Below are 72,089 nucleotides of genomic sequence, written 5' to 3'. Positions count from 1 at the left end.
TTATAAGTAACTTTATACTAAGCACGGCCGGCCCCTTTACTTTAGCGGGCGTCTTAGACGCTATACTATGTATAGTTAACCCGGTATTAATCCCACCTTTCTTAATAGTCTTTTTAATAGTGCCGCTCTTAGCGACGGGAGACTTATTAGTAACGGTGTTAAGGCCACCGCCGGCCTTCTTACCGTCCTTTAAAGGAGCGACGGTCTTTTTAGCGGGAGACTTATCGGCGGCCTTAAGCAGATAAGCTAACTTATTAGCCGTATATAACTAGCGTTTCTAAGGAGCTATACTAGAACACGGGGGTTAATTAAACTTAAGAAACACGCATAATAGCCACTTATATTATTATTCCGTAAGGGATTAAGGTATATTATTATTAAGAATTATTATTAGTTAAGTAATAGACGATTATAATAAGCTACTTTAGATATCAGAACCACTAGAACCAGGGAACCGCTAGGAACCTCGCGTAACGCCATAGAAAGACTCTCGGAGGACTTAAGACGAACCACTAAGATAATACCACGTAAATAGCCGAGATACGGTGGTAAGGATTAACTTATAGATATAGCTTTAGGATAAAGGCTATTATAATAGTTACTCGAATAGGTAAAAAAGGGAAAAGGAAAATAATAATAAGCTAGGAGCACTAGCTAGGATATATTCTACGATAGTTACCGGACCTTAAGTAAAGCCTATGTGGTTACTCCTACCTACTCTACGATCTAGGTATACCTACTATATTAGGAGCGTACCTATAGTTTATTATTTAGATAATAATAAAGCGTCGCATATACTCCTTTAAGTCTATAGGCTTTATATTTAGCTAGGCGATCCGATTATTTATAGATTACTTATAAGGTCTTTAACGATAGTTTAAAGGCGGAGTGTTAAAGGATCTACAAAGCTTTATTTAGGGCTTTATCACGATATTTAGAGGTTTAGGGAATTAATCCTTATATTTATATTTAGCTCTAGCTTTAATAAGTTATTTATAAAAGGCCCTATAGTAGGATAGTTATGACCTAAATACGAATAGTGGCTTACGAGCTAGAAGCCTGGTATAGGCTGCCTTAGGCTATTCGTAGTCGGGTACCGTCCCGGGCCGAGTCGTTTCTTTCGGAGCTATACCCAGAGGATATAGGTTAGACGGGAGAGGGTCCTTACAAGGGCACCCGGTTAACTATATTACTCCTAGGGGCATAAGCACTAGAGGAGGGGGCGTGATATCACGGATATAATTTATCGAAGTCAGGGATAGCCTAAACAAAAGGGAATAATATATCTTAACGGTTATAAAGGGGATTAGATAGGGTATAATGTTCGGGGGTAGGCGGTTAAGTCAGTTCCGGGGCTAGTACTATACGGGCCGGTCTAGTATAGTATAATAGGGAGGACTACTAGCGGATAAATCGTGGTTCTAGGAGTGGCTTCGAGGGGACTCAATAGGGTTCTCGGGGAAGAGGCTAGGGCTATCTATAAAAGGGATAGGTAAAGCTAAACTCCTGACTTAGAGGTTCAGCGAACAATTTAACTCTTAATTCGACCCATTAGTTTATATTGCCCTTTCGTTTATCTTGCAACGTCTCTTCACTCTTTACACGAGACCCCTGATACGCGGCTTCCTATTTTCTAACCTAGTAGGCGTTATCGAAAGCTTTATAATTCCCGTTATAGGCGGTATACTTTTAGGTAGCCTTCGGGGCTAATATTAGATAGTTTTTGAAACTATTCTAGTAGGTAGACTCGGGTTTAGCGTAATAGCGGCACCGCTTCTCTGCCTCTAGGTATTAAGCGGCCGTATACCCGAACTATAAGTAGGTATAATATCGTAAAAGGCTTATATCCAGGTTATAAAGCTTATATAGGAAGCTGCCTCGTTTAATAAGGAGGCTATTCTATATAAGGCTTTCTATACCTTTTAGTATAATAGCCTTAATAAGTAGTATTATTACCTTACCGGTACTATACCTAAGGAGTTAGGTCCTTACTTAGTATATTTTTATATTAGGATTAATAGCGCGTAGGGCCTAGAGTAGCTTATTTTTGGATAGCGGGCTTAGAATTAAGTAGGGAATAGCTTTTACTAGGACTAGGTAGGTTCGGGTAGTTATTTTAGCTCCGGCGCTAAAGGCCTATTTAACCTAGTAGTTAGTGAAGGAAGACTATTACTACGCCTTATCGGTAAAGGTTAGGTAAATATCTTTATTAGATAGCCGCTATACCGTTATAGCGTTAAAGCGGCTAGTGGCCGTATTTACTACTTAGATAATCTCTTTTACCGACCAGGCTAGGAGTATTTAGTTAGGCTAGTCTTTACATTTAATAATTAGTTCTTTATAGTATTTAGCTAGGATTATTTTAGGGGGGGCTAGATCCTAGGGGGTTGCCGTGGCGCGTAGCGCTATGGCTATTATAGCCTAGGTCGGCTTTAACCCTTTCCGGAGTTCCTCCCTAATCACGCTCTATATAGTAGCGTGGAGGTATATAATCGGTATCGCTATGGCATTCTAGCTATTAAGGTAGCGTAGCTTAATAAGCTCCTTTATTAGCTCTATAACCTAGTTGATTATATTTCTATTAGCTAGTAGACTTTGGATTAATGCCCTGACTTATTGATATTTTATTTTAGGGGCCCGCGTCGCCCCTGTATCGGTCTTGGTTTAGTTATATACGGGATTATCCTGATTTAGACGGTAGGAGTTAAGTAGTGGTCGCTATCGGCGGGGGCGGTTTAAAGAATTTTAAGGTAGTGGATCGGTCGCTACCACCCCTTTTATTATATCTGCCCCCGCGTCCACGCTACGGCTTCTACTCGGTATTATAATAGTGTAAAGGAGGGAGTTAGATTTCTTCTTTAATTAGTTTTATCGTTTTTACTTATATTACGCGGCGGAGGTCGATCATCGCACTTTTTAGGTATTATCTTATACTGCTTATATGGCTATAACTAAAGCCTAAGTCGGACCGGAAATATAGGAGAACTCGCTAATCACCCACCCCGTCTACTAGATACCAACGAATATCGCAACTCTCCTTCCTACTTATTTTCCCACTTTTGGGTCTATTAGTGCCCACTACTATAACACAGTAAAAACACTAATAACGACTAATTTCCCACCCCCCCCTCCCCTAGGATAGCCCCGGCCACCACGCAGAACGCCGCCACGCCGGCGCCTGCGACCCTAGAGTCTTCGGATAAGCCTTTAGCCGCTCGCCCCCTAGCGACCGTAATAGCTATCGTCTCGAGCCCCCTCGCGAGAGAGGGCTCCCTAAGGAAGAGAGTTACTGCTTCTTTACTACCCGCCTTAGGGCTCCCGACTATTATCAGGACTTAGAGACCTGCTTCTGTTTTTTGTCCCCCTGCTAAAAAGAAGAAAACGCCTAGGCCCCTAGCCGGCCCGAGCGGACCTATAGTAATCTTATCCAGTAATAAGAACCTATAAAACGAGATTATAGCTAAGCTCTTAGTAATCAGAACCGTATAGGAGTCCTTTTACTATATTAGAAAAACCCTAGTCGACTCGATTAAACGTATACTAAAAGATCTCTTAGGCGACTACCCGGAGGCCTTAATATACTACTCGGAGCTCCTAGCCGACACGCTTAAGAAATTTATTCCCGTAGGCTACTAAGATAACTACGCGAAACCACGACTCTAGTAAGAATCGAAACCCTATACTAATACTATAGCGAACCCCCCCGCTACCGTAACCCAAACCTACGCTAACACCGCTACGACCAGAGTAACGGCGCCTCCTACTCCGGCGGCTCCGAGTAGCACGCAGGCTATATAAGTAAAGCCTAAGAAACCTTAATAGGCGCCCTAGGATAACCGGATCTTTATCCGGCTCCTTAGCGATAGCGACTATAGTATAGTCGACCTAGTAATTATCCGTTAAATAATTATTAAATACTGCTAGGTCGAGGATAGCTATATTATAGGGGTAGCTCGGGTTCCGACCGGTTTCGCGATTACCACGAACTCCGTAAAAATATAATCGGCCCTACTTACTCGTAGTACTAAGCTTTCTAAACTATTTAATATAATAACTATTAAGGGAGCCACGGTTTAGAGCACCTATGCTATCCCCTATATCCCCTTAAGAGTCTATAACTATATAGGCCCCGTCGCTATTACGGGACTAATCGAAGGCAAGGTTACCTTAATCACGGGACTAAAGCCTAAGCGCCTTGCCCCCGCCGGAGGGCGATACCGACCCGACCTTAAGTCCTAAACCTAGTACGCCTCCTTCGAATAATAGATTCCCTCCTTCCGTATCTACTATAGCGGGCCCGCCCGCCTCCTAGACCGGAAGGGGACCCCCTCCTAGTATAAGAAATGCTTTAACTAGCACGGCGCCCGCGCCTGCTACCGTAAGCAGCGCTGCTATATATACGGTAGACCCGAACACGACTCGGACTATAAGAATATAGTCGCCTAGTATACGAACTATAAAGGCCTATACTATAGCGACTTTAAGGGCTGCCTAGCTCGCCCTAAGACCCTTAACGGGGTTATAACCAGGCCGTCCCTAGCCTAGCTTAAAAAGATCCGTAAGGAGGGCTCCCGCCACTATACCTTAGCGAGAAACTAATAAAACCAGTAAAATAACACCTAAGCGTTTAAAAAGGCGGTATCGGACCCGGAACCTACTGCTATAAAGGCTATACCCTCCGCGATAGACCCCGGCCTATCCCTTACCGCTATAGAGACCCTAGATCCGGAAACCCCTACGCCTAGCCCGTAGGACTCCCCCGCCCCTAGCTTAACGGCGGCCCCCCCCTTATCCCCCCCGGCCTAGGAACACTGCTTCTAACTTTTATTTACCGCTGCCTAGATAGTAAAGGAAAAGGAGATTATTAACGAGATCATCGCCCGCTTCTTAGTTAGCGAAGGAGGCATTACCCCCGCTCCGCTATTATCCTAGACTAATATAGATATAGAAATGGATATCGACTTACCCTAGTAAGCTTCGCCTACCCCGAAGCCCCGACGCTAATCCCTATACCACCGTTAATAATATAGAAAGACCTTAAAGTCTTTTAGGTTAACGTGGGGAAAGGCGGCCCTATATATAATATCGCCCTAAACTACGCGTTCTATAATAGCGCCGACGTTATCCTAATCTAGGAACCATAATGCTCCCTTAATAGGGACACTAACGTTACTAAGATACACCCCGGATACGACTACCTCTCCCCCGTATAAACATGGGATTTAAAGTCTACTCGCCCCCGGGTCCTTACCTATATTAAGAAAAGTATTAGCACCCCCGCCCTCTTTAACCTTATAACGCCCTACCGGGATATTCTAGGAGTAAAAGTCCGCGGATACTATATCGTTAACGTCTATAAAGACGGAGATAAACTCTATATCCTTAATATCCTTAATAACTAGGACCCCCTACGCGGTATCCTAGTCGCCGGGGACTTTAACGTATATTACCCGATATAGTAACCGGGTATAACCCTAAACCGCGGGGCGGTATATTTCGCTAATTAAACGGAACAGCACGCCCTCGCCCTACTAAATACCCCGGGTATCCTAACGCACAACGCAGGTAATACCCTTAATCTTACCTTCTTAGATATCCCTCTCGCCTCGGTATAGGTAACGGACTATCTATATACTAGATCCGACTACTCTACCCTTACTATTATTATCCCCTGTCCCCTCCCCTACGACCCCTAGAACCCTAATCGCTTTTACCTCTGCCCGGAGGATATACCACTCTTTATAATAGAAGTAAGTATAAACGCCTAGCTGCTACTAATAGCCCTTAACACGACTAAGGACCTCGATATCGCTGCTATCGCCCTTATCGACCTTCTCTATGGCTCCTTAGTTACCTTAGGATAACGCTGCCTTATAATAGCCCGAGTAGCGAGCTAGTAGAATAACGATTACCGCGAAGCCCGGAGATATCACCTCCGGGCCCGCTAAGCGGACCCCGACTTAATCGAAGCCCTTAATACCTAGAACCGCCTTAGGAAAACGGTTAGGAAAGCCAAAGCTATATACTAGCAGAAGCAGATCGAAGAGATCTATCACGATAAAGATCTTTACCGTATTATAGGCTAGTATAACCCCCGCCCCTAACTATAAGCGCCCCCTCTTTAGGACGGTGATAGGATAATCACCGAGCCTAGTAAGAAGGCAGACTCCTTTAGAAGGAGACTATTAGAGAGAACGTCGTCCACCGATAACTTCCCCCTACTTACCCTAATATACCCGAGGCAGATAATCCCCTGGTAGGAGTCTGTCCACCCTAAAAAGGTACGACGGGCCGTCCTATTAGTCGGAAATACCACCCCTGGCGTAGACGAGGTTACTATCACGATACTATAGGCGGCCTGGCCGGTAATCCGGTCTTATATAATAAGACTATATTAGGCCTGCCTTATACTAGGGCACCACCCCCGCCCTTTCCGGGAAGCGGAGGTAGTTATAATCCCTAAGCCGAACCGGGACGCTAGCTCCTATAAGGGCTAAAGACCTATAGCACTACTCTCGTGCTTAGGTAAGGGGCTTAAGCGACTAGTCGGACGCAGACTCGCCTAGGCGTGCCTTACCTATAAGGTGCTAAACCCCTAGATAGTAGGCGCCCTCCTAAAACGATCGGCTATAGATATCGTGGGCACCCTAACCCACGATATCGAGGCAGCCTTTAGCAGGAAGCAGGTCGCTACCCTTATAATATTAGATATCGAGGGGGCCTTCGATATAGTCCTAAAGAATAGACTATACTATAGACTTAGGGAATAAGGCTGGCCCTATAACCTAGTCTCCTAGGTCTTAAGCTTTAAAAACGATAGGTAAGCACGGGTCCGGTATAAGGGGTATACGATGGAGATATCTCCCTTATAGTATAGCCTCCCGTAGGGCTCCCTAGTATCCCCTATCCTCTTCCTACTATACACGGAACTAATCTACCGGATCGGCCCCGTATAAACCCGCTTCGGATACGCCCATGACTATGTAATCCTCTGTATCGGCCCTAATCTAGAAGACACCGCTAAGTAGGTATAAACCTTACTCGACGATACTATCCGCTAGGGCTATTAAAATATAGTAACCTTCGACCCTATAAAGACCGAGGTTATACAGTTCTTATGCCGGCGGGAGTCTAACTCTCCCGCTATACTCCACGAATCCCTTTATATCCTCCCGGGTAGAGCCCTTAGATAGCTAGGAATCTGGCCCGATAAGACACTATCTTTTAAGATATATATCGAGACCAGGGCGGCTAAGGCCCGGTCCAGCGCCGGCTATATCCGGGGACTTAACAGGGTCTACTAAGGGGCCCCCCTAGCCGCGATACGTAAGGTAGTCTATATAATCGTGCTCCCGAAGGCCCTCTTTGGCTCTGAGGTCTAGTACCTAGGGGAAACCCGGCCCTTTATAAAGAGATAAAACAGGACCTTTAAAAGAGTATAAACCGGCCTTATCGACTAGATCAGGAAAATACAGGTCGTTATTAACCTTACCCTACGAGGCTGCCTGCCTATCTAGAAGACGATACCGGTCCCTGCTATACTTAGGGAGTCTAGCACCCTACCGGTTAAATAACTACTTAACGCGGTAAGGATAAGATATATACTTTGCCTCGGAACCCTTAACGGTATATACCCCCTCCGGGAAAGGATTCGTACCTATAGGCCGCTCCGGAATAGAGGTAACCCCGCCCGGCCTATAATACTTACCGACGCTACCTAGATATTATCTAACCTACCCTCCCTAGTACTTACCCTATTAGATTATAGTAGGTTCCCTCCCTCCCCTAGGACCCTTATAGATAAGGAATTAGCCACTAAGGCCCTTAAAGCCTTCCTAGTAATACGTATAGGGGAGGATATAACCGTCTTTAGCGACGGCTCTTAGCTCGATATCCCCTTAGGAGCCGGAATAGGATACGGATACGTGATATATACCGGCTAAACCCGGATATACCACGGATACCGCCCCTTACCCCGCGGCGAAGTCTTCGACGCCGAGATAGAGGGAGCGAGGGCCGGACTAAAGGTTACCCTTAAAACGGCCTATACTCGGATAGGCACTAATACCCGATCGATTATTATCTGCCTAAATAACACGTTAGTTATCTAAGGTCTTAACGGACCGTATACGCCTATCTTATTATAGGAGGCGTTCCTTGATTTCCGAGAGATCGCTAAGGGCCTAATTCCGGTGGATATCCGATAAGCACCGGGATACACGGGTATCGAAGGTAATAAGATAGCCGACCAGCTTACGAAGAGAGGGGCCTATATTACCCCCTACTTCCCCCCTAAGCTAACCTATAGCTATACTAAACGATAGGTAAAGAAGACCGCTAGAGCAGCCTTTTAGGCCTGGTGGTAATAAAATAAACCGACCGGCTACTAAGACCTTGACCTCGCGGCTACTATGAAACCCACTAGCGAAATCCTTACACTTAAGAGATAATAGCTATATTAGCTGCTAGCCGCCCGCTTAGGCCACGGAGACTTCGCCTACTACCACGCCTATATAAACTATAAGGACGTATACACGATGTGCTCCTATAGGAAGCGGAAAACACCGGCCCACCTACTCTTTTATAAGAAAGCTCGTGGGAGGTCGGCGCCCTGGATAGGACGCAGAGAATACGTCTTATAATAACTAGGACCCGAATAGCCCGGCTTTATCGACTACCTAGTAAAGACTAAGTTCTTTATTAGGATCTATCTGCGTTACGGCGCCCCGGACTAGCCTAAATATCTATACCCTTCTTGGCCACCGAAGGGTTATAACGTTACTAGATGCTCGCCCCGGACCTAACTATCAGGACCACTTACTCTCGCCTACCTCCCCGGAGGGATTAACGCTATAATAGGACTCGGGCCCCGATAAACGCTATATAGGCTTTTACTATACTAATTACCGTATCCATACCTCCTACTATAGGCAGGGATGCTTTATAAGCATACCTAACCACTAAAGCCGGTAGGCGTTCGACGCCCCGCGGCTCCGCGCACTATACTATACCACCTACCTAAACCTCCTAAATAAGTCCACTAATACTTATAGTTAAACACGTTATCTATACTTTCTTTTATCTTACTATAGATATGCGTAGCACTATATAAACACTGTATTTAACTTATATATAAAGGCGGACGACCACTTTAGGCGTCCTTTGCTCTTCTTAGAGATCCCCTAGACGTTAAATAATATCATTATTATCATTATCACCAACGAATATCGGGTAGAAAAGCAATACGACGAAATTATACTCCTTATAGAATAAACGGGTAAATAACTAAGGGCTTATCTAGAATAAGCGTAAGTCCTACTATTCCGACTATAATCAGTGGGTCTTAGTGGGTCTATACGATAGGGCAAAGTACTGTATATACTTCGTCTAACTACTTTATATAACTACCTACTTTGTATAACTACTTTATACCTCCACTATAATATACACCTACCTAGGCATAATATACTACCTTCCCTAGTAGGTACTTAAGGTATTTAATTCGCGTCTTCCACTATACCTCTCTATCTTATTAATATATCTATTTCTCCCCTAGACTCAGCTAAAATCAGCCCTAAATCATAATATAGCAAGGAATTTATCTGCCCGTATCCAGTACGTTATATTAATACACCTATGTACCTAGGAAAATTATAATGGTTTATAAGATAAGGGAAGTGATACTATAGGCGGTACTTATATACCTATAGTGATTATGTATACTATAACGAAAGGAAAGTGCGTAGACTTTAGTTAAGGAAAAGATATCACAGAAAAGGCTCGATAGCTTAGTATCGCAGAGTAATCGTAGTATATTCGTTAACCGAGCGCTGACTTTAAACTAAGACTTTAACTTAAGGGATTAAACTAATCCCTTAACGTACGTATAGAGATAGGTTCGGATCGGTGGTCCGTGCGCGGTTATCGGTCCGACTATATACCGATAGGTCTGCGATTATCTTATTACACTACCCCGCCTCCTAATAAGTCTAGTCCTATAGACTTATATTATCGTGATACCTTTAATTACGCGTTTATCGCGATTAATTATCTCTCTTTATTTAGTTCTATACGAGCCCTCGTTAAAAACCCGTAGGAAAAAAAAGTGGCCGCTCCTTTATTTACCTGCTCGCCGGCGTTCTATCGCCGACTATATGCCTCGTGATTTATCCGAATATTACTATAGAAACTCCGTGATACTTATTATTATTACTTATAGTTATCTAACCTTTCGCGGGTATTATGCCTAACCTTAGGTAACCGTTTAGTAACGAGTATATAGTTCCTCGCGTAATCTCCCTTATAGCTCCTAATTTTCTTCCTATAACTATCTTCTATTATTATAATCGCTAATCGTTTATCGATTATACTACTAGCTACCGATTTCTATTATTATTATCGTTATTATTATTATTATTACTATTATTTTTATCGCCGACCGCACGCCGTTATATTATCGGTTAATCTATAGCTTATTATCGCCTTACGCGATATAAAATCCGATATAGCTAAGGGTTAGGCCTTAGTGCTTAAAGATAAGGCTCCCTATACCTTTTACGTTTCCCGCCTAGATTCGTATATTATTATCGAATATTTCGATAAAGCCAGCGACGGCTTAGGAGCCAGTCGCTATATCGTATATACCCGCGGTTATTAATAATATACCGCCGTATATTCGCGGTCCCTTAGGCGTTTTCCTATACTAATTAGTTTATTAGATACCCGACTTTCTTCTAGGTATCGCGTAGTTACTATAGAATAGCAGTAAGCGTATCTATAAAGTGGATAATAACCTAACGCCGATAGCTTGGCGCCGCGCTTATAAGCGTATTTCGAAAGCCTATAAGTGGTTCCTGGTCGTTGTGGCCTATAATAAGAAAAAGCTTACTATTAAGAATATAAGTTCCTTTAGGTCGCCGATCCTTTAGCTATACACTAATAGTTAGTAGGTTTAAATATTACTTTTAGACGAGATCTTAACCCCAAAGGTCGTTAATAACGATTAACCTTATATATCGTTTTAGCCGCCTTAATAACGCCGAGGCTTTATCCTTACTTAACTAGACTCGCCCCCCTCGCGAGGATAATATCCGCGACGTTAAGTCGCTTATTTTGTTTACTAAGGATTTAGCTATAAATAGTTACCGACCCTTCGACGATAAGGGTCGCTTAAGGGCCCTGGATACGTTCCCTGCCCTTAATAGCCTCGATGACCTCTTAGCGGTTATCGATAATCCTTAACGTCCTGTTTTAGTATATCGTTTTACTGGTCGCTTAGCGGCCCCTCGCTACGGTTATACCGTGTCGGCTAATAGTAATAACGATCCTTTTACCGATAGCTCTAATAAGGCTATTAAGCCTATTCCTTATTCCGCCGCGGCTTATCCCCGTCGCCCTGCTTATCGCTAAGCCTTTACCGCCTCGCCGGCTACTAATACTCCGGCTCCCTTTAGCGATACCGAATACACGCCGCTAGCGTTTACCTTATCGGATAAGGATAATATCCCCTATCGGCGTATTCGTATACCTCGCCGTTATACCCCCGCCGCCTCGCCGGCCCCCGCTAATAATAACGATATCGTAGCCGCTGTTATCGGTAATAAGACTAACTTCTATAGTTTTAGTGACTAAATTCTTTTTTATTCGCCGAGTAATCGCCGGTAATAATCGCCTAAAATAGTATTAAACTTTATTCTAATAGTTTAGGATTTTATTTTAGGACTAGTCGGGGTTTAACCCTATTTATTTAGGTACTATAAGGAAAGGGTTATTATAACCTATAATTAAGTTCTTATTTATATCCGACGACCCTTCGGCGCCTTATACTATTTCGTAGTCGTCCTACTTTATATATATATATATTTTATACTTCTAGTACCTCTTCCGGATCCTTAAAGCGTTTTTTAGGTAGTCCTTTAGTTCCTAGGTATTATACTCTACTAGCTAGCCTGCCTACTTTATAAGATAGAACGTTTTCCCTTATTCTTCTTTATAACTAATAATATCTTCTACCTCCTATTTATCTTACTCCTCCTCTAAAAGCGGGAGATCCTTCGCCGATAGCTTTATAGTTACTCGGTCTTTCCACGGTTCTAATAAGGATACCAGGAATATATCGTGTATCCTTATATACTACGCAGGAAGGCGAACCCTATACGTTTACTCGCCGATCCTCTTAGTTACTTATACCCGAATATATCGCGGTGCTAGCTTTAACCCGTGCCGGAATCGGAAGTTCTTTATAGATAGTCTAATAACGTCGCCTACTTTATATTACTACGGTTAGTAGGGCTTATTATAGTGCCGAGCCTAGTGCTCCGTGGCACGCGCCTAGTATTCACGGACCTTCCGCCGAACCTCCGCTAGTTTCTTAATATATTCTTAAACGCCCTATACCCGAGTATCGTCCCTAGGTCGAATATATTCTATTATATATAGATAGTACCCGTATAACGCTTTATACGGCGAGATACTAAGTAAGGAGTGCTCGTTATTATTATAGGCGAACCCTGCTTTTAATAACTAAATAGGCTATTATAGTATCGTATTACTAGCGATTATCTATAGGTACTTAATTAGGAACTAATACGTTTATTCCGTCTAACTATCCGTTTATAGGTGGTATATAGTAGATAATCGCTAAGCGTTCGCCCGCTTATAGCAGAACTTTATCTAAAACTAATTAGTATATAGCTTATCCCGGTCTATTATTATACCCTCCGGGCTACCGAATCGGTACTCGATTTCCTTATATAATAACGCTATTAGCTAGGGTATTATTAGGTCCTTCCGCGTAGGAATAAATAAAGCGTACTTTATATACTAGTCGATGATTATTAGGATAGTATTATATATTTACCCGTTTACCCTTTTTATAGGCGGTAGACCTATAATAAAATCTATACTAATCTCTTAGAACGGGTATATAGGTAACGGTAGCGTTTATAGCTAACCGTACGGCTTATATTATAGCACCTATACCCCTTAACACGCTAAATATACGGCGACGTAATCGCGAACGTCCGCCGCTAAGTCCACCTAGTAGAGCTTTCTTAAAATCAGCTTAAGTGTCTTATTCGCTTTTACGTGCCCGGCTCGGGGGTTATCGTGGTGCTATCGCAGGACTTCCGCCCTTAGGGCGCCCTGTATAGGCAGTACTAACCGTCCCTTAAATAATAGCACGTCCTTATCTCTAAAAAAGTACCCCGCTCTTTTTCCGGTCCTTTAGCGAATATTCTTAATTAAGGATATATAATCCGGGTTAATAGTCTATAGCCCTCTAACTAGATCTTTTAGTTCCTCGCTAATAGTATACCGACCTGCCGTTTTATTCCTAGCTAGCTCTCTAGCTATAGAATATAGGATATACTAATCCGGTATTATAGTAACCCTAGCCTTAGCCTTAAGCGTCGGCGATATCTTATCGGCGACCCTTTACTAGGCAGTCGCCTTATACCCTATATCTTATATTTAGGAGCGGGTAATAATAGCGATAATAACACGCCAGGTACTATCGGTAGGACGTAGGGGTTATAGCCCTTTTCCGTCCTTATCTTTTAAGCTAGGTAGGGCCCCCTCCTATAGAGTCTATGCCCGCTTATATTTACTAGGCCTATATTCGGGTAGCATTACCCGAGTAGCTTAAACGTATATAATCTTTACTATATTACTCGTTAAAGTAAGATAGATACTCGCGATTCGTTAGCGAACGCTTATCAGGAGGTCGCTAACTAATCGTAATCTTTACGATAAGGTAGGAAGCATATTATTATATAGCGTCTTATCTATTATATAATCCGGCTATCTTAATAGGCCGTTTACCGGGTTCGTCTTACCCGGGCGGTATTAAACCTCGAAGTCGAATAACGATAATCGGTATACCTATTAAGTAAGCCTTCCGCGAAGGTCCCGCGCCGGCTTGTTTAGCACGCCCTTAAGCGCCTAATAGTCCGTTAGCACCGTGAATACCTGTCCCGTGCCTTCGAGATAATAGCGCTAATGCTTAAGGCTCTTTATTATAGCTAATAGCTCCTACTATCCTATACCCTATTATTACTTTATTTCGGAAAGCTTCTATAAAAAGTAGGCGACCGGTCGCTATTTAGTCTTATACTTCTAACTTAGGATCCCGGAAATAGCCTTATTCGAGGCGTCCGTCTTAACCCTTATATCTAGTACTAGGTTCTAGTGCTATAGAATAGTCGCCGACCTAAAGGCGACTTTTAGTAATTCGAATACCCGCTTAGCGCTATCTAGGAACTTAAAAGGTCCCTTCTTTTTACCCGCCTAACTACCTTTTAGTAGCGTAGTTAACGGCGTAGTGACTCTAGAGTATCCCTTAATAAACCTCCTATAGAAATTAATAAAACCGAGGAAAACTTAGATATCCCGGAATAACTCGGGCGCTAGCTACTTAGCGACCGTATATATATATTCCGGGTCTATCGCGATACCTTCGCGGGTTACTATAAACCCTAAGAACTCTACTTAGTCGTAGTAGAATTCGTACTTTAATAGCTTCGCGTATAGCTAGGCCCTATAAAGCCGATCCAGGACCTTCTTTAGGTCCTTTATATACTATTCCCTTAATATAGAATATATAAGGATATTATCTAGGTAAGCGATATAATATATATCTAATAAACCGGCGAGTACTTAGTAAACGTATACCTAGAAAGTAGCCGGAGGATTTATTAGCCCGAATAGTATAACTATATACCTATAGTGGCCGTATCGCGTTCTAAACGCCGTCTTTTAGCGGTCCTCCTTCTTAATCCGGATCCTATAATAGGTATCTTAGATATCCACCTTAGAAAAGTATTTAGCCCCGGTAAGCCTATCTAATAGCTCGCTACCTAAGGGTAAAGGGTACCTATTCTTAATTATTATAGCGTTTAACCCTTAATAATCGATATAAAGTCGTAAGCTGCTATCCTTCTTAAGCATAAACAGCACCGGTAAGCCTATAGGGCTTATCGACTATTAGATACGACCGCTCGCTAACCTTTCGGCGATATACTTCTTTAGCTCCTTTAGCTAGGCTCGAGATAAGGGATATAACGGCCCGAATAGCGGTTCCTTCCCGTCTTATAAATCGATTATATATTCGGCGTCTCTTAGTAAGGGCGGCTCCTTTATAGCCTGCTCCGAAAATATATCCTAGTAGTTAGCGATTTCCGGCGGTAGCTTAACGACTAGTCCGTATATCACCTTATTATTATCTATAGACGGGATAGTTATATCCGGCGTCCCCGGTACGATAATAGTAATAGTAGCGATATATATAATATACGCCTTCGCTCGCTTTTCGATAACCTCGCGAGCTTATAGCTCGGGGTCTATAATTAAGATCGGCCCGTAAATAAACGTCCGGTAAGCCGTATTAATTATAATACCCTCCTAACCTATACTATCGTTTAAGAGTAGTAATTAGCCGGTACCCTTAAGTCGATCCGTATATAGGAAGACCCTTTTTAATAGGCGTGGCCGTCCTTTTACGTCTAGTAAATAAAACGCTAAGCTATACGCTCCGTGGACCCTCGCCGGGCTACCGTTAAAGCCTTCGATTTCTAGAGTCTTAACCTTTAAAAGCGGTTTTAACCCTAAGCGTTCTACTAACGCCGGGCTAATAATATCCACCTACTTATAGGTATCTAAGTCCACGCTAAACTTAATCTCCTTTCCGTGACGGATTATTATCGCTATAGATCTCGCTACTTTACTAACTATAATCACCGGCTAGTTATTAGGCGTAGGTTCGGCCCCCCCGTCTACGCCGACTTATTTCCCGACGAATAGAGTTCCTTAACCCGAATATCGTTATCGAGGTCGTTATATATAGCGTGTATATTACTAATACGGGCGCGACTCTTCGCCGCCCTGTTATCGGCTATTATCCACTATTCCTTATTACTATAATAGTCCTTAGAACGGTAACCCTTTTTACCGTAGTTATAGTACTCGCCTATAAAGGCACGCGTGCTAGGCTACGCTTATAAAGGCTCTAGACCCGAGCCCGATGCCTTTTAACTTATCGGGGGCGCCCCCTTTAAGTCTTTACCTAACTCGGCGGGCGTATACGGACTAGTTACCGGGGTGCTTACCCGGCTTAAGCGATTATCCGAACGCTAGAAGTTCGATAAGGTCCTCTTATAGCCGGTATCCGACCGCTTATTACTCGCCTTCTTAATAAGGCTTATATCGTAGAATAGCTACGCCTTTTAAGCTAGCGTTACGGCCTTATCTAGTTTAGTCCTCCGCTTTTATATCTTATCCTTAATATACAGGGGTAACTAACTAAAATAGTTATAGGCACGCTCTTTACTTCTGCTTATCTCCTGGCCTAATAGCCTATATAGATTATCCTACTATTCGAATAGCTTTATATAACGAAAGGAAAGTCCGTAGACTTTAGTTAAGGAAAAGATATCACAGAAAAGGCTCGATAACTTAGTATCGCAGAGTAATCGCAGTATATTCGTTAATCAAGCGCTGACTTTAAACCAAGACTTTAACTTAAGGGATTAAACTAATCCCTCAACGTACGCATAGAGATAGGTTCGGATCGGTGGTCTATGCGCGGCTATCGGTCCGACTATATACCGATAGGTCTGCGATTATCTCGTTACACTGCCCCCCCTCCTAATAAGTCTGGTCCCGCAGACTTATATTATCGTGATAACTTTAATTACGCGTTTATCGCGATTAATTATCTTTATCTAGTTCTATACGAGCCCTTATTAAAACCCGTAGGAAAAAGAGTGGCCGCTCCTTTTATTTATCTCTTCGGCGTTCTATCGCCGACTATATACCTTATGATTTATCCGAATATTATTATAGAAACTCCGCGATGCTTATTATTATTGCCTATAGTTATCTAACCTTTCGCGGATATTATACCTAGCCTTAGGCAGCTATTCGGCAACGAGTATATAGCTTCGTCACGTAATTTTCCTCGTAGTATTTAATTTTCCTCCTATAACTATCTTTCCCTTATTATAATCGCCGACCTCTCGCCGATTATTCCTTTTCTTCTTCGTCGCCGTTATTCCATTATTATTATTAGTACTATACCCAGAAAATAAATATATCTATATACGGTATAGTACGATATACGAAACCTCCTATAAGTCAGAGACTTCCTAAGTCCCCCAGGGACCTTCCGAGTCCCCCAGGGACCTTCCGAGTCCCCCAGGGACTTCCTGAGTCCCCTAGAGTCTTCCTGAGTCCCCCAGGGACTTCCTGAGTCCTCTAGGGTCCTCCCGAGTCCCCCGGGACCCTAGGTGGACCCACGGACCTCCAGGACCTTCAGAATAACCCACGGACCTTCAGGACCCTCGGAATAACCCACGGACCTTTAGGACCTTCGGAATAACCGACGGACCCTTGCCTATACTCCGAGAGTCCGGATACTAAATCAGTAGCTTAAATAAACCGTAGGAAAGGACTATATATACCAGGCGGCCCGCCTCCCTCTTCCTTTCCTTTTTTCTCTCTCTCTCTGTATCTTACTTCTACAGTCTTTATAGTCTTCTATAATTCAAACTGCCTCTTTTCCTCTAGATCTTCCTCTTCCGTTCTATCTCTTCGTGACCGTTATAAAGGTTATAAGCCCGGGAAAGCAAAGGAATTTCTAGATCCCCTCTTTCTTCTACCTTTAAAGTCCTTTTTAGGCAATTTCTACCCTAAATCCACCTCTAAAGTCTTTTTTAGGCCACCTCTAAAGTCCTCTCCAGGCCGCCGTTAACCAGTTCCACCTCTAAAGCCCTCTTTAGGCTAACCCCTTTTTCCCTTTTTCCCCTTTTCCCTTTTTTCTTTCCGAAAAAACGGAAAAATACTATAGCGGGACCCCGTTCCGAATAGTTAAGTCTTAGTATCTATACCCCCTATACACTAGCTATACCGCCCCACTATACCCCTATAAAGGCTATGATATTACGTGGCTTATAAACCCTGGTCCCTAAAAAAGAAAAAACCCAATCTCTCCTTTATAATATATAAGAAACGGCCCCACTTTTTTAATATCCGTGAACTATACTACTACGTGGCCCCACTTTTCCCCGCTTTAGACCCACTTTTCACCCCTATACCTAACCCCTCGGGTAATCAGAACCAGAAATCGGGTATTTCTATTTCCCCCCTTCTAATACTAGCAAAAAGACCACCGTTTTAAAGCTAGGAAGATAGCTAGTAAGGATTTTATCCCCACGGTCAAGAAACTATAAGGCAGCACCGATTTTCCTTTCTAGAGGATGTCTATGTATGCTTATTTTGCCTATAAATGGAAATTCCTAAACGAAATAACCAAACCTCTGCAGAATCCCTCTTAAAAGCAGAAGGAAGACTCTCTTAAGGCTGCTAGTAAAATACTCTCTACCCTTTCTAAAGGACCTCTCGCCTAGGTTTAAGGTCTAGATACGGCCCACGAAGTCTAGGAAAAGCTAAAAGGCCTATACGAAAGGAAAGGCTTCTAAGCTGATTTTAATGCCCTAGGAACCTTCTTTAATAATTCCCCCTTAGACTATGAAACCCTCGAATCCTTCCTATATAAGGTTTAAGAAAATCTAATAGCTCTAGAAGGAAGGGAGATTTCCTTTCCTAATAAGGTGATTTACGCGTGGATTCTTAACGCCCTTAATAAGAGATACGACTCTATTACTAACCAGATCACCTAGTCCCTCCGTCACGATATCCAGAGCTATATACTAGATAAAATCGTTACTGAATTAATAGACGCCTCCCGGAAAATAGAGCGTTCCCTAGTAAATAACACTCTCCTCGTTAAAGAGTCTAAAAAACCCTAGAAAAAGACTAAGCGACTGTTTTATAAGAACTATAAGAAACCCGGCCACGTCTCCTCTAACTGCTATTTCCTTTACCCAGATAAGGCTCCTAAGGGCTGGGTTATAAAGGAAAATACTAGAAAAAAGCAGAATCGGGTCTCTAAGAGCATTAAGTCCTCCTCTTCCAGGGGCAGATCCAGGTCCCTAAATCCCTAGTATAAGAAAAGGGAGGACGCTATTATGGCTCTCTTAAAGAACTAACTGCTTTAGACGCTCGTAAATAATAAGGATTCTGTGAATATAATCCTTAAAAAGTAACTAGAAGAACCCGAAGAAGAAGAAGAAGAAGATAAATCGATTATATTCGAAGACGTCCTCCCGAACCCGGAAGCCGAGAATATGATGGACGTTAAAGAAGTAAATATAATAACCTAAAATCCCTAGATTACTCTAAATACTAACCTGAATATAGGTAGGATAGTTAAAAGGATTTTCAGGATTTAGGTAGAGAATAGGTTTAGTTTGGACTTGAATTTTTATATAGATAGCGGAGCTACCTCCTATATAATAACAAATAAATCTCTTTTCTTTATATATAAAACCACTACTAGGCTCGCTAGTTAGGGTAAAGTAAATATAATAAAGATAATAGGCGTAGGAAACTATATTATAAAGTTTAAAGATACTAGAAAAACACTATTTCTAAAAGAGTGCCTTTATATTCCTAAACTAGGAACTAATATAATAAGTCTCCTAAACCTTAATAGCAAAGTCAGAGGTTTATCTAGTAATAAATAGCTTATCCTTTTTAAGAACGAAATAGTAAAAGAGTCTCTCTATATATATATAAGAGCTAGACTCTTTAGAGGTCTTTACTAGGCTGCAGCTAGGCCAGTTATCCTAAAAGGTGGGAATAAAGAAATCAATATAATAAAGGAAATCTCATAAAGCTTAGAACAAAGAATAAGGAAATAAAGAAATCAGAAAAATCTAGACCTCTAGAAATAAAGAGACCAAAATAATAAGAAAAGAACCGTAAAAATAAAAGAGACTATATAACTATGGCATAACAGAATGGGCTATATAAACCCGGTTGCCTTAAAAAACCTATATAATAATACCTCTCTTTTTAAGGACTTTAAAGTATCAGAATAAGAAATCACAGATATAAATAGCTGTGATGCCTGCCGCCGCAGCAAGGCTATTATACTAGCTAATAAAGATTCAGTTAATAAATACAAAGACTTCTCTTACCTAGAAAAGGTATATATGGATCTCTGCGGCCTAATAGAACTAATAACTTATAATAAGAAGCGTTGGATTCTACTAATTATAGACCGTTCTACCCGGTTCTTTTAGGCAAAATTACTACCTAATAAATCAGAAGTAACCGTCGTTCTAGCTATAAAAGAGTAGAAAATACCAGTAGAAAATAATAACTACGATATAAGAATAAAAGAAGTAGATACTAATAGTGGAAAGGAGTTTATAAACGCCTCTTTTAAACGTCTTTTCTAAGGCGTAAAATATAATATAAAACCACTATATACCTATAAGACTTAAGGCTTAATCGAACGAGCTATTAGAACTATAATAAAAAAGGTTCGTAGCCTGCTTTTCCACTTAGGACTACCTAGATACCTTTAGGGAGACGCTGTATATTCAGCAGTATATATATATAATAGGACCCTAAATTCAGCTATAGGCTTTAAGACCCCCTTTAAGATAGTTAAAAAGAAGAAACCGAATATAAACCATATTCGGGTCTAGGGCTCTATAGCCTACTATAAAAACAACGACCCGAACCAGAAGAAACTAGATAGCAGAGCTATTCGTGGTGCCCTTATCGGCTTTAACGATTATAACTATAAGATATATAACCTAGTCTTAAGAAGGATCGGTTGGTTTAGAGACGTATATATACTTGAAAATCAGCTTATACACTCCTCCTCTTTAGACCTAAATATTAGTAATATCTCTCTCTAAGAAGAATAGGTTTCTAACCTAGAGCCTTATTAGCTTCTAGAAAAAACTATATAATAACAGGTCTTAAAACGACCTTTTAAGTCTATCTGAACTAAAGAAGAAAATAATAATAACCTTTAAAATAAATCAAGGAGTCTACGAGCAGTAATAAGCTATAATAACCTAGATAGACCTATACACACCGGCTATTCTAGTATATAAGTTAAAATACCTTCGAAACCGAAGTCAGCTTTTAAAGACTATATATTAGTTAATAATAATAATAAGCGCTTATTATACTTAATAGAAGATACCACTCTCGGAAACCTATAGTTTTAAATAGAGCCTTACTACCTCTTAACTATAAACTCTCTATCAGAACCAGCTACCTATAAAAAGGCCATGCAAAGCTTAGATAAATTATAATGGATAGACGCTATGGTAGCAGAAATAACAGAACTAGAAAAAAGAAAAACCTGGGATTTAATAACTATAAAAGATACGCCCCTTGATAAAATAAAGGAAAAATACAACGTCCTAGGCGGACGATAGGTCTATAAAATAAAACTAAATAATAAAGGAGAACTAATAAAATATAAAGCAAGATGGGTTATACAAGGCTTTAATTAAGTACTCGGAATCGACTACTTAGAAACCTTTTCTATAACCTGTAGACCCGAAATATATAGACTTACCTTCCTATTAGGCGTTTCCTTAGGCTGGAAATTCAGGCAGTTCGACGTAATAAACGCTTTCGTTTATGCCGATATAGATACTCTGATATATACTGTTTAACTAACGGGTTTTGAAAAGCAAGAAGGGAATAGTATAACTATCTATAAGCTAAATAAAGCTTTATACGGCCTAAAACAGAGCCCTAGACTCTGGTATAACTTCCTGGTTAAAATCTTTACTAAACTAGGTTATAAAGTCTCCGAGTTTAATAAAGGACTCTTTATATATTATAATAAAGGAGACCGAGCTATATTCCTTTGCCACGTAGATAATATCGTGGTTATAAGTCCCTTAGATACTATAATAGATCACTTCTATAAAGAGATATCTAAAGATATTTCACTAAAAAACTTAGGTAAAGTATATACCTTTCTAGGTAACGAAATAAATATAAATACAACTAAAAAGACACTCTCTATAAGCCAACTACTATATACGAATAAAATACTAGAAAGGTATAATAAATAAGCTCTTAAAAAGGTAGATACCCCGTGTATTTATAAACAGGTCCTAATACCAAACCCTAAACAGGCGTTAAAAGAAGATATAAAGAAATATCAATAAGAAGTAGGAGCTTTACTATATCTAGCTCTTTACTCCAGGCCAGATATAACCTATACTGTTAATAAGTGCGCCCGATATATAAGTAACCCCTTAAAGGAACACTTTATGGCACTAAATAGAGTCTGGGCCTATATAAACGCATATCCTAATATAGGTCTTCTATATAACTATAAAAGAGATAACCTATATATATACGGTTACTCTGATACCAGCTTTTCAGATATTCTCGAAGATAGAACGTCTACCTTAGGATATATATACTGCGTAGGAATAAATAATGCTATTAGCTAGACCTCGTCGAAACAGAAAGTCGTTGCTTTATCAATAACAGAAGCCAAATATATAGCTCTAACCGAGGCTATAAAAAAAGGAATATATATACATAATCTATATACTAAACTCACGGATAACCTTAATATAAGATTCAGTAATAATAAACCGAGGATTCCTACTATTCTTATAAACAGCCAGAATACTAAAAAGGTCGCTAAAAACCCGGAATTTCATAAAAGAGTAAAGCATATCGATAGACAGTTTCACTTCTATAGATAATAACTACAGGAAAATAATATAAAGATAGTGTATATAAACACTAAATATAATATATCCGATATAATGACTAAAGGGCTACTAAAAGAGACTTATAATACACTCTGCGGCTATATAAACCTAGGTTATAAAGACGATACACTACCCGAATATAACCTACCACCTTATAAAGAAATAAAAGAACTTAAATACTAGGTTTTTTACTTATAGACAGGTTTTCCTAGAATAAAACTAAAAGGGTTTTTTAATTTTTCCCTACACTATAATAAAGATAAAGGTTTTCTTTTTTTTCCTCGCCTTAAAAATATATAGACTATGAAAATAACTAGCTAAGCTGCACCTATTATATAGGAGTCAGCTTACGGGGGGGTGTTAGTACTATACCCAGAAAATAAATATATCTATATACGGTATAATACGATATACGAAACCTCCTATAAGTCAGAGACTTCCTAAGTCCCCCAGGGACCTCCCGAGTCCCCCAGGGACTTCCTGAGTCCCCCAGAGGCTTCCTGAGTCCCCCAGGGACTTCCTAAGTCCTCTAGGGTCCTCCCGAGTCCCCCGGGACCCTAGGTGGACCCACGGACCTCCAGGACCTTCAGAATAACCCACGGACCTTCAGGACCCTCGGAATAACCCACGGACCTTCAGGACCTTCGGAATAACCCACGGACCCTCGCCTATACTCCGAGAGTCCGGATACCAAATCAGTAGCTTAAATAAACCGTAGGAAAGGACTATATATACCAGGCGGCCCGCCTCCCTCTTCCTTTCCTTTTTTCTCTCTCTCTCTATATCTTACTTCTACAGTCTTCACAGTCTTCCACAATTCAAACTGCCTCTTTTCCTCTAGATCTTCCTCTTCCGTTCTATCTCTTCGTGACCGTTATAAAATTATTAACAACGCCGACCGATTATTAATATATTGTCGGTTAACTTGTAGGTTACTATGGCTCTTCGGGAGCTTAAATATAACGCCGACGAGGGCTAGGAGTCGGTTATCAGGGATAAGGCTCCCTGCTTATTTTGCGTGTCCCGTTTAGACTCGTACCTTAGTATCGATTACCTTAATAAAGCTAGCGACGGTATGGGCGCTAATCGCTGCGTTACCTATACCCGCGGCTATTAATAGTATACGGCTATAAGTCCGCCGACTATTCGGCGTTTTGCCTACGCTGATTAGCTATTAGATTCCGGATTTCCTGCTAGGCGCTGCTTAGTTACTATAGAATAGCAGTAAGCGCGTTTATATAGTGGATAATAACTTAACGCCGATGGCTTGGCGCCGCGCCTTTGAGCGTATTTCTAAGGCCTATAAGTGGTTTCGTATAGTTATAGACCGCGGTAAAAAAAAGCTTACCGCTAAGGATATAAGTCTTATAGTCGCCGACTATTCGGCTACCTATTTCTAATAATTAGCAGTCTTAAATATTAGTTCTGGATAAGATTTTATCCTTATATTCTATAATAACGGTTAACTTTATATACTATCTCGGTCGTATTAATAACGCCGAAGCATCGGCGTTACTAGACTAAACCCGCCCGCCTCGCGAGGGTAATCTCCGCGACGTTAAGTCGCTTATTTCTTTTATTAAGGATTTAGCTATAAACGGTTACCGCCTATTCGATCGTGAGGATCGCCTCTAAGGTCTTAAGGCGTTTCTATCTTTAGATAGACTCGCCGACCTCTTAGCGGCGGTTAATAACCCTTAACGCCCTGCCTTAGCCCGTCGTTTTACCGGTCGCTTAGCGGCTACTCGCTATGGTTATGCCTCCGTCGATAATAATAATAATCTTTTTAGCGATAGCTTTAATAAGGCTATCGAACCTATTCCTCGTCCCGCTATAGCTTGCCCCCGCCGCCCTGCTCGCCGTTAAGCTTCCGCCGCCTTATCGGCCACTAATACTCCGGCTCCCCCTAGCGATACCGCGTATACGCCGCTAGCGTTTACCTTATCGGATAAGGATAATATCCCCCGCCGGCGTATTCGTACGCGTCGCCGTTATGCCCCCGCCGCCTAGCCAGCCCCCGTTAATAATAATAATATCGTAGCCGCCGCTATTAGTAATAAGACCGACTTCTATGGTTTTAGTAACTAAATTTTTTTTATTCGCTAAGTAGTCGCCGGTAATAATCGCCTAAAATAGCGTTAAACTTTATACGGATAGTTTTAGGATTTTATTTTAGGATTAGTCGGGGCTTAACCCTATTTAATTAGTTACTATAAAGAAAAGGTTATTATAACCTATAATTAAGTTTTTATTTATATCCGATAACCGTTCGGCGCCTTATACTATCTTATAATCGTCCTACTTTTTATATATATATTTTTTATGCTTTTAGTACCTTTTCCGGATCCCTAAAGCGTTTTCTAGGTAATCCTCTAGTTCCTAGGTATTATACTCTACCGGCTAGCCTGCCTACTTTATAAGATAGAACGTTTTCCCTTATTCTGCTTTATAACTAACGATATCTTCTACCTCCTATTCGTCTTACTCCTCCTCTAGAAGCGGGAGATCCTTCGCCGATAGCTCTACGGCTACTTAGTCTTTCCACGGTTCTAATAAGGATACCGGGAATATATTATATATCCTTATATACTACGCAGGAAGGCGAACCCTATACGCCTATTCGCCGATCCTCTTAGTTACTTATACCCGAATATATTACGGTGCTAGCTTCGACCCTTACCGGAATCGGAAGTTCTTTATAGATAGTCTAATAACGTCGCCTACCTTATACTGCTATAGTTAGTAGCGCTTATTATAGTGCCGAGCCTAGTACTCCGTGGCACACGCTTAGTATTCGCGGACCTTTCGCCGAACTTCCGCTAGCTTCTTAATACATTCTTAGACGCCTTATACCCGGGTATCGTCCCTAGGGCGGATATATTCTACTATACGTGGATAGTATCCGTATAACGCTTTATACGGCGAGATACTAAGCGAGGAGTGCTTACTATTATTATAGGCGAACCCTGCTTCTAATAACTAAATAGGCCACTATATTATCGCGTTACCGGTAATTATTTATAGGTACTTAACTAGGAACTAATACGTTTATTCCGTTTAACTATCCGTTTATAGGTGGTATATAGTAGATAATCGCTAAGCGTTCGCCTACTCGCGGCAGAACTCTATCTAAAACTAACTAGTAAATAGCTTATCCCGGTCTATTACTATACCCTCCTAGCTACCGAATCGGTACTTAATTTCCTTATATAATAGCGCCGCTAGCTAGGGTGCTATTAGGTCCTTCCGTATAAGGATAAACAGGGCGTACTTTATATACCGGTTAACGATTATTAGGATAGCGTTATATATTTACCTATCGGCCCCTTTTATAGGCGGTAAACCTATAATAAAATCTATACTAATCTCTTAGAACGGATATATAGGTAATAGTAGCGTCTATAGCTAACCGTATAGCTTATATCGTGGCACCTATACCCCTTAACACGCCGAATAGGCGGCGATATAATCGCGAACGTCCGCCGTTAAGTCCACTTAGTAGAACTTTCTTAAAATTAGCTTAAGCGTCTTATTCGCTCCTATATACCCGGCTCTAGGGTTATTATAGTGCTATCGCAGGACCTCCGCCCTTAGGGCGCCCTATATAGGTAATACTAACCGTCCCTTAAATAATAGTATATCCTTATCTCTAAGAGAGTACCCCGCTCTTTTTCTAGTCCCTTAGCGAATATTCTGAATTAAGGATATATAATCCGGGTTAATAGTCTATAGCCCTCTAACCAGATCTTCTAGTTCCTTACTAATAATACGCCGACCTACCGTTTTATTCCTAGCTAGCTCTTTAGCTATAGAACGTGGGATATACTAATCCGGTATTATAGTAACCCTAGCCTTAGCCTTAGGCGTCGGCGATATCTTATCGGCGACCTTTCGCTAGGTAGTCGCCCTATAACCCACGTCTTATATTCGGGAGCAGGTAATAATAGCGACGATAACACGCCGGGTACCGTTAATAGGACGTAGGGGTCGTAGCCCTCTTCCGTCCTTATCTTTTAAGCTAGGTAGGGCCCCCTCCTATAGAGTCTATACCCGCTTACGCTTACCGGGCCTATATTCGGGTAGCGTTACCCGAGCGGCTTAAACGTATACGATCTTTACCGCGTTATTTATTAGGGTAAGATAGATACTCGCGATCCGTTAGCGAATACTTATCGGGAGGTCGCTAACTAGTCGTAATCTTTATAATAAGGTAGGAAGCATATTATTATATAGCGTCTCGTCTATTATATAATCCGGCTATCTTAATAGGCCGTTTACCGGGTTCGTCTTACCCGGGCGGTATTAAACCTTAAAGTCGAATAACGATAATCGGTATACCTACTTAGCGAGCCTTCCGCGAAGGTCCCGTGCCGGCGTATTTAACACGCCTTTAAGTGCCTAATAGTCTATTAGCATAGTAAACGCCTACCCTATACCTTTAAGATAATAACGCTAATACTTAAGGCTTTCTATTATAGCTAATAGCTCCTACTACCCTATACCCTATCGTTACTTTATCTCGGAAAGCTTCCGCGAGAAGTAGGCGACTAGTCGCTATCTAGTCTTATACTTCTAACTCAGGATCCCGGAAATAGCCTTATTTAAGGCGTCCGTCTCGACCCTTATATCTAGTACTGGATTTTAGTATCGTAGAATAGTCGCCGACCCGAAGGCGACCTTTAGTAGTTTAAACGCCCGCTTAGCGTTATCCGGGAACTTAAAAGGTCCTTTTTTCTTACCCGCTTAACTACCCTTTAGTAGCGTAGTTAACGGCGTTATAACCCGGGAGTACCCCTTAATAAACCTTCTATAAAAGTTAGTAAAACTAAGGAAGACTTAGATATCTCGGAATAACTTAGGTACCGTCTACTCGGCGACTATATATACACGTTCCGGATCTATCGCGATACCTTTACGGGTTATTATAAACCCTAAAAAGTCTACTTAGTCACGGTAAAATTCGTATTTCGATAGCTTTACGTATAGCTAGGCCCTATAAAGCCGATCCAGGACCTTTTTTAGGTCCTTTATATACTATTCCCTTAATATAGAATATATAAGGATATTATCCAGGTAAGCGATATAATATATATCTAGTAAACTAGTAAGTGCTTAGTAAATATACGCTTAAAAGGTAGCCGGAGTATTTATTAGCCCGAATAGTATAACCGTATACTTATAGTGGCCGTATCGCGTTCTAAACGCTGTCTTTTAGCGGTCCTCCTTCTTAATCCGGATCCTATAATAAGTATCTCGGATATCCACCTTAGAAAAGTACTTCGCCCCGGCGAGCCTATTTAATAGCTCGCCTACTAGGGGTAGAGGGTACCTGTTTTTAATCGTTATAGCGTTTAACCCTCGATAATTAACGTAGAGTTATAAGCTACCGTCCTTCTTAGGCACGAATAGCACTAGTAAGCCTATAGGGCTTATTAACCGTTAAATACGACCGCTCGCTATCCCTTTAGCGATATACTTTTTTAGCTCCTCTAGCTAGGCTCGAGATAAGGGATATAACGGCCCGAACGGCGGTTCCTTCCTATCTTATAGGTTAATCGTGTATTTAGCGTCTTATAGTAAAGGCGGCTCCTTCGCGGCTTATTCCGAAAACACGTCCTGGTAGTTAGCGATTTCCGGCGGTAGTTCGACGAACTAGTCCGTATATCACCTTATTGTCTATAGACGGAATAGTTATATCCGGCGTCCCTGGTACGATAATAGTAGCGGTAGCGATATATATAATATATACCTTCGCCCGCTTTTCGACAACCTCGCGAGCCTATAGCTCGGGGTCCGCGATTAAAATCGGCCTATAAACGAATATTCGGCGAGCCGTATTAATTATAATACCTTCCTAACCTATATTATCGTTTAAAAGCAGTAATTATCCGGTACCCTTAGGTCGATCCGTATATAAAAAGACCCTTTTTAATAGGCGTGGCCGTCCCTCTACGTCTAGCAGATAAAAAGCTAAGCCGTACGCTCCGTGAACCCTTACCGGGCTACCGTTAAAGCCTTTAATCTCCGGAGTCTTAACCTCTAAGAGAGGTTTTAACCCTAGGCGTTCTACTAACGCCAGGCTAATAATATCTACCTACGTATAGGTATCTAAGTCTATACTAAACTTAACCTTTTTTCCGTAGCGGATTATTATCGCTATAGATCTCGCTACCTTACTAACTACGATCGCCGGCCGGTTATCGGGCATAGGTCCGGCCCCCTTATTACCTACGCCGACTTATTTCCTAATAAATAGAGTTCTTTAACCCGAATATTATTATTAAGGTTATTATATATAGCATACACGTTACTAACGCGGGTATAAGCCTTCGCCGCCTTATTATCGGTTATTCGTCGTTCCTTATTACTATAATAGTCCTTAGAACGGTAACCCTTTTTACTATAGTTATAGCACTCGCCTATAAAGGCGCGCGTGCTAGGCTACGCTTACGAAGGCTCTAGGCCCGAGCCCGATGCCTTTTAACCCGTTAAAGGCGCCCTTTTTAAGTCCGTCTTACCTGGCTCGGCGGGTATACGCCGACTACTCGCCGGGGTGCTTACCCGACTTAAGCGACTATCCGAACACTAAAAGTTCGATAGGGTCCTTTTACGACTAGTATCTAATCGCTTACTACTCGTCTTCTTAATAGGGCTCGTATCCTAGAATAGCTACGCCTCTTAAGCTAGCGTTATAGCCTTATCTACTTTAGTTCTCCGCTCTCGTATCTTATCCTTAATATATAGAGGCAGCCGACTAAAGTAATCGTAGGTATACTCTTCGCTCCCGCTCGTCTCCTGGCCTAATAGCCTATATAGGTTATCCTACCGTTTAAATAGTTTTATTAGCGTTATATCGCCGGTTATTCGTAGCTTATAAAGTTCTTTACGGTAATAGTACCGTTATATATCCCGGGATAGATACTCTCGCCGAATAAACGCCGTAAAGTCGTTCTAATTCGGGTTAGCGATTTTCCGGGTATAGTGCCTCCAGGACGTCTAGAAGGCATATTCGAGCTTCGTTAAAGCCTATTCGATCTGCTATAGCACTAGGGCACTAGGCCTAAACTGGTTCCTAGCCTTAATCGCTACTAACTAATCGTCGATCTTTATAACCGTGGATAACTCTTTAATTAGCTTATAATTATATACCGGCGGTTTTTTATAATCGCGCCGGGGCGCCGGTTATTCGGCGAGCTTCTTTATAATTACTCGATTAATCTCGCTCTATTACTAGAGATACTACGAAAATATCGTAATTAACGCCTTTTACGTTAACGTTAAGGGGCCAGCGATAGATCGCCGATTAACCTATAAACCACTATCCTTAGGACTAAGCGTAACCGGCGTATCCGTTAACCCCTTGTTTTTATCTAGTCCCTGCTCGGGCACCGTTATTATTAGTTTTGGTACGATAGGCGCCTGCTCGGCGTCCGCCTTATTAGGTCCCCCCGGGGGGACGCTTATTCCTTAAGTCCTTCTTAGTGGTATCTTCGGCCTAACTACCTTAAAGGTGTGGAAGTTAAAGAATTATAATAAAAGGAAAGTCCGTAGACTTTAGTTAAGGAAAAGATATTATAGAAAAGGCTTAATAACTTAGTATCGTAGAGTAATCGTAGTATATTCGTTAATTAAGCGCTGACTTTAAACTAAGACTTTAACTTAAGGAATTAAACTAATCCCTTAACGTACGCATAGAGATAGGTTCGGATCGGTGGTCCGTATGCGGCCATCGGTCCGACTATATGCCGATAGGTCTGCGATTATCTTATTACACTTTATCGGTATTATATCGCCGGTTATTTATAGCTTATAAAGTTCCTTATAGTAATAGTACCGTTATATATCGCGGGATAGATACTCTCGCCGAATAAACGCCGTAAAGTCGTCCTAATTCGGGTTAGCGATCTTCCTAGTATAGTGCCTTTAGAACGTTTAGAAGGTATATTCGAGCTTTATTAAAGCCTATTCGATTTACTATAGCACTAGGGCACTAGGTCTAAACTAATTTCTAGCCTTAATCGCTGCTAACTAATCGTCGATTTCTATAACCATAGATAACTCTTTAATTAGCTTATAATTATATACCGGCGGTTTTTCGTAATCACGCCGGGGCGCCGGTTATTTAGTAAGCTTCTCTATAATTACTCGGTTAATCTCGCTTTATTACTAAAGATACTACGAAAATATTATAATTAACGCCTTTTATATCGATATCGAGGGGCCGGCGATAGATCGCCGATTAACCTATAAACCACTATCTTTAGGACCGAGTATAACCGGCGTATCTATTAACCCTTTATTTTTATCCGACGGTCCCTATTCGGCTATTATCGTTATTAACTTTAGTATAGCAGGCGGCTACCCGGCGTTTATTTTACTAGCTCCCCCCGGGGGGACGCTTATTCCTTAAGTCCTTCTTAGTGGTATCTTTAGCCTAACTACCTTAAAGGTATGGAAGTTAAAGAATTATAATAAAAGGAAAGTCCGTAGACTTTAGTTAAGGAAAAGATATTATAGAAAAGGCTTAATAGCTTAGTATTATAGAGTAATTATAGTATATTCGTTAACTAAGCGCTAACTTTAAACTAAGACTTTAACTTAAGGGATTAAACTGATCCCTTAACGTACACATAGAGATAGGTTCGGATCGGTGGTCTATACGCGGTTATCGGTCCGACTATATACTAATAGGTCTGCGATTATCTTATTATATATACCTACTTAACTTCTACGTATAAATTAGGTATAATACTTAGGGAGATCGGATATTACGTTATTAGCTTATAGTTACCGTAGCGGTAGTAGGACTTATAGTCGTTTTAATTAAGCCTAAAAATAATCTAAGAAATATAACGCCGCTATAAGTAAACTATTATATATATATATATATATATATATATAGAAGTAAGGATAAGGAAATTATATACTGAATAGAATAAGGTATAGAGGATATTCTAGGGAGAATTTAAGACTAATTTATATAAATTAGATAATAAATCATAGATAGATAAACCAAAGTAATAAGCCGGATTAAAGACTTTATTATAACGAGATAATCGTAGATCTATCGGTATATAGTCGGACCGATAGCCACGCACGGACCACCGATCCGAACCTATCTCTATGCGTACGTTAAGGGATTAGTTTAATCCCTTAAGTTAAAGTCTTAGTTTAAAGTTAGCGCTTAGTTAATAAATATACTACGATTACTCTACGATACTAAGCTATTAAGCCTTTTCTATAATATCTTCTCCTTAACTAAAGTCTACGGACTTTCCTTTTATTATAATTCTTTAACTTCTATACCTTTAAGGTAGTTAGGCCGAAGATGCTACTAAGAAGGACTCGAGGAACGAGCGTCCCCCCGGGGGGAGCTAGCAAAGCGGACACTAAGTAGCCGCCCGCCGTACCAAAGTTAATAACGATAGTAGCCGAATAGGGACTATCGGATAAAAATAAGGGGTTAACGGATACACCGGTTACGCTTAGTCCTAAGGATAATAGTTCGTAGGTTAATTAGCGATCTATCGCCGGCCCCTTAACGTCGATATAAAAGGCGTTAATTACGATATTTTCGTAGTATCTTTAGTAATAGAGCGAGATTAATTAAGTAATTATAAAGAAACTCGCTAAACGACTAGCGCCCCGGCGTAATTATAAAAAACCGCCGGTATATAATTATAAGCTAATTAGAGAGTTATTTATAGTTATAGAAATCGATAATTAGTTAGTAGCGATTAAAGCTAGGAACTAGTTTAGACTAAGTGCCCTAGTGCTATAGCAGATCGAATAGGCTTTAATAAAGCTCGAATATACCTTCTAAACGTCCTAGAGGTATTATACTAAGAAGATTACTAACCCGAATTAGAACGACTTTATAGTATTTATTTAGCGGGAGTATCTATCCTAGGATATATAACGGTACTATTACTATAAGGAACTTTATAAGCTACGACTAACCGGCGATATAACACTAATAAAGCTATTTAAACGGTAGGATAACCTATATAGGCTATTAGGCTAGGAGATAAGCGGAAGCGAAAAGCGTGCCTATAACTATTTTAGTCGGCTACCTCTATATATTAAGGATAAGATATAAGAGCGGAAAACCGAATTAGATAAGGCAGTAACGCTAGCTTAAGAGGCGTAGCTATTCTAGGATATAAGCCCTATTAAGAAGGCGAGTAGTAAGCGATCGGATACTAGTTATAAGAGGACCCTATTAAACTTCTAATATTCGGACGGTCGCTTAAGCCGGGTAAGCACTCTGGCGACTAGTCGGTATACGCCCGCCGAACTAGGCAAAGACTCGAAGGGGGCGCCCTTAACGGGTTAAAAGGCATCGGGCTCGGGCCTAGAGCCTTTATAAGCGTAGCCTAGCACGCGTGCCTTTATAGGTGAGTGCTATAACTACGGTAAAAAGGGTTACCGTTCTAAGGACTGTTATAGTAATAAGGAATAGCGGATAATAGCCGATAATAGGGCGGCGAAGGCTCGCGCCTGTGTTAGTAACGTGCACGCTATATATAACGACCTTGATAATAATATTCGGGTTAAAGAACTTTATTTATCGGGAAATAAGTCGGCGTAGGTAATAAGGGGGCCGGACCTACGCTTAACGACCGGCCGGCGATTATAGTTAGTAAGGTAATAAGATCTATAGCGATAATAATCCGTTATAGGAAGGAGATCGAGTTTAGCGTGGATTTAGATACCTATACGTAGGTAGATATTATTAGTCCGGCGTTAGTAGAACGCCTAGGGTTAAAACCGCTCTTAGAGGTTAAGACTCCGGAGATTAAAGGCTTTAATAATAGCCCGGCGAGGGTTTACGGGGCGTATAGCTTAGCTTTTTATCTGCTGGACGCAGAAGGACGGCCACGCCTACTAAAAAGGGTTTTCCTATATACGGATCGACCTAAGGGTACCGGATAATTACTGCTTTTAAATAATAGTATAGGTTAGGAAGGTATTATAATTAATACGGCTTACCGAATATTCGTCTACGGGCCGATCTTAATTATAGATCCCGAGCTATAGGCTCGCGAGGTTATTAAGAAGCGGGCGAAGGCGTATATTATATATATCGCTACCGCTATTACTATTATACCGGGGATACCGGATATAACTATTCCGTCTATAGATAACGAGGTGATATACGGACTAATCGTCGAACTGCCGCCGGAAATCGCTAATTACTAGGACGTGTTTTCGGAGTAGGCCGCGAAGGAGCCGCCTTTACTAAAAGACGCCGAATATATAATCGATTTATAAGACGGGAAGGAACCGCTATTCGGGCCGTTATATCCTTTATCTCGAGCCTAGCTAGAGGAGCTAAAGAAGTATATCACTAAAAGGATAATAAGCGGTTATATTTAATAGTTAATAAGCCTTATAGGCTTACTGGTGCTATTCGTGCCTAAGAAGGATAGTAGCTTACGGCTCTATATCGATTATCGAGGGCTAAACGCTATAATAATTAAGAATAGGTACCCTTTACCCTTAGTCGGCGAGCTATTAGATAGGCTTACTAGGGTAAAGTACTTTTCTAAGGTGGATATCCGGGATACCTATTATAGGATCCGGATTAAAAAGGAATACCGCTAGAAGATAGCGTTTAGAACACGATACGGCTATTACGAGTATACGGTTATGCTCTTCGGGCTAATAAATACTCCGGCTACTTTCTAGGTATATATTTACTAAGTACTCGCCGGTTTATTAGATATATATTATATCGCTTACCTTAATAATATCCTTATGTATTCTATGTTAAAGGAATAGTATACAAAGGACCTAAAGAAGGTTTTAGATTAACTTTATAGGGCCTAGCTATACGCGAAACTATCGAAATACGAATTTTATTATAACCGAGTAGATTTCCTAGGGTTCGTAGTAACCCGCGAGGGTATTATAATAAACCCGGAACGTGTATATACGGTTACTAAGTGGCCGGCGCCTAAGTTATTTCGTGATATCTAAGTTTTCCTTAGTTTTACTAATTTTTATAAGAGGTTTATTAAAGAGTATTTTAGAGTTATAACGCCGTTAACTACGCTATTAAAGGGTAGTTAGGCGGGTAAAAAGAAAGGACCTTTTAAGTTCCTGGATAACGCTAAATAGGCGTTTAAATTACTAAAGGTCGTTTTTAGATTAGCGACTATTCTATAGTATTAGAATCTAGTATTAAATATAAGGGTCGAAACGGACGCCTTAAATAAGGCTATTTCCGGGATCCTAAGTTAGAAGTATAAGACTAGATAGCGACCGGTCGCTTATTTTTTACGGAAGCTTTCTAAGACGAAGTAATAATAGGGTATAGGATAGCAGGAGTTATTAGCTATAATAGAAAGCCTTAAGTATTAGCGTTATTATCTTAAAGGTATAAGGTAGGCGTTTACCGTGCTAATAGACTATTAGGCACCTAAAGGCGTGCTAAACGCGCTAGCGCGGGACCTTTATAGAAGGCTTATTAGATAGGTGTACCGATTATCGTTATTTAACTTCGAGGTTTAATACCGCCCGGGTAAGATAAACCCGGTAAACGGCCTGTTAAGACGGCCGGACTATATAGTGGACGAGACGCTATATAATAACATGCTTCTTACCCTGTTATAAAGGTTATGACTGGTTAGCGACCTCCTAATAAGTGTTTATTAACGGATCGCGAGTATCTATCTTACCTTAACGAGTAACGCGGTAAAGATCGTATACGTTTAAGCTACTCGGGTAACGCTACCCGAATATAGGCCTAGTAAACGTAAGCGGGTATAGACTTTATAGGAGGGGGTCCTGCCTAGCTTAAGAGATAAGGATAAAAGAGGGCTATAACCCTTATATCCTATTAATAGTACCCAGCGTGTTATTATCGCTACTATTACCCGCTCCTAAATATAAGACGTAGGGTATAGGGCGATTACCTAATAAAGGGTCGCCGATAAGATATCGCCGACGCCTAAAGCTAACAAGGCTAGGGTTATTATAATACCGGATTAGTATATCCTATATTCTATAGCCTAAAAGCTAGCTAGGAACAAAATAGTAAGTTAGTATATTATTAGCGAGGAACTAAAAGATCTAGTTAGAGGGCTATAGACTACTAACCCGGATTATATATCCTTAATTAAGAATATTCGCCGAGGGACTAGAAAAAGAGCGGGGTACTTTTTTAGAGATAGGGACGTACTATTATTTAAGGGACGGCTAGTACTACCTATATAGGGCGCCCTAAGGATAAAGGTCCTGCGATAGCATTATAATAACCCCTAAGCCGGGTATATAGGAGCGAATAAGACGCTTAAGCTGATTTCTAGGAAGTTTTACTAGGTGGACTTAGTAGCGGATATTCGCGATTATATCGCTATATATTCGGCGTATTAAGGGGTATAGGTGCTACGATATAAGCTATATAGTTAGCTATAAACGCTGCCGTTACTTATATATCCGTTCTAAGAGATTAGTATAGATTTTATTATAGGTCTGCCGCCTATAAAAGGGGCCGATAAGCAAATATACGACGCTATTTTAGTAGTTATTAACCGGTATACGAAGTATACCCTGTTTATCACTATAAGGAAGGACTTAATAGCACCCTAGCTAGCGGCGTTACTATATAGGGAAATTAAGTGCTGATTCGGTAGCCTAGAGGGTATAGTAATAGACCGGGATAAGCTATTTATTAGCTAGTTTTAAATAGAGTTCTACCGTAAGCGGGCGAACGCTTAGCGACTATCCACTATATACCACCTATAAACGGATAGTTAGACGGAACGAATATATTAGTTCCTGATTAAGTACTTATAAACGATCGCCGGCGATACGATAATATAGTAGCCTGTTTAGTTATTAGAAGCGGGTTTCGCCTATAATAATAGCGAGTATTCCTTACTTAGTATTTCGCTATATAAAGCGTTATACGGGTACTATCTATATATAGTAGAGTATATTCGTCCTAGGGACGATACCCGGGTATAAGGCGTTCGAGAATATATTAAAAAGTTAGTAGAGGTTTAGCGGAAGGTCCGCGACTATTAGGCGCGTGCCACGGAATACTAGGCCCGGTACTATAATAAGCGCCACTAACCGTAATAGTATAAGGTAGGCGATATCGTTAGACTATCTATAAGGAACTTCCGATTCCGGTAAGGGTTAAAGCTAGCACCGCGATATATTCGGGTATAAGTAACTAAGAGGATTAGCGAATAGGCGTATAGGGTTCGCCTTCCTGCGTAGTATATAAGGATACACGATATATTCCTGGTATCCTTATTAGAACCGTGGAAAGACTAAGTGGCCGTAAAGCTATTAGCGAAGGATCTCCTGCTTTTAGAGGAGGAGTAAGATAAATAGGAGGTAAAAGATATTATTAGTTATAAAAAAGAATAAAGGAAAACGTTCTATCTTATAAAGTGGGTAGGCTAGCTAGTAGAGTATAATACCTAGGAACTAAAGGACCACCTAGAAAACGCTTTAGGGATCCGGAAAAGGTACTAAAAGTATAAAAAGCATATATATAAAAAGTAGGATAACTATAAGATAGTATAAGGCGCCGAAGGGTTATCGGATATAAAAATAAGGACTTAATTATAGGCTATAATAACCTTTTCCTTATAGTGACTAAATAAATAGGGTTAAACCCCGATTAGTCCTAAATCCTAAAACTATTAGTATAAAGTTTAACGCTATTATAGGCGATTAATACTAGCGAAGGCTTAGCGGGCGAAAGAAAAGAAATTAATCGTTAAAGCTATAAAAGTCGGTCTTTACGCCTAAGGTGGCGCCGGATAAACGGCGGCGATAGTTAGGACGGAAGGGGCCGGGGACCACTTCCTCCTTATCGTTATTATTAATAGCGGGCGAGACGGGGGTATATCGATAAGGAGATTTAGGCGCCGACTTAATAGCCGGAAGCTGGCTAATGGACGGACTAGCCCGGGGCGTATAACTACGGCGAGGAGTCGCTATACGGCTAGTAAAACGACGACTAAGGAGGGGGCGGCGAGGCTTATTAATAGCCGTTAATAGAGCGGCGAGACTAGGCAGGGCCGGGAAGGCCTTAATACCTTCCTAATTATCCTTATCGGGATAGGGGCGGCGATATATCGCTTAGAGGACAGTAAGGTAACGCCGGAAGGAATTAATATCCCGTAAGTTATCTTCGCGGGGAGGGCGAATCTAGTCTAGGAGGACCGCGGCGTTATTATTAGTAACAAGACTAAGGCGATATATAAACTCTAGCGTTATAACGGAGCGTAAAGAAGTAACCTTATCTAAGAGAAGCTGCTAATTCTACTAATAATTAGTATAGGGTCACTAAACGCTTAGCGGAAATAAAAAACTTATAGCTTTAATAGGAAGCTTATAGTCGCCGCGTAAGACGACCGCCCGGAACCACTTATAGGTATTAGAGATACGGGCGTAGGCACGTTAACGCTAGATCGGCGTTAGATCGTCGTTCTTATTAAGTATACGCTTACTATAATTCTAAAGCAGCTAAGCTATACCTATTAAGAACTCCGGGATCTAATAATTTTTTTTTAGTATATAAATAAGGAAACGCTAAGAGATCGTCGAATATACGGCGGTATATTATTACTAGTTATAAGCGTAAGTAACGTAACGGCTAGCGCCTACACGGCTAGTAGACTTATCGAGGCACTTAACCTTAATATAGCTGCCTAGTCGAGTAACGTAACGCTAGTAAGGCGCCTCGCCGGCGATAAGGCCGAATTATCCCTAAGCCTTATTAAATAGACGCTTACTTATAGTAATAACTACCTATAAGGAAACGTCCGATATAATAGCGGCGAAAGGACGGCGAAGAAAGTTATTATGATTAATAGAATAGTAAATAAAGAATTATCGCCGACTGATCGGCGATGTGATGATAATAGAAGATGGTTATAGGAGGAAAATTAAATGCTATAAGGAAAATTACGTAACGGAACTATATACTTATCGCTAAACGGTTACCTAAGGCTAGGCATAATATCCGCGAAAGGTTAAATAACTATAGGTAATAATAATAAGCATCGCGGAGTTTCTATAGTAATATTCGGATAAATCATAAGGTATATAATTGGCGATAAAACGCCGAAGAGGTAAATAAAAGGAGCGGCTACTCTTTTTCCTTATAGGTTTTTTAACGAGGGCTCGTATAGAACTAGATAGAGATAATTAATTATAATAAACGCGTAATTAAAGGTATCACGATAATATAAGTCTGCGGGACTAGACTTATTAGGGGGGGGGGTAGTGTAATAAAATAATCGCAGATCTATTAGCATACAGTCGGACCGATAGCCGCGCACGGACCACCGATCCGAACCTATCTCTATGCGTACGTTAAGGGATCAGTTTAATCCCTTAAGTTAAAGTCTTGGTTTAAAGTCAGCGCTTAGTTAACGAATATACTACGATCACTCTGCGATACTAAGCTATCGAGCCTTTTCTATGATATCTTCTCCTTAACTAAAGTCTACGGACTTTCCTTTCGTTATATTTATATAAACTCTAATATAGAAGATAGATAAAGTTAAACACCAGATAAAGCAAGCATAGGCAACGAACTAAGCTATTCACTATTAAGTCGTACTTAGACTCAAATAACTAGACTAGACTATACACTAACTCTATAAAAAGAAATAGAATAATAAATATATATAATCTGCGAATTAATTAAATAGGATAAGGAATTTAAGGGAAGTGATAATAAAGAAGGACTATAGAGAAGTGATAATAAAGTAATAGATAACAAGGACGTTATAGTCTAGTAATAGCGGCGTACCTTTAGTATAAGCTATACTATTAGTTTTATTATAAGCGATAATAGTAATAGCGCGATATGGCCTGAAGATATACACGGATAGAATATATAGATTAGCTTACTAGGAGTCGGTGGATAGTAGTTATCCTTGGATAGTAGTCTATCCTTGCTCGGGTTATTTCGGTAAGATATATAGCTATCTATAGACAGAGAGCTATCGTTGGAAATACCACTATCTTAACTATAACCTAGGAAGAGCATAGCCAATAAGAAGCAAGTATAGTTAAGATATATTACTGGTATAATTTTTATATAGAAATATATAGATTCGATATAATTATACTTTGTATCTATGCCTGCACTAGCTAGGGCTCTAAAACTACTATACTTCCTTCCCTAAGAAGTCCTGGTCCTGAAATACGCTCACGAATACTGCTACTAAGAAGACGTCCTGTGTGGAAGAGGTCTGCCGTGAAGAGGTTAGCTTGATGGACTGCTGGATGGGACTCTGCTTACCTCTGTTATCGTGGAAGAGGTCTGCGGTGGAAGAGGTCCTGCTGCTGTGGAAGAGGTCCTGCTGCTGTGGAAGAGGCCCTGCTGCTATGGAAGAGGTCTGCTGTAGTTGTTATGGAAAAGGAAGAAGACCTGACTGTAGATGGAATCTATGGGGAAAAAAAGAAGATAGAAAAGGATCTGCGAAGTACGTACGTTATACGCTGTTGCCCCTGCCCCCAGACAATAGCTTCATTTGGATGGGCCTACCCGAATAGGTATGTTGCAGACGTATTAAATTCATATGGACTGATAAAATCACAGTGAAGTGGAATTCGCGTACTTCCTATTGTTTGATAACCAAGGACTATTCTGTTCCAAAGGATAGCTCCTGTAGCAAGGATAGCAGGGCTTTTCCAAGGATAAGCAGTGGTTCCAAGGACAACTCTTTTCCTTATTTTCCCACAAAGGTAGTTTGCAGGCTTCGGCCAAACAGAATAGCTTCCCTCAATCATCATCACCGTTGTAGACAAACTGCCCACATATATGGTGCCTCTCCAGACGGTCCCTTTATGTGCGGCCTCCGATAGGTACCTTGCAGATACCTATAACGGTGTGCAATGTACTTCGCACAGAGGCCACTCTGATTTCGCAAGCCGCTACTCAATAACTTCTGCTACGTCAATTTCCTGATCTTACACATTTTAGGTGCGGGTTAGCTAAACATACGTGCTGGTCACACCTAAAGATGACATTATGCAGGGGAGACAGTTCTCCGCTATCTAGCGACAAGAGACGACAGCACTGTGATAGAGTCACTTACGGCCTTTGCCTTTTAGTTCTCGTAGTTGATATATTCCCGTGGTGGAAGGAAATAAGTCATCAAAGAAAAACGGGGTGGGGGCGTGTAGTTCAGCCGATGGCATTACATGATTGTTTCAGGAGGACGAGGGTGGCGTTGTCATGAACGTTGCGGTCCTGTATCATTTCGGAAAAGATCGGTTGCACGAACGAGCTTTGCTGATATAGCTGCGAATTTTCCCAGAAAGGTGGTGACAGTCATAATGGAACAGAATGTAATGAGGTCGGAATGGGAAGATGAGAGCGGCGAGGAACGGGGTTGGCGAAGAGCCCAGGACCTGAAGGCGAGAGGTGAAAAACGGGCTGACGTGAATTGACCAAGCCGGTCGCGACGGCTTGTTGTTGGCGTGTTGATTGTTTGCCAAGACTACCAAAGAACGTCGCCCAAAAACTCAAGATCAAAGTGGGGAAGTCTGAAACCCCGGTAAGGTTTGATGCTTGGGATGACTGGCCTCCATCGTTTACAAGCGGCCAGGTCAAAGAGATGACGCGGTCGGATGAATCCCCTGTTGCTTCCCCACCTAGACTGGCCGAATTGCATAGGAACCTCATGGACGCAAATATGACAATATTTGCCGATATGGATCGCAAAACTAGACATCGCAAAACTAGACCGGGACATCACAAGCGAGATGCTGTGGCAGCACAGACGCAGCACCGGCAACTCGGTGCCATGATCAACGGGACCCTACACATGTCAGTGCATTGAACTCGAAAGCGGATTTTCAGTTCCAAGTCGAACCTCCTCCGTAAGGTTCACGCCCCTCAGAGCGACTGGCAGCTGAGTCACCATAGCCAGTGCCGCCCGCGGCAGCATCGCGGGGGCGGGGGGCGTCGCGTTCGGCGGTTCGCTCATATCGGTCACGCTCATAGCCTGGGCCGGCCCGACGCTCATCACGATAACGGTCTTCGCGGTACCGGTCTTCACGACCACTTGCATAGCGGTCAACACGGCTATATCCATCGTCGCGGTCTCGACCATACGGTCCTCGATCGTCGCGATATGTGCGATCGTACCCTCGATCATCACGATAACCACCGCGGTCGTCGTAACGACGGTCAGGGCCGCCTCCACCGCCGCTGCCTCGGTAGCGATAGGGGTCGTCACGGCCATAGTATCCGCTGCCGCCACTGAAGGCACCGCGACGGTCGTCGCGATAGCGATCGTTGAGGCGCCCACCGCGACCATCTATCATACCAACGAGTCAGTATGGCTCTGCCTCTAAGGCAATGATTCATTGATCCAAGGCAGCCGGGGATATATAGTCTTACCACGCTTAGGCGGACCGAAGTACTTGCCCGGGGTTGGAGTGCGAGGCCGGGCGCGGCGAGCCTTTTCGATGCTCAGGGTGCGGCCCTCAATCTGCTCGCCTTGGAGGCCCTCTTTGGCTGCATCGGCCTGCTCAGAAGTGACCATTTTAACGAAGCCAAAACCACGCGACTCTTTGGTATGAGGGTCGCGCATAATCTGACATTTTTCAACCTCTCCATACTTCTCGAAGAGGCGGGTGACCTCGGATTCAGATAGACGAGGGTGGATGCCCGTAACAAATAGATTGGATCCAGGATTCACAGCGCCGTCATCGTCACCGCCCTTAGAAGTGGCGTCGTCCTTGGAGACACTGTTTAATGAACTCAATTATCAGGGCTGATGTTCCTTACGCCATGGCTTGGGGAAGTCATCGCGAGGGAGACCCAAAAAGTTGCTTCTGCCACTTACTGATCGCCGTTGCCAGCAGGGGAGGCAGATCGTCGACGACTGCCATCAGGATCGTCTCGGAGGGGCCGCGGAGAGGCGCTGCGGTTATCGCGCTCATAGCGATGCGTCTCGTCTAAATGAAACTCGGGCATTAGCTGGAGTGCGAGTGCATGGGAAGGAAAAATTGGAACGTAGTTATTACGATACTGACCATCGTATCGGTCACCGTTGGCGCCTTCATAGTCCATGCTGGTGGTAGCCATGATTGTTGTCTGTCGAAGTCTCTTGATATTGCAATGTAGGGAGAACTAGATTGGGGAGGGTCACGATAATATTACAGAGAACGTTCACCAATGGACGATAGGAATAAAGGAACAGGAAGAGAACAAGCCGGACTGGACTGGCAAGGTAGAAGCGTTAGAGAGAAGCAAATATCAAGCTCCAAGTGGAGTGCACCTTGTTATGTCGCACAGGCCACAGTCGCAAAAGGGCGTCTAGAGGCGGAACAACCCACTTCCGGTTAACAGATATACCATAGACATCCATAAGGCTAGATACTGCTTAGTAAATGGCACCTAAATACTAAGGCCAAATTAAGATAAGCCTCTTATACAATTAGATTGTATTTACTTAAGAATTATATAGGAGGATTATATTCTATTATCATAATATATAATAAATTAAGATTTAAAAGAAATAAGTAAAGGTAAAAATACTTAGTAAGGAGATATATACTTAATAAAGAGACCTAATATATAATATTATACAGGACTATAATAAAGTTAGTAAGGTATCGAAGTACTCTAATAATATAATAATACTTAAGATATCTCTTTATAAGGGTAAGCTAATTTAAACTAGGCTATTAGTTTATTCTGACTAGAGACTAGTTAGTAATAGCTAAGAGAAATATATATTAACCTAACTCTTCTTCTTTTTATAACAAAGCTATTAATAAGCCTATCTTGAGATAACTCTTTTATAGCTTTACCTCTCTAGTCTTAGTATAACAAAAGGAAAGTCCGTAGACTTTAGTTAAGAAAAAGATATTATAGAAAAGGCTCGATAGCTTAGTATCGAAGAGTGATCGCAGTATATTCGTTAACGAAGCGCTGAGTTTAAACCAAGACTTTAACTTAAGAGATTAAACTGATCCCTTCATGCACATACAGAGATAGGTTCGGGTCGGTGCTCCGTACGCGGCTATTGGTCCGACTCCATGCCGGCGGCTCTGCGACTATCTCGTTACACTTAGCTATAAGGAATTCGATAATCGACTCGCTAAGGTTAATGATTTTGCTTATAATAATATATACTCTATCGCTCTCTACTATTAAACCAACCTAATTATAAATAGGAGCCATTAGTACTATAGCCGAGGTTATAATTATAATAGTAATAGACGCGAATCTACTATAACCGGGACGCGACCTAATATAACCTCTAGAAACACAAACTACCTCTCCACTATAAAGACTAACCTTGTTAAAGGCCGCTGGCTTGGTACTATTATAAACTCTTTTTGAAAAATCAAGCTACGAGTAGTAGACGATACGCACAGGACAGAGGAAAATCAAGCAAAAAGCTATTGAAGTCGTAGAACTATAGGATTACTGCTTGTTGCGCAAACGTGTTTTTTATATATGTAAAGAGCTGGCTTCTAGGATTTCTTCCTGGATCCGGGGCTGGCAAAAAACCCTAAAAGATTGGGTGGCGACTGTTACGTCAACAGCCTACGCGACGGTTATCACGCCACGTTATTAGCTTAAGTAATAACCAAGATATCGTATTTACAATACCTAGTGTATTTATATAATATATATAATAAGCCAAATATATATACACGTATAATACGTGTAGTATTATAGTATAGATTAAGCTGATTATGAAGTAGACGTCTAGTTATGTAGCCATAACCATATACTGTTTATTTTGACTTAGATATTATACTTATTATTATTATAATCATTACTTATTATGAGTATAATATCAACACTTATAACCTAAGTTTATATAGTCGCAAACAGTATTATAAGTCTCTTTTACTAAACCTTTAGTTAGTATATTAGCTATATTAAATTTTGTATTTATATAAACGATTTGTATATTATGATTATATAGGTGTTACCTACAGTAGTGATATTGCCTGTCGATATGCTTTACCCGTTTATAGAATTCAGGGATTTCGGCGAGCTTCTTTACACACTTACTATCTATTAAGATAATAGGAATCTCAAGAGGTTTATTATTATTATTATTATTATTATTATTATTATTATTATTATTATTATTATTATTATTATTATTATTATTATTATTATTATTATTATTATTATTATTATAATTATAATTATTATTATTATTGCCTCTTATATTAGAATCTAGACCTAGATTCTGTAGTATATCTTTATATAGATTATAAAGATAGATTCCTTCTTTTGAAGCTTCTATAAGAGCTATATATTCGGCCTTTATTGTTAATAAAGTAACGACTTTTTGTTTAGTTAAGGTCTAACTAACCGGGTTATTTACTCCCACGCAGTGAACATATCCTAAAATCGAGGTTCTATCTTCGATTATATCTACAAAGCTGGCATTAGAATAACCGTAAATACCAAGGTCTTCTTTATTATAGTTATATAAAAGACCGATATTAGGATATGTATTTATATAAGCTTAGATTCGATTTAACGCAGTAAAGTGGTCTGACGAGGGATTACGTATATAGCGAGAACACTGGTTAACTGCGTACGTTATATCTGGTCTTAAATATAAGGCTAAATATAATAAAGCCCTGATTTGCTATTAGTATTTATTTATATTATCAGGATTTGGTACTAGGACCTTCTTATGTATACAAGGGGTGTCAACCCTTTTCAGACTTCGTTTATTATACCTTTAAAGTATTTTATTAGTATAAGGTAACTGACTTATAGAAAGAGTCTTGTTATCTTTATTTATATTTATTATATAGCCTAGAAAGGTATTTATTTCACCTAAGTCTTTAAGTGAAATATCTTTAGATATCTCCTTAAAAAAATAGCCTAAAGTATTCTTAGAAGGGCTTAGAGCCACTATATCGTTAATATAGCATAAAAGAAGAGGCAGGATATTCCGACTATACCACTTGGATATTCCGACTATAGTTCCGGTGGATCCACTTTTTCGACTAATTAACTTTTACGTCCTAGACCACACACACACACATATACACACACACACACACACATATACACACAAAGTTACGATCGCCAATTTAACCTATTAAGCTATTATCACGCGCAACCTTAATCTGCTTTAATCAACAACGCGATTACGCTTCTACTACCTTACCTTAGAACAACAATAACAATAATAACAATAAGGTGATATCCGTGGGCGTGGGCGTGGGCGTGGGCGTGGGCGTGGGCGTGGAAGAGGTCATGGAAGAGGTCGTGGAGCTGTTATTGCTAGCGGAGGTCGCGGAGCTATTTCTTCTACGATCGGCTTCAATCAAGCAGTCAAAAAAATCATTTCAGTTACTGCCTTTAATTAATCTAAGCGATCAAATTGATTTAAAGCGTCAAAAGGCGTCAAAAGGCGTTAAAAGGCGTTAGAGTGGTTTACGACCGTAGCTATGTCTGTTATTCCGAAATAGAAAGAAAGTGGGCCTATATCAGAACTATAGTCGGAATATCCAAATGGTATAGTCGGAATATCCTGTCTCTAAAAGAATAGCTCGTTCTTCTATTCTTTTAATTTTATTATATTTATAAAAGGTAAAAAGTCCGTTATTATATTCGGAGACCCGGTAACCTAGCCTAGATAATATCTTAACTAGATAGTTATACCAGAGTCTAGGACTTTGTTTCAACCCGTACAAAGCTTTATTAAGCTTATAGAGAGTTATATTATTATTTTCTAAACTATCTTCTGTCTCGAAGCCTATAGATTGTATAGCGTATATCAGGGTATCTATATTAGTATAAACGAACGCGTTCTTGACGTCGAACTGCCTGAATTTCTAGCCGTGTGATACGCCTAGTATTAAAGCTAGTTTACAGCTTTCTGGCCGGCAGGTAGTGGAAACGGTTTCTAGATAATTAAGGCCTAGAACCCGATTAAACCCCTAAATAATCCATCAAGCCTTATATTAAATAGCTTCGCTAAAGTTATTATATTTGATTCTGCAGACCCAACGACCTCCTAGTCCGTGGTAGTCTTCTTTTATTTTATTATAATTATTAGGCGTATTTCTTATACTTATTAAGTCCTAGGTCTTTCTCTTTTCAAGTTCTGGTAGTTCTGCTACCATCGCTTCTATCTATTTATCTTTATCTAGGCAGTTTATAGCCTGTTTATAAGTAGCTGGTTCGCTTATCGAATTTATAGTTAAAAGAAATAGGGAATTTTCTTAAAACTATAGGTTTCTAAGTATAGTATCTTTTATATAATATAGTAAGTGCGCACTATTATTATAGGATATTAAATCCTTATAGTCCCGCTTTAAAGGTTCTAAAGGTATTTAGACTTTTAGCCTAGTATAGAGGGGTGGATCGGAGACCCAGTGCTATATCGTTAGGACGTCACGTGACGTTATAGGACGCGCGCATCTTTTTTATTTATCTTGTATATTATATATACGTGGCGACGCCACCCAGACACAGAGGATAATCATTATCCTATATAATCATTATCCTTTTAACCCTAAGTTTTGCCACGTTTATTATATTCACTTCGTTTAAGCTACGTTACCCTGATTAGAGCAGCACGCACCTCTAGGAATCTTTTCTAAAGGTCTCCGTATTATATGTGTTATTTTGGTTATATACACTTTATAGTCTTAAGTATTCCTGTTATTAAAGACTTATCCGAGATCATACTGCCTAAGCCGTTCTATATAGTAACGGCTTTGCCTTTCTTTAATTAATACTCGGAGGCGGATCTATTCGGTGCCTAGGAAGTCCTAATTATCTAATTAGGGTAACCGAAAGTACTCGAGGGGAGTTCCGGCCTACCTAAACGAACTATATATTAATTATAGAAGTAGAGAGGGAAGTATATAGCTAAAAGGCCGAGATTAAAAATAAAGTATTAATATTTAAAATTAGAACGGAGATTATAATAATAGCCTAGGAAACCTGCCCCCCCTATATAGCCTTAATAAAACCTAATAACCCGAAAATAGGGACGGATCCTCCTTACTAAAAATAAGATAAGAGCTATAAACGGAGAGATAGGCCCCTACCGCCGATAAGGTAAAGGTGGACGGAAAAGCGAAAGATAGTTAAGAAAAAGGTATAACGAATAGAACAAAGAATAGATTAACTATAAGATAAATTCTGGATATAGTATAGATATAGACACGGAGGGCGCGCTCCCTTACCGGAATAGGAAAAGCTACGGATATAGGCTATTAGGGGCTATAGAGCCTAAATATAAAAAAATCCTTTACTATAACCCTCTAAGTATAAAATAATAAAGGCGTAGGGTTAACCTTATTATAATTAGGGTAATAAGGGCCTATACGGATAGCGGTAAGTCCCTAGCCCCGAGAACTTTAAGAAAATCTAGTTATAAAAGGCCCTAATAGTTAAAAGAACCTATTAAAGAGCCCTAAGATACCGCGCCCTTATAGACCTAGCGGTTAGGTAAACCTGCTAGTTAATCCCGGATACGACTTAAACTAATCTCCTATAACGGCTAGCGATACCTTATCCTATTCCTTATAGCTATCTCCGTTAGTCTAACTATAATAGGTTCCCTCCTAAGCCTTAGCGGAGAGTACTTATATTATATCCTTTAAGGCCCCTAAGAAAAGGGCTCCTCCTACCCCTTATCGCTAAATAGAATTATCCTTAGACTTATAGACTTAATACACGATTACTTTTTATTTCTTAACCCTATCTTTCTTAAAGACCCTGATTCCCCTAATCTACCTAAACCTATTACTATAATAGATTAACCCCCCCCTTTTAATAATATAACGGCTCCGTAATAGACCGACTATCGCGACCCTCCCTATACGGTTATAGTCTATAGCGACTCTAAGCCCGACGATAATAGCACGAACACAGCTATCCTAACCCTAGCGACTACGGTTACGCCTAATTAGGGTAACGCCGCTCCTATAGCTAACCCTCCTCTCGCGACCGCCTTATTTAGGTAAGGGGATATAGACCCCGGTATCGGCCTATTAATAACTATCTCTTATAGTTAGGGCGTCCCGGTATCCGGCTACGGAGCCGTATCGGCTTCCCCTTCGCCTAGTCAGGATAACCCGAACCCTAGCGGCGGGCTAGCCCCCCCCCGCTCCCCTTATTCCCCCCGTTTCCCCCGGACCGAGTACTCCCTAGTAGGCCCACGCTCCTAGTATAGAGGTTACGCCCCCTAATAACGTCCTAAAGAACTTTAAGGCGAGCGTTACCTTAAAGACGCTCGCGGCTATCTACTAGTATATTAGCCTATACGACGATAAAAGGGATAAAGCTACTATTATATCTCGCGCGCCCCTAAACCCCTTTACTAAGGGAGCCCCTCGCTTTAATAGGACGGCCCTATCCACCTTCTTTAGGGATTATTAAGACTACGCTAAGCTTAACCGCCTTAGCGAGGCCGATAAAATCTCCTATATTAGCCTATTCACGGAGGCTAATATCCGTCCTACGGTTAATAAGATAATCCGACTAGTCGAAGTATCCGGTAGCTAATAAAAAAACCTAAAGCAGCGGCTTATTAATAAATACTCCTACCTCGACCCTAACTAGTAGCTTAACCTATCTAATAAAGTACGCTAACTACGACTTACTTATAAGCACGAAAAGGTTAAGATAGTCTAATAAGTTAAATAGCTATTAATAAGCGTTATAGTATAGAAGTTAAGAGTTAACGAAGTTAGCGGCACCTTTATTAAGGACTATAAGCTTTATAATATCTTCCTTACTATCCTATACTAAGATATTAATATATAGCTTATAAATCGGATAAAGTATAAGCTCGTGGACCTAAAGAACCGGCTATATAGGTATTACGACCTATCGGATATATTAATAGAGTGGGCAGAAGATATCTAGGTAGCCGACAGGCGGCCTATTAACGAAGTAGCGAGTATTATAGATATTCCTACTCCTACGCTAACTACTAAACCGATACTAGCTATTACGCCTCGGCCTAATTAGGCTAACCCGATAACGTATACGCCGACTATTTTATAAAGGCCCACTATAATACCTAAACCGGTTATATAGATAAGGAGCGATATAGATAAGTTAACGGAGCTTTTAGAGAAGTACGCTATCTTTATAGTTTACGATAGTATAGGCGTTATTAGGAACGCGGTTCCTTAAGTCGTGGCCCTCTCGCGTTAAGTAGGAGCTAATAAGGTTAACGCGATCCTCGCTACTAACCCTTACCTAAAGACCCCGTTCTACGCCGCTATAAAGTAGTCCACTTTAAAGAGGCAGGACGCTGCTCCGGTAGCTTAGTATATTACCCCTAATTAAACTAATATTAGTATATATAAGGATAATATATAGTACGGGTAAGGCCTACCACGGTATATAAATAGGAATTCCTACTCCTATTCCGGCGGCCCGTTATAATACTACCCTATTAATAAACTACCCCTCTATTACTTTTATTATAGATAGGAGCGTTACCGCTATAAGTAGTACGCGGTACTATAGCTAGATAAGACCTAGTACCTGGTTAGGTTTAGGTATCCTGATTACCTTACCTTAGACTAGCATAACGAGTAGCAGCCCTGCCCCTAGGATATATACCTTAAGTAGTAAGACTAGCCGCACTAGCGGTCTATCCTGTACTAGCTTAGCACGCGCCTTTAAGGGAAGTATAAAGACCTAGCTAAAGCCTATTATATTAGTATTAACTCCGGAAGCCTCCTTATTAAGATAAAAGACGTTATAAGAGTAACGTTAGAATATTATACTAGGCTAAAGGAGGAAGAAGCGAAGGCTAAGGCTCCTATAGCGAGCTCTGGCGTTAATTTTATATCCATTATATCCGATTATTAGTAGGCGGATATCTATACCGCGTTAAAGGATACTCGGAAAGAGTAGCCCCCCTTATAGCCTTTTTACACGACTAGGAGCGGGAGAGTCGTTAAAGCCACTCCTAAAGCCGTCCATTTCCCTAATTACGTTATTAAATAGCGCCTATAGAAGTTAAACCCTAGTCTAGGCTACCGGGTACCGACTCTACTTATAGCCGAGACCGTTAATAAAAAAGTGGATATAAATAAAGCGCTAATATAGCGTAAGTAATAGTAGCTAGAGACTATTAGTAAATATAAGCCTAGCTACTCTGCGGATTAGCCTTATAACCTAGAGTAAGCTCGATTAGACCTGGATAGGTAAATCACGGACCTCTATATTAAGGTTCCTATCTAATACTATTTTCTTACTAACCCGGATATAAAGCTAAGAAATAATAAGAGGATATATACCGCTAAGACTAGTTAACCGTAGCGCGAGATCGTTTATTTAACCGCTAATAAAGCTTTTTTCCTTAATAAATAAGGTCCCCTTAGTATACCTCCTCCCCTACCTTTATTAAAGGGATATACCGTTTTATTCGCCTAACCCGATAATACTAGCTCGAGTACCCTTACTATTATTAAGAAAGAGGTAGTCCCTAAAACCGATAACCCCCTAGTTATTACCCGGTATATAGTCTTAAAGTGCCGGCTTACTTAAAAGAGTGCTATAATATATAACCTTAACGTTTTTATAAAGGCTATTATTAATATAGGGGCCACCTTTAATACTATCTCTATAGCCACTATAAGACGCTTTGGTTTAGAATATCGTATTAGCTAGACTAAGATCCGAATTAAGGGCGTTAATAACTAGGAGGGGTAACCGTGTACTAGATACCTTAAGGAGCGCTTATAGGTTAGCGAGTAAAGCGGCGTTTTTAACTTCTAAGTCCTCCCTAGTCTAGGGCCTAATATACTGCTTAGTATACTATAGATCCAGGAGACTAAAGCGTCCTTTTCTTTCCGGGATAATTAGATCGATACCGACTTTATACTTAGTAACGCTTATATTCTTATACCTATCGCTTATCGCGAGTAGATTAAGGAGATACTAAAGAACTAAAGCTAGCTAAACTACGAGGCTAATAAGAGGCGTCGGATCGATAAGGATCGGTCTAATCAGGCTAATTAATATTAGCTCTAGGATAGCGACCCTACCTATTAGCCTAGGGCCGCTACCTCGCTATCCGTTAAGGATAAAGCTAATTATTACCCTTCGGATATTCTAAAGGAGGGCAATAAGATAATATATAATCGGAGACGCCGATATAGCGTCTTTAATAGCTTTTATATTCTCTAAGGAGATTAAGCTACTTTTACCAAGGGTATACGTGGCCTTAAGGGCGATACCACGGAATTAGGGCCAAGGGTATAGGAAATACGATAAGGAAGCCTAATAATACTATAAACACCGTTTTCTTCCTCTACCACTATATTTATCTATAAGTCCTATTATAGTTACTCTAATTAGCCTAATTTATACTAAATCACTTATACTAATTTTAAGTCGGGAGTATAAAAGTCTTACTAATCGTTAGTATTATCGGCCCTAAGGGCTAAAGACGCGCGTATTACTAGCGCCGCTATAATAGCTATAAAGAAGCTATAGACCGCGAAAGGGAGAAAGCACTAAGACCTAATTAAGGAGGTATACTATAAGCCTAATTAGGCTATCTATACTATATATAAGCTAAAAGCCCTTAAGATTCACCCTATAAATAATACGCTATCCGATAATTCCGTCCCTAAAGGTAACCCCCTCTAGAAGCAGAAGATCTTAGCGGAAATCCCCGAGGATATATAGGAATAGGAAGACGACCGTTTTATTAGCCTAATCACCCTAAAGTTCTCTAAGATTACCCCTTATTTAAGACTTACGGAAAAGCGACTTAAAGATATCTTAGACTCTACCGACTATCTACTACGTATAAAAAAGGAGCTCTTAATAAAGACCCTCTTAAACTACGAAGCTACCCTTACGTATAATTAGTAAGAATACAGGAGGCTTAACCCTAGAGTCGCCCCGCTATAAAAGATTAAGGTGGTTTTGTATAAGGTATAATAGGCGAAAGGGATCCTTATCCTAAGAGCCCTAGAGTCTATTATCGTTAAGATAATTAAGGATAGGAAGGATAAGGGGGTTATTAAGGAAAGCCACGCGGCCTACCGAAATCCCTAGTTCCTCGTAAAGAAGAAAGACGGTAATATACGCCTTATTAACTCTGCTACTAAGATTAATACTATTACCCTACGCGATACCTTTATCCCGCCTAGGGCCGACGAGTTTTCTAAGGACTTTAGTATATATAAAATAGTTTCCCTTCTAGATTTCTTCTCCGGCTACGACCAGGTCACCCTCGATAAGGAGTTAAGGGACTTAACGACCTTCGCCACGGTTTTAGGACTCTTTAGGATATACACCCTTCTATAAGGGGCGACTAACTTAATAGCTTAATTTATATATACTATAACCCGTATCCTTTATAACCTTATTCCCTAGTATTACCGACCTTTTATTAATAATATTACGGTTAAAGGGCCGACCACTACCTATAATAATACCCTAATTAAGCCTAGAATTCGCTGCTATATAGCTAAGTATATTAGTAATATCGATAGAGTCCTTCTTAATATAAAGCTCGCTAAAGGTATTATAGCTAGCGCTAAAAGCTAATAGTATTAGAAAGCGGCCACTATTATAGGCTATATATACGGCACCGATAGCTATTCCCCTAAGTAGGCTAAGGTAGCTAAGTTAACTAAGTAGCAGAAATACCGGACTATTTCTAAAGTCTATTCTTTTCTTAGTCTTATTACCTTCTACTATATCTAGATCTACCGCTTTGCTATTATCGCGGGGCCGTTAATAAACCTACTAAAAAAGACTTCTATCTCCTTATAAAGCGAGCCTTAGTAGTACGCTATAAACACTCTTAAGGTTACCCTAACCTTTATATTAGTTCTAATTATTCTTAAGTATAGTAAAGGGGCTAGTATTATCTATATAATCGTCGATATATATATTAAGGGCTAGGGCGGAATCTTAGGCTAGTATATCGATAAGAAAAGAGCTATTACCCGGTATAAAAGCGGTAGATAGAACCCGGCGGAGAAGGTCTATAATACTAGTAAGCTAGAATTAAGGGGAGTATTAAAGGTGCTTCGCTGACTCCGTAACTATCTTTATAGAGTCCGCTTTATACTAGAAATAGATACTTAAGCCTTAGTGTCCTAGCTTAGTGGTTCCGCTATAGACCTGCCCGGCGCACTTATTACTTAGTGGATTACCTGGATCCGACTCTTTAACTTTAAGGTTAAGTATATTAAGGGAACTAAGAATACTATAGCCTATAGACTTTCAAGGATACCTATTACTCCGTCTTATTAGGCTAATAACGCTATAGAGGGAGATATTAACGACTTTATTAACGGCTAAATCTTCCTTATAGATACGGATAAGAGGTTTAATAACCTTACCCTAGCCGAAAACGTCTTAGACCCGGACGCTACCTAGAGCTAGTTCTCTTAATAAGTGGCCTTATATTTAATAAGCCTACGGATACCCTTTAGAATATACCCTCGTAACGCCCGCCGCGTTAAAGATCGATCGACCCGTGTTTTCGTAAAGGACGGTCTATTATAGATAAGAGTTACTAAAAAAGATTCGACTCCTAAGAGGTGGATTAATAATAAAAAGACTTAGGTTACCCTAATTAGGAAAGCCTATAATAAGTTAGGCTACTATATAAGGGACTGGATATACTAAAAGTTTACCCCCTTATATACCTAAGACGGGATCTATAAGCAGACTAAGGAGGCTATTAAAGTATACGCTAAGTATTAGAGCCGCTAAGGTAAAGTATATAAGGATCCCCTAATTACTACTTAACTGCCTTAATAAGCCCTCCCCTTTATATAGGTAAGTCTTAATATCCAGTATCTTAACGGGTATTACTTAGTAGAAGCTTAATATATATTTACAGGATAAGTTAAAGCCCGTCTACTATAGAAGAACACGTCGCGAGCTATCGTGATATTCTTATAGGAAGACGTTATTTACCGGTATAGACTATATTAGTGTATTATTATAGACGGAGGTCCTAAGAATAAGGGCAGCGTGATTAAGCTAAATCGGGTATACCTAATAAAGCATAAGGGTATCTTTGCCTATTACCCCCGCGCTAATAGTCTAAATAAGGTAGGATATAAGCCTATCGCCTACACGCTTACTATCTAGTAGAAGATTTACCGTGGTATATTATATAGGATCCTGCCTATAGTCCTTTTCGCGGACTATACGATTATCCGAGTATCTACCGGAAGGACGCCCTTTTACCTCCTCTATAGCTATAAGGCTATCACTCCTATTAAGACGACCTGCCTTACTTAGAGAGTGCTTAACTAGGGCCGCGTTAAGACCCTTAAGGAAGAGATATTACTGCGCCTAAGGGCCTTTGCCTAGTTAGAAGCCGATTAAAGGACTACTACCGATATAGTTAATAAATAACGGTAATAGAAGATAGACTCTATTAACTATTTAAGAGTTAGGACCCGACGTAAGTAAAGACTCTAACTTAGTAACCTTATCCTTATATATAATACTAAGCTAGTTATCGATATAAGCCGCGATAAGAAGCTAGACTACCATTAAAACGGCCTATTTCGTATTATATCGGCTAATCAGGATAATAAGACCTTCTGGCTATCGACTTTATTAGGGGAAGAGCTCTAGGGTATCACTTTTGCCGCTAACCGTCTTAAGAAATTTATCCAGGATAAAGACGGATACTAGGAACCGGAGGACTAGTCGATACTAGAAAGGGACTATGCTAAAGAACTAATAATTACGTACCCTGCCCGCGGTATCCTTATCGATAAAGAGCTAGTTAAAGCACCCCTCCTCCTAGGTGAATCCACTAATAAAGATACTAGGGCTAAGGATAATAAGCGTTAAGACGACGCAGGTTCCCCTAATTAGACCGTTAACGTATTTCTATAACGGTTAGCGAGACTTCGGGACTTACTAGGCGAGTATTATAAGAGGTTAGAAGCAGAGCTCCGGAAAGCGATATAATTAGAAAGAGGCGAAGTCTATATCCCCAGAGATCCTAACTTTAACCTAAGTAAGTATAAAGACTATACTAGGACCTTATACTTTATCCCTTACTATTACTTCTTACCTAGTTAACCTAATCGTGGTAATACTATACTTAATAGGAGTTTTACGTATAGTATTAGGGCTAAGGATATATAAGGCACCGCTATCTACTTATCGTCGAAAACTAACTACTACCCCCTAAAATAAAAACACTACTTTTAGGACTCCTTAACTCGCTCTTTCTCCTATTTCTTCCCCGTTTACCCTCTATTACCCTAATCACCTTATTCTACGCCCTTCCACTTATTATTTTATTTATTAGTTCCTTTTATTTATATTATACTATTACTATTTTCTATTTACACGTACTAACTAAGTGGATACTATAAAAATATATCCACTAAATATATTTATTATTTATCTACTTTTTATTTACCTATTTACGCCGCGCACCGAAATAAAACGTCCTAATTATACTAAGGTTACCCTAATTATAGTAATCACTACCCGGATCACCTATCTATATCTTACTCCGGCTCGCTCTTATAGTTACCGTTACTAGGGCTATACACTTCCGACTTATACCGCTAAACCTAAGCCCTAGAGATAAAGGGGATATAATACCACTTTACCGTCTTTTCTTAATCCCTTTTTATCAGGTTATTCTAAATAGTATAATAGAACTTCTCGAGGTCGTTCTTATATTTATACGCTAATATAGGGACCTATACTATTATATAGTCCTACGGTTTAAGACCCCTTCCTTTATAAACGTTATATATCTACTAAGCACTTTTACGGTATAGAGTAATAGTGCTTACTATAAAGACACCGCACCGAGGCGAAAGCCGCGGGCGTACCTTATTATTATATACAGAATATAGCAGCACTAGTAAGTCTTTAGCGTATAGATTAGAGTAACTAACACCTATATAGTCACTATCTAGCTATAAGACCTCCTAATTAGACTAATAGAACTGCTTCCGGAGTTTATTATCACGATGCGTATAAGCTATCTCGTGAAAATAGCAGTTAGTATAGTCCGGAAATCGATTATTACGTTAAAGCGATATATACTTAAAGAAAGGATAAGTGATCTTATTATTAACCCGATTACTTATAGCCGACTACCGTTCCTTATAGCACTAGCATAGCACCTTATTAATAACCCCGAACCCTTAGATAATCAGGGCTTTAACTATACAAGCCCGGGTCACCGTCTTTATAATATACTCTTTTTATAGACTAATAAGGTCCTTAGCCACGAATACACGGTAATAAAATAAAGACGAACTATTACTAGACCTTACCTTCTTAAATAGCTCCTATTCTATATCTCTATTAGTAAGATTCAGGCAGGCTATCCTATACCCGGCCTACGACGGTAGCCTTAGACTCACCTTAGGTGACCTAACCTATAAAGTCTAGCTCGATATACGATAAACCACCTTTATTAGCCACTTTATACTAAATAAAGTACGAGTTTACCTATATCTATAATATTAGCTTACCCTAATTAGGGTAATATAATAAGAAGCTTAAAAAGAACTTACTATTATGTCTTAGACCGTCGTAAAAATATTATACTTATTAACCGTACCCGCGATAAGTCGTATCTTAGACTAGAAACACGGTATAGGATAGACTAACTCCTAATAAGCCATAGCTTTCTTACGCTTATAAGAGCTAAGGTTATTAAGCCCCGTGATTAGAGCTTTAGCGGATATATCGATAATCTTATTACTATTATTAATAATAAGAAGTTTATAGGAGAATATAATATCGAGTTATAAGATAAGGTGAAGACGTAGAGCCTAAAAGATACGCCTTTAGCCGGTAGCCCTCCGCCTTATATCCCTCGGAGACGAATAACGTAGCCTAGCGATTTATAGTTTTAGTGACTTAAGGAGGCGTAGTTAAATAAATAGCCTATTTTAAGTTACTAAAAAGATTAGGCTTTAAGCGTAATTCACGATTACCTTCCTTATATCGCTTTATTATATAGTCGCGATTATAGGTATAATAGAAAAGGTATTATCTAATCTTTTTATTTAATTAGATCGGTTACACGGTAAGCCGACTTCCGTATTTAGATCCCGCGCCTAATTCACTAAGTTACCTTTATCCGAAAACTATAAATAGTATTAGGATTACCCTTTCTTTAATAATCACGACCCTATTTAACTAGTAGCCGTAATAGAAACTCCGGTTAAAGCCAGTCTTATAAAGGAGGCACTGCCTGGAAATATTAGATATCGACGGAGGATATATATCCCCTATCACTAGCTCTAGTTAACCCGTTTTCCCTCTCTTCCTCTTTTTTCCTATATCGTTAAGTTTATTTTTCTAACTTACCCCTGCTATCTATTTCTTTACTATCTACTACCCCGCTATCCTTATATATTTTTCCTATATCCCCCCGCCTATATATTACCGTGATTAGGCTAATAAAGATATTAAGAATATCTATATCCCTTACTAATTACTAGGAGCCGGCTCCCGCCGGTCCCGTCCTTACCGCTAATATTATACCCGCTACCCGCGTTACTATTAATAAGACTACACGCCCCCGCCGTATTAATAACCCTAATAATAGCCGATAGGTGTTCTCTATATAAGGGCTACCGTATCGTTTATTTAACGTCCCTAATAACACTGCCCCCTTTATAGGTTTCCCCTAATAGCCTAAAAATAATATACGCGCGGTCTAACGCCTTTATAAGAATACTACGGATAGCGAGCTTAACGCTACCACGGTTAATATAATACTACCTTATATTCCTATAGTAAGTATATTCGCCGAGAGACCACGAGACGCTTACCCGGTAGTATAGTCGTCCTTTAGAATATACTATAACCTAATAATTAAGAGATAGCTAGAAAGAGTCAGTTTAAAGGATATAATACGTGCTATATTCAACCGTAGATAAGGGTATACCCGTCCTATAGTATAGATTAGTGTTACGCCTTACTAGGAGTTAAATAGCCGCACGGCGGTCTACTTATCTTAGCCGCTTAAGGAAATTAACTATATTAAGAGGAGTCGCTTTATCCCTATTATTTATTACTTAAAGAATCACTTTGTTAGTCTAATTATAGATTAAGACTTATAGTGTATATATAGGTATAATAGTATTTAGAATACTAGTAATACTAAGGACCGCCTTTTACGGTTATTTAAGTACGCTATAGGTTAGCTGCGTAGTATTAATACACCTAATAAGGCCGTCTTTAGCCTTACCCGCAGTTTCTATATTATTCCCGGTCCTCGCTAGACGGATAATTACTTATACGGCCTCTTCGTTATTAAGTAGATATAAGCTATTATCTAAAAGGGCTACTTATTCCCTTAAAGCTCTAATATTCACCGGTTCGTATAAGGATATTACTATAGGAATAATAGCGTAGCTTATACTCGTTATATTAAGGAAGAATGGCTATCTTATATTAGAGTAATCCTTGGTTTTGGTTATTAGAAGACACTAGCGGTCCTAGTGGTTTCTTAGTCCCCTTAGCCACTTCCTCCTAAGAGTATAGGTTTTACCCCTATTAATAAACCTGTTATTAAATCTAAGCCTACTACCCCTGGTTCCTCTAATTAGGTTAAGAAGAAGACTTAGGCGCTAATTAGGAGCACTCCTAAGAAAGATACTAGTGTCCTGGTGCGTCCTAAGACAACTAAGGCTGTCTCTAAGAAGCCCTTAGTACCGGGCACGCCTAAAAAGATTGTTAAGGTCACGAAGAGTCCTAAGAAGACTCCTAAGTCCTCTAAATCTTCTAAGTTTTCTGGTATTAACCTAAATAGCTACGAGATTATTTAGATATCGCTAAAAAAGGTCTTAGTATGGCCCAGGAAGATTAATATCTAAGGTAAATAGGTTAAGGATATAGAGGAGCAGGATAAGGGCGTTAAGATATCTCGTAGTCACCTATTCTATAGACTATATAATCCTTACCCTATAGATACTCGTATTAGTCCGATTAGACTTAGCTTATTCTCTTGAGATAATTAGGTTTATTTATATAATAGTGTTTACCGGGCGATACTTTACGATACCGCCGTTAACGGTTCTTTATATATACCGCCTTTACGCGCGATTCCCTAGGAAGGATAGTTACGGTATAACGCTAGGATTAAGTAGGATAAGGATATAGTTATAGCCACTATAAAGCGAGTATATACTAAGAAGAAGGATTATATAATCGGCGGATAGACTCTCCGTAAGTATAAGTGAGTCTTTAGAATAGTTTTACTAGACTATACTTAGCTTAATTAGGGTAACCTAATTATATTTAGAGTTATTATAGCTATAAGGACGTGAGTAAGATAACTAGGGCTAATTATAAAGGGGTAGATTAGAGATCTAGTGCTATATTATTAGGACGTTACGTGACGTTATAGGACGCGCGTATCTTTTTTATTTATCTTATATATTATATATATATAGTAACGCTACCTAGATATAGAGGATAATTATTATCCTATATAATTATTATCCTTTTAACCCTAAGTTTTGCCACGTTTATTATATTCACTTTGTTTAAGCTACGTTACCCTAATCAGAGCAGCACGCACCTCTAGGAACCTTTTCTGAAGGTCTCCTTATTATATGTGTTATTTTGGTTATATGCACTTCGTGGTCTTAAGCATTCCTGTTATTGAAGACGTATCCGAGATTATACTGCCTGAGCCGTTCTGCACAGTAACGGATTCGCCTTTCTTCACTAGTACTTTAGCTACTGTTATTATTAGCCGGGCTATAGTTTATATTATTATTATTATTATTATTATTATTATTATTATTATTATTATTATTATTATTATTATTATTATTATTATTATTATTATTATTATTATTATTATTATTATTATTATTATTATTATTATTATTATTATTATTATTATTATTATTATTATTATTATTATTATTATTATTATTATTATTATTATTATTATTATTATTATTAATAGCTGGAACTTTATAGCCCGCTGCCCGTAGACTCTTTCGTCTATTATTATTCTCTTCTTTAGGTTGAATAGACTTAATAGAACGTTTCGAAACACGCGAAGGAATATTTAATGAAAATTAACCGGTATTTTTACTAAAAGTGATTCCATTATTATACTTAACGGGTTAATAAGGCCCGCGGTTAGAGACCTGGTGTGTGTGTCTTTTTAACGCCTTGGCGGCAGCCAGTAAAGACTGGCGCCGCGTCCCGCTATCGGGATATCGGGCGGTAAGATATCTATATATCTATGCCTAGACGGTATAATGCTAATCGCTTAACTCTATGCCTCCTAAACTATAATAACTAATAATATCTATACTATATTATTAAAGAAAGTATATAAGATAAAAGAGAGTTTCTGTGTCTTACCGTATACCCTCGGGGGTCTGCGTGTCTATAGTTATCCTACTATCCACTAGTCTGTCCATCTTCTAGCTAGTGCTCCTTCTATTCGAAGGGATCGGGTAAATCCTATTAAGGAAGCCCGTTATATCCGCTAGCGCGGCGAAGGCCGCGCTGTTTATTAGAATCTCTAAAAGGGTCTCCTAGGGGTTAAAGCGGCGAGTTTTCCTCCTGTCTTCGTGGTGCTAGAGCTTATCTAGCTATTTACAGGAGTTTCTGACTTTATGATAGTAGGCGAAGTGCTCCGGAGTCTTTATATAGCTATAGCCGTAGTAAGCTATATAGCTATTATAACAAAACCTTTAATAGTATTCTTTAAAGTCTCTATACCCTATTCTTACTTAGATTAAGCGTATCAGGGTCTTGTAGGGGAGGGTTAGTTCCTTCGGTCCTCTTTAACCAAATCCTAGCTTCTTTTATATAACCGCTTTATACTAGTATAGCCGGGTCTTAGTATACTATTTCTAAAGCCTAGTGTTATAGCGGGCTATTATAATAGCTTTTACCCCTGCCTAGGTCGGCCTTTTATTCTTTAGTAGGATCCCCTAGGCGTTTTCGTTTAAGCAGAGTTTATCCGCTTATTTATTACCCGGGATCCCTATATATCCCGGTAACCATTATAGGTAAGTCGGGTAAATTATTATTAGGCGTTATTATTATAGGAATTCTTATTACGATAACCTAGGTGCTATACCGGCGAGTCCTTAGATTACCGCTTAGTTATCGATATAGCAGGTAATCTCTTTTATTCCGGAGAGGGGGACCGCCGCGGCTAGTCCTTTAGCTACCCTGGTTACCTCCCCGTCGAAAACCACTATATTACGAATATATCCACGACTAAAAGTAATTTTCTTTCCGCCGCGCTATATCGAAAAGGCCTAGGTTATATTGTAGTCTTTTTATAACCTATCTAAGAATACCAGGGTATACTCCGGGTCTAGCTTATCGACCTATTTATTAAAGGTTTCCGTGGCTTCCTCTTTAATCCTATTATTAAACGGGATTTTATCCTAGTAGCTCCATCCTATAAACCGGTGTCTTATTAGTCGGTGCTATAACGGTCTTATATATACTAGTTCCTTTATCTATAATACTCTTAAGCGCCGTGTTAGGGCCTTAGTTTATCTTACGTCTCCTTAAGTAATTAAGGAGATAGCTTATACTACCGGGTAGTCCTTCTTAAGTCCAGCGATCCGGGTTATATACCTTTACCGTCGGTATTCCGCGTAGTATTTTACTATAGGGATTCCTAATTCTTAGGATAGGGCTAGCACCGGGACCGTCTTTTAGGCTAAGAGTATAGTTCTAATTATAGTTATCTATACTCGGGCTATTACCTTAGTTTTAGGTAGGTATCTAGATAGCGACTGGTATTACTTCCTATAAATAACGTTATAGCGGCCCTAGGCTAAAGCCTAGGGTCCCTCCTACTAGATCTCTGCCGTATAGTGGGTAATAATTAGGATATATACTAATATAGCTTATTATAGTAGAGCTGGGTTCGGGCCCTGGGTGGCTCCGGCGAGGCCCTGTATATAGTTAGCGACCTTAAGTCCTTTCCTCGCCTATATCTCCACGTAGTCTTAGAAATCGAGGCGTTTATTTATATATATACCGAGCTACCTAATCGGGGCTAGTAGCTTCTGTCCTTATAGGTTAACGGTATAAGCGACCGTGACCTTATAGTCGAATAGGGGTAGTTTTATTATAAGGAACTAGGGGATCCTCTAGTAGGAGAAGAGTTAGGCTTTAGCTTTACTATAATCTAGCTTAACTCCGTTATCTTTATACTATTAGAGTTACTATTATAGTATCTCCTTAATTATTGTTACTGCTATCTTAGTGTTAGTATATACTACGATAACGTATATATTATTAGCGTATCCGAATCGGTTCTCTTTATTAAGTAAACGGTGTATTTTTATAATACTAAGTGCGTATCCGATTAGTAAGGCCGGGGAGCCTTATAGGAGGCCTACTAGGTCTAATAGGGTATATTCTTTAGGGTAGGAGACTCCGAAAATCACTCTAGCACTTTATACTAAGGCGAAGCTCTCTTATTATCGCAGAGTCGGTTTATCCTAGCCTTATTTACGTAGCCTATAAATAAACTAACTGTAGAGTATAGTATTAAATACTCCTTTTATATCGTTAGTTACTATAATAACCTGCTTCCCTTATACGAGCTATAACTTAACCTTATATATTAGGATCACTACTAGGTTAATCGTGGACCGCCCTAGTAATGCCCTGATATACTAGGGGTTTAGGATCCTAGCGTCTATCGCTTTATAGGCTATCTTTTTTATTATAATACGTTCTAGGCCTTTACCTAGTACGCTAAGCAGCTAGATCGGTCTATAGCCGGCGATAAAGCTAGTATCCTTCCCTGGTTTATCTATTATTACTATATCTCCTTTTTAGAAGGGTTAGGGGTGATAGCCGGTTAGCCTATACGCTTTAAAGAGTTCCGTGACCTCCTCCTTAATTTCGGGCTAGATTAGTTAGAGTAGGGGGACGCTAGCGTTATTACCACCTAGGGTAATAGGGTTAACCTCCACCGTATATCGTCTTACCTTATCCTTAAGGATACGGTCGTTCTCCGGAATAGCCCTAACCGGCCCCTTTAATAGGCGGTCCTATAGTTCCTTTAGGTCCGGGATATCTAGCCGCCTAGCTAGTTTTGTTTTATAGAGGAGTTCCCCCTTCTTAGCGTCTTCGAAGTAGCCTAGACTATTATAAAAGATTAGGCGGGTGGCTATACCGTCCCTTATTTTATACTAGCTAACGATCTTATATAGTTTATCGGCGTTCTTAACGCCCTTAATCCTTTTATGCTAGTATTCCCTGCTAACCCGTTTTATGGTTTTCCGGAAGGTATCCCGTGTTTCGGTATTATCAGGGTTATAACGTCTACGGTTAATCGCTGCCTTATAGGCTACTCTATATTTATTATTCCACCACGGTTTCCTATTACTAGCTAGTCCGCTGTATTTCTTATTAAGCCGTTAAAGCGGGCTTATAATAACATCGACTTGGTATTTAGCGTACCTATTAATCGATTCTAGGGTCCTTACCTAAGGGCGGTTAATTAGCTATAGGCTATCTATAACCTCCCTCCGGATAGCGGCTCGTTTATCTACTTCTTCGGGTAGTTTATAGCGGTCCGGTCTAGTAGTAGCGTTCTCCGGGGTAATATATACGGTACTGATTTATCTTATTAGTGGGTAGTAGTATACCGGGGGGCCGGCCTTTGCCTTTACTCTAATATCCGTAAGTAGTATCGTCGAAAAGACTAGGTCTATAACGGTATATACGCCCCCCGGCTAGAGGTTACCTCTCCGGGGGTATTATATAGGCTTAGCCTATACTATTCTATCACGGGTATAATTCGTCGAAGACAAGGACAGCCTAAACAAGAGGGAATAATATATCTTAGCGGTCACGAAGGGGATTAGATAAGGTATGGTGTCCGGAGATAGGTGGTCGAGTCGGTTCCGGGACTAGTACTATCCGGACCGGTCTGGTATAGTATAATAGGGAGGACCACCGGCGGATAGATCGTGGTCCTAGGAATGCTTTCGGGGGGATTCTATAAGGTTCTCGGGGAAGAGGCTCTGGTTATTTATAAAAGGGATAGGTAAAGCTAAACTCCTAACTTAGAGGTTTAGCGAATAATTTAACTCTTAATTCGACCTATTAGTTTATATTATCTTTTTAATTATCTTATAACGTCTCTTTACTCTTTATATAAAAGACCCTGATATATTATTCGCTAAACTATTTTAATAGGTATAACGACCGTTAAGAGTTATAAGTATAATTTACCTCTACTAGTTAGCTAATAAATAACTATACCTCCTTATACGCGTTTTAGTACTACTCCTCCCGAGGACGGAGATCACGAATCGGTTCGTAAGTATACGCTATCTCCTGGTCCTAGAAGCGATACCACCGCGCCTCTGCTTAGCGAATAGGAGACTATTATCCCGTAGGGCCCTTTAGAGCTATAGCCAGAACCGTCTCTAGCACCTCAGCGTAAGCCTCCTATAGTCCCTTAGCGCGAGATACCCGTGGTTTAATCGTCTAACACTATAAAGCCACTATCTTACCCTTAATCGGATATACGTTTTAATATCAAGGAACTAAAAAACCATCCTCCGGACTAACTACTTCCCGAGGAACTAGACTTCCTCCTAAACCACTATAAAGAACGTAAGCAGTAAAAGCGTAAGTTAGAGCGTCTAGAAGCTATTCCTCGTAGCGAGGACCTAGATACTACCCTACCCCCTTACTTATTAAACTATTACTATCCTTAAGGTAGTCGCGGCGATCTATTTAAGGTAAACCTTCCTACCCCGAAATAGGATAGTAAGTCGTATAATCAGTTTAGAACCTTTATAAAGGAGATTAAGGAACGTTTTTACCTTAATTTAGCTAGTTTTACGATAAAGGCGAAGAAGGTCTACTTTACCGCTAGTTATCTTAAGAGGAATATAAAGTCCTATTAGCGAGCCTACTAAAGGAGGACCTATAGTTCTTCGATAAAGGCGACGTGGGCCGAGCTAAAGACCTTCTTAACCGAGTAATTAGTCGATAGTAAGACCTATAAGTTATTAGTTATAGAATAGATCTTTTCGGAACGGACCTCTTAGTAACCCGGTTAAACCTATAATTAATTTCTCGATAAGTTAGATTCCTTATTTAATAAGGTATTTATCCCCCTTCCCGATAAATAGCGTATATAGTTTATTATATCTAAACTAAATAGACCTTTACGCGATTAAATTATTACTAGGATTTTGCCTAAGACCTTCTAGGAGTTAAATATCACGGCTTATTAAGCTAAGGTCACGTTATCTTATAAGGGTAAACCGTCCGATTAGGATCGCGGCTATTATATACCCCGTGATTAGGGCTATAAGAGGAAGCGCGGAACTAGTAGTAAATCCTTATTATCCTAAGCTAGCGGTTCTTATAAAAGCTCGCCTATACCCCCTACCACTATAGCCACGGCTATTACTACTACTCCTACCTAACCGCGGGATAACCCTAGCGGAACCTCGGAACTCTTAGGCCCTTAGAAATATTACGAATATAAAGATAAGGGCTATATTCGACCTTTTTACCCTCGCCTACGGAATAGGCGGGCCAGCTAAAGTTCTACCTCGGCTACTAACCCTAATCAGGAGGCTATAGCCTCTAGTCGACCCACTTTAGGTTAGGTGTAAGCCCTACCCTAAGCCTTATAGGGTTAGGCCTAGGATAACACGCTATTAGAGTCGGACCCTCCCCTTAGTCTAGTAAGGGTAAAGCTTAATATATAACTAAATAGTAGATAGGACCGTCGAGTTACGATTCTGGATAGCGCTGCCGATTTCGATATTATTAATAAACGCATAATGCCCCCTAGTAAAATAATTACCGGACCTCCTAAGGAAGTTAGGTGGTTAAATAAGGAATATATAACCTAGATACTTAGATCGATTTTATTTATAGTTCGAATTATAGATAGTTAGAATCGTATACGGATATAGTATATAGAGTTATATATTATAGATTTAGGTAAAGATAGGTTAAAGGTTATCCTCGGGATCCCCTGGTTAACTAAGTATAATCTAATAGTTAATTAGGCAGAGAAGAGTTAGACTTTTTGGATTTAGAAGGAGGAGTTAAAGTTTATAGGTTTACGGAAGGCGTTAAAGAGGGCTACGAATAGGGCGAAGGTAACCATTAAACTCGTTAGGTCTTAGGTAGCGCGGGTTAGCCGTATTTAAGCTTATATCTTAGAGAACACGACTACGCCTACTCCCCTACCTAAACCACTACCCGAACCCCCGGAGGACCCCTTACCCGCGGGTTAAGGAGAGTTATTAGTAGCCGTGCCGGAATAGTATTACGAGTTCTTAGATATATTTAATATAGAGGAGGCCAGTAAGCTACCTAGTTATTATTAGTAGGACCACGGGATCGAGTTAAAAGAAGGGAAGACGCCCCTGTTTAGGCCGATTTATCCGTTAGCGGAGGAGGAGTTAGTGGCGTTACGGGAGTACCTTTAGGGCGCCCTCGCTAAAGGTTAGATCCGTTACTCTACTAGCCCTACGGGTGCTCTTATTCTTTTTATACCGAAAAAGGGTAGGAAGTTAAGACTATATATAGATTACCGGGGGTTAAATAAGGTTACTCGTAAAGACCGCACGCCGCTCCCGTTAATATATAAGATTATAGACCGGCTTTCCTTATCTAAGGTCTTTATTAAGCTAGACCTTAAGGACGCCTATTATTAACTTTATATAAGACCCGGCGATAAGTAGAAGATAGTTTTTAGGACTCGTTATAGTTATTTCGAGTACTTAGTTATACCTTTTAGGCTTACTAATACCCTAGCTAGCTTTTAACGGTATATTAACTAGGTATTAAGTAGGCTAGTCGATACGATTTATATAGTTTACCTAGACGATATCTTAATTTATAGTAAGGACCTTAAGGTCCACCGAGTATACGTTAAGGAGGTTTTAGGAAGGTTAAGGGAGTGGTCGTTATACGCGAATCTAGAGAAGTATATATTTAAGACTTAAAAGGTGGAGTTCCTAGGGTTTATTATTAGAGTAGATAGGGTGCGTATAAATCAGTCTAGGGTTAAGGCTATCCGCGATTAGTAAAAGCCAAACTTAGTAAAAACTATCTAAATCTTCCTGGGTTTTATTAGGTTCTACCGGCGTTTTTTAAGAACTACTTAAAGATTATAGCGCCACTCTCGGACTTAATAAAAAAGAGTAGAGTAAAGGGGGTATTTATATTATCTATAAAGGAGAAGGAGGCTTTCTACGAGTTATGCTAGAGGTTTTAGGAGGCTCCGGTTCTACGGTATTTCGATCCTAAGTTACTTATTCGACTAAAGCCGGACGTATCGGGGGTTACTTTAGGGGCGGTGATTAGTTAGTATATAGATCGGGTATAGTATCCTATCGCGTTCTTTTTAAGGAAACTTAAGGGTATAGAGTTAAACTATTTAACTCCGGACACGGAGTTAATAGCTATCGTTAAGGTATTCCGGTATTAAAGGCACTACCTAGCCTATAGCCAGACCCTAGTAGAAGTTCTAACGGACTACCTTAATTATCGGTACCTAATAGATAAGCTAAAGATTAAGCTATAGTATACGCGATAGCTAAAGGAGCTATCGGTATTCGACTTTAAGATTAAGCATCGACTAGGAGCTTAGAACCCGGCTAATAGTCTATCGCGGAAGCCATAGTATATTTCCGATTAGGCGGACCTAGACGCGGAGCGTTAGAAGCCTATTAAGAGGTTTACCCGTAAATTTATATTAAGAGTAGTAGAGAAGGCGGGCAAAGCACCTAGTATCTCTAAGGACTTATTACTAAGTTTAAAGGAAGAGGTGGCCGATACCTAGAGGGATAATCCCTTTTATATCTCTTTATCTAGGAAGGACCGGTTATCCGACCCGTGGTTAATAGATAAAGAGGGCCTAATCCTTTTTAAAGGTCGCCTTTTTATCCTAGATATATAGGGGTTAAGGAAGAAGATCCTATAGGCCTTCTATAATAAACCCACCGTTAGATATTATAGTTCCGGTAGAACGATTAAGAGGATTTCGGACTTATTCTATTAGGAGTATATATCCTGGGACGTAAAGAAGTTCGTGCCTATATATAGGGTTTATTAGAGGACTAAGGGGAGATAGTATAAGCCTTATAGCCTATTAGCTAGTCTTCCGGTTCCGTCTTATTTATTCTAGGAGATCTTAATTAATTTTATTACGGGTCTCCCCCCTATTAATTAGGGCGGAAAGAAGAAGGATACGATTCTTATAGTGGTTTACCGTTATATAAAGTATTCTCTTTATATCCCTTATAGTAATACACTAACCGCTAAAGGTTTAGCCGATATCCTATAGTTAAGAGTTTTTAGTGTTTATAGGTTACCGGATAGTATTATTTCGGATCGGGGTTCTTTATTCACGAGTAAGTTTTAGAGGACCCTATATAGTCTCTTAGGCGTCTACCGCCGGATATCTACTATATTCTATCCTTAAACCGACGGCTAGACGGAATATTAGAATTAGAGTATCGAGTATTACCTTCGTAGCTATTACTCGTGGGAGCAGACCGATTAGGTGGATAAGCTATCCCTTACGTAGTTTACCTATAACACCGTATAGTACTCGGTAATTAAGTAGACGCCCTCCGTGGCGTTAATAGGCTATAACCCTCGTAGCCTTAATAACGTCCGGTTACCTAAGTTATTAGATATTAGGGCGGTATCCGCTAAATAGCGGGTAAAGCACCTAATCGCTAATCGTTAAGTAATAGAAACTTTTATTCGGAAGGCTTAAGAGTCTTATAAGAGGTTCTATAATACCGGGCGGACTTAATAGCGGTTTAAGGTAGGGGACTACGTCTTAGTCTCCTCGAAAAACATTAAGCAGAAGCGGCCTAGTAAGAAACTCTTAGATAAGTACCTCGGACCGTACCGTATCACCTTAGTTATTAGTTATTATAGTCTCGCCTATAAGCTAGATCTTCCGTAGTTAATAAAGATTTATAATATTTTCCCGATCTCTTTATTAGAGCCCTGGCGGTCTCGCGACGGTCAGGCTCCCGAGCCTATAAAGGTGGATATAGAGCTATAGGACTTAGAGGAGTATAAAGTGGAGGAGATTTTAGCTTATCGGTTTAATAGGAAGAGGAGGCAGTATTAGTTAAGTAGGCGGATTATAGGCAGAAGGATAACACCTAGGAGCCGAGGTATTATATCCTAGAGGGACTTTTTTTAGGAATATTATAATCGGTAAAAGGAGAGGGCTCGGAAAGTGCAGAAACTATTATAACCCTATAAGGGCCGTTGTTAGTATTATTAATTTATCTTAGTACGACCCTGGAGGGTCTCGTTGTTCCCTTTATTAATTTATTGTGTTATACCCTAAACGCTAAATAAAAAAGAAAACAGGAGGTGGTCGTATTATATATACACGGTGCCCTTCTAAATTAGATTATCAGATCCGCTTACGTCTATAAGCCTATAAACCAGTAAAATATTCCTTATTATCACTATCACCGCTAACTTCGATACCGCTAGTAACCCGTAGCAGATCGCGAATCTAATAGAGAGCCTTCGTCTATTTCTAGGCCTCCCCGGCCCGAACCTTATATAAGGCTATCTAAGCCTCTATAATTATATCATCGCGATAACGGCTATATCGAGTATTATTAAAATCGCGGGAATTATAATACTAGTTATTAGTATATACGCGGCGCAGCTCCCCCTAAAGCTTATAGGCGGCACGCTAGCAGGAAGGAATCAGTATAAGTATATAAATAAAGGAGGGGAGAGATAACTTATAAGTTTTTTATCGGTAAATCCACCGTATCTTATAGTATAAATAAGTGCCTCCTATATAGCGACGGCGGCACGGGTAGCACGGAGGTTCATCTACGAATAAGTTAGTGTACCGGGGCGGTCCACGGCGGGCGGGGAGTATAACTATACCTCCTTATATCTCTTACTATTCTGGTCTTCTTAATAGTAATAGCATTTAAACGATTATCGACTAAAGTTACGGTATAAATAAAAGATAATAGGGCCTTAACTATCTAAGATAATATTAAGGAAACCCGAGTAGCACCGCTAACAGGGAGGGTCACGGAGGTCGCCCCCTATAACCACTTCCTAAACCGGGTAAAGGCCCGAGGGATCGCCGTTATTAGAAGGCGTAGCGTCGCTATCGCCCCCGTTAGCCCCTGGACCTTTATCGGTAACGTTATTATCACCGAAGATATTATTACCTAGGAAGCTCTTACCTCTACTAAGGATAAAGTTATTATCTTCGCTTTTATCGCTACTAATATAAAGGATACCGTCGGCGCTACCTAATATAGTTATATCCCCTTTATAGTTAACGATACTATTATCGATATCGTTATTATCGTCCTTATAGTCCACTAGCGTAGGAGACAGAGTCCTCTAGTCGCCGGTAGACTAGCCACCGGTCGAACTATCGTCCGACCTAACCACTAGGAAAAACCGAGTAAGAACCCGGCTAACCTGGTAGTCGGGGACCTTAAAGGTCTTCTTATTAGGGAGGGCTAGGCCCCTTGCTTTAATAGGAGCCGTAAGCGACTCCGTACTAGGTACGGCTAACCCCTTTATTTTAACGGGTGTCTTAGACACTATGCCGGGCATAGCGGACCCCTTATTATTTAGGCGCGGTTTAGCGGCCGGCCCCTTTATTTTAGTGGGCGTTTTAACGACTATACCGGGTATAGTTAACCTATTATTATTATAGCGCGCTTTAGTAGGAGTCGTAAGCGACTCCGTACTAGGCGCGGCCGGCCCCTTCACTTTAGTGGGCGTCTTAGACGCCGTACTAAGTATAGTTAACCCGTTATAAATACCACCTTTCTTAGTGGTCTTCTTAACGGCGCTATCCTTAATAACGGAGGTCTTATTAGTAGCGGTGTTAAGGCCACCGCCGGCCTTCTTACCGTTCTTTATAGGAGTAACGGGCTTTTTAACGGGAGCGGGCTTCTAGGCGGGGGAGTTACTAGCGGACTTAAGTTAGCGAGCTAACTTATTAGCCGCACGCAGTTAACGCTTTTAAGGAGCTATACTAGAAGACGGGGGATAGCTAAGCTTAGGGAGCTATATATAATAATCACTTATATTATTATTCCGTAAGGGATTAAGGTATATTATTATCGAGAATTATTATTAGTTAAGTAATAGACGATTATAATAAGCTACTTTAGATATCAGAACTACCAGAACCAGGGAACCGCCGGGGACCTCGCGTAACACGATAAAAAGACTCTTAGAGGACTTAAGATAAACCACCTAGACGATACCTCTAAAATGGCCGAGGTGCGATAATAAGGATTAACTTATAGATAGAGGCTTTAGATAAGGCTATTATAATAGTTACTCGAATAGGTGAGGAGAAGAAAAGGAAAATAATAATAAGCTAGGAGGACTAGCTAGGATATATTCTATGATAATCACCGGACCTCGAGTAGAGCCTATATGGTTACTCCTACCTACTCTACGATCTAGGTGTGCCTACTATATTAGGAGCGCACCTATAGTTTATTATTTAGATA

General features: G+C 40.2%; 3 protein-coding genes across 3 annotated transcripts; 1 reads left to right on the top strand and 2 right to left on the bottom strand.

The window, feature by feature from the left end:
• Positions 1-30,327: 30,327 nt before the first annotated feature.
• ACRALDRAFT_209038 (uncharacterized protein) lies at positions 30,328-40,557 on the top strand (the record flags this gene model as incomplete). Its single annotated transcript, XM_071022569.1, has 8 exons — positions 30,328-30,359; positions 31,297-31,305; positions 39,942-40,023; positions 40,108-40,142; positions 40,189-40,215; positions 40,305-40,334; positions 40,394-40,438; positions 40,500-40,557. 8 exons carry the CDS (start codon positions 30,328-30,330, stop codon positions 40,555-40,557), a joined length of 318 nt encoding a protein of 105 aa, XP_070876168.1.
• An 893-nt stretch (positions 40,558-41,450) lies between these two features.
• Positions 41,451-42,687, bottom strand: ACRALDRAFT_1069766 (uncharacterized protein; the record flags this gene model as incomplete). The annotated part of the gene is made up of 3 exons (XM_071017698.1): positions 41,451-41,914; positions 41,998-42,347; positions 42,446-42,687. 3 exons carry the CDS (start codon positions 42,685-42,687, stop codon positions 41,451-41,453), a joined length of 1,056 nt encoding a protein of 351 aa, XP_070876167.1.
• A 17,603-nt stretch (positions 42,688-60,290) lies between these two features.
• ACRALDRAFT_209036 (uncharacterized protein) lies at positions 60,291-70,425 on the bottom strand (the record flags this gene model as incomplete). The annotated part of the gene is made up of 2 exons (XM_071022568.1): positions 60,291-60,535; positions 70,407-70,425. The coding sequence occupies 2 exons, from the start codon at positions 70,423-70,425 to the stop codon at positions 60,291-60,293; spliced, it is 264 nt and encodes an 87-aa protein (XP_070876166.1).
• Between the last annotated feature and the right edge of the window lie 1,664 nt (positions 70,426-72,089).

This window comes from Sodiomyces alcalophilus (genome assembly GCF_042370955.1).
Source record: "Sodiomyces alcalophilus JCM 7366 unplaced genomic scaffold ACRALscaffold_3, whole genome shotgun sequence".
Lineage (NCBI taxonomy): Eukaryota > Fungi > Ascomycota > Sordariomycetes > Glomerellales > Plectosphaerellaceae > Sodiomyces > Sodiomyces alcalophilus.
The sequence above is the reverse complement of the archived record's forward strand: the minus strand, read 5'-3'. Positions and strand labels throughout refer to the sequence as shown.